This window comes from Patella vulgata, chromosome 1 (assembly GCF_932274485.2).
Source record: "Patella vulgata chromosome 1, xgPatVulg1.2, whole genome shotgun sequence".
Classification (NCBI taxonomy): Eukaryota; Metazoa; Mollusca; class Gastropoda; family Patellidae; genus Patella; species Patella vulgata.
The window spans coordinates 28145927-28218015 of NC_065879.2; the positions used below are offsets into that span (position 1 = coordinate 28145927).

Below are 72089 nucleotides of genomic sequence, written 5' to 3' on the forward strand. Positions count from 1 at the left end.
GATTTATTGAAATGGAATGAAGCTCGCACACACATAATACAAAATAATACCAGTCTTTACAATAAAATAGTAGGCTACGATATGGCTTGTGTAACTGAATTACAGCAGGTTGCTTACTTTCAATGTATTTCTGAACGGAGTTTCTAACGCCCTCACACAAGACACTTAAGGATAATCTTCATGCCCACCCCATCCCACCCGCTCTGTTTTACTTAACTTCTTACGTTCAATGTAAAAAACAAAACAGTATAATGATTTTTGTGAGACATGGAATGGATATTTATTATGCTTCACAAGCATCATCACAATACAGATCCAGTACAAAGTATTATAACTGTTGCTTTAAGAAAAATCGAAACAAATTGACATGTACAAAATATGGTATGGCCATAACAAATATACGAAATGTTGGTATAACAAACAGCTCTACTAGGGTTATTTGGAGATTAAACGAAGTCGATATTCCCATATTTAAGCCTACAGCTAAAATAGTGTAATGTAAAATCATATGGAGAAACAGACCCACCTAAATGGTGGTCGGTTACGGCACTAAAATAGGATTTTTTTTGTTATTTTTTCGCTCCATACACCACAATTATAGCTTTCAAGTTTATAGACAAAAACCCTTATGTTCCCATCAAATGTTTGCCTTAAAAACATATTTGGAATGTAAACGAATTTACAATATAATATAAAAAAATTCTAATATATTAAAGCATTTGAAAAAAAATATAGTAAACAGGCTTAATGTATAAATAAAAACGTTTCTTTTAAACATAATTTTTCAACCATAATTACAGGAAGAGCGAATTATGGCAAGATATTCAATAAGAAACTGGATAATTCCTTAAAAAAATCAATCTTAAAATTGTCCTTAAAATATAGTGGGAAAAAACAAAACATAATTGCTAGAAAGTAATAATAAAATATATTCAGCAGTGATAGAGTAATAAAATTTATAAACTTAATAAAAGAATTGGATATATTACACTATCCTACCAGAAATAAGATCTATCTCCTAAATATATTATTCTATGTTATGGCGCCGGGCATAACTCTTTATAAATAAGGCATATCAAAGCAACTACTGTTTGCAAATGATGCAAAGGGGAAAAAATCCCATTCTTAGATCGTTTGTTACGAAAATTGGGCCATGTTTATGATATTAAGTCTGTGTATCAAAACGACAGAGTAAAGTAGGAGTTGTGTCCCTTTTAACAGTCTTTCTTTTCATGGAAGATTCACTCGTTTCAAATCTTCCTTATTTAATGTAATACCGAGAATCGTATTCGGCTATTTATAATAGATGTCACAAGATCTCTACAGGGACTCAGCCCTTCAAAACCCAATGCTTTCTCTTTCTGTGTGAATGCTGCCATGATGACAAAATAACAAACGAGTCACATACATGAAAAAAGATGTACAATATGAAATATAGAAAGTTGTATTTATATGAAAGCATAAAAAAAATCATTTTAATATCATCTAGAAAACACAAAATCAAAGAACAGTGTCATGTTCTGTGATTTTGTGATTGGCTTCCTACCCAGACCAGTGACTTTCAATAGTAACAAAAGTTTATAGTAATTTAACATACAATGAACAATAAGCATATACATCTATAGCAAATAACGGAGCTATCAATGATATTAATTAATATTATATTCATAGTATTTCGGTAAATATAACATACGAGTACTTTCTCTTTTCTGACAATGGTAGGACTACAAATGCATCAAAAATCACAAATTTATTTTTGCTTCCTGACAAAATCTTATTTGCTTTAAGTATATGATTTTTTCCATTGTTACATGGAATTGAATATATGTTTTCTCAAAAAATACTAATGGGTATAATTCGTTGTTTCGTTTAAAACACGATGTTAGAATTTTAATCTACATTGATAGTCCTCCATAGCTTTTGCTTAACATATGCAGTCCTTCACAACCATCGCAATTATGGAACGATTATAAGTAAATACTACACGGCGTGTTAATACATGTAACTATTTACTGTAGCACCAACTGAAATAAGAATCATTCGCCGATAATTCCTTAGAGTAAACTGACCCATAATTGGCACACGGGCTGTATCTGGTTAATTCTTCCCTGCTATGAAAGCTCATTGGGGACAAAAAGAAGAATCAGTTTGCCAACGCTTACAGAACGTGTTGTTCACTAATTTCTGTCTACTAAAAGGAATAGACGATGTAGGTATAAATAAATGTGTTAACTAAAATGTCGCCTACGAGTTACTAAATAACGCTATATATTATTATAACAATTATGTGCTTTTTGTCTGCCGTTTACAAAAGCTGCCGAACTATAGGCGTGCCCACAGTTAGGCATGGAATGGCATTGGTAAACTTATGTGTAGAGAGTCTTCTGGTTGTGACAAGCCTTCTCCTGAAATAGAAAAACAAAACAAATATGCATTTGGGATTGAAATCTGGACGAAATCCCCATATAATAAACAGGACGCCCCCTCTTAGATACGATCTTTATCTGGGATGAATAAACAACGGATATCACATATTTACATAATTTCCACTCTACTATTTTTTACTCTTTAAATTCATATGAATGTTTATCTGGATTACAAATGTGTCTGATTTAGAAATTACTGATAAAGCAAATATAATGAAAAATGTTATAAAAACTTACCTCTTTGTTCTCATTAAGAAGTTGAGTTTTAACTTGAGCTCCTTGTCTCCATATCTCACTATCTTTAAATACAAGATCAAATTGGCTAGCTTCACCAACAGCAGAACGAGCGTAAACCTACAATCAAATCAACTATAAAATTATAAACGCCGGAATGAGTTCTTTGGTTAACACCATATTGTTGTAGGTGATCTGGGTGAAAACATAACTTTTATATTTCTGTTATTTCTGTGAAATGAAATGGGTTTAACGTCCTGTCTTCTGCACCAACCTGGCTGATTTTACCCGGACAAGTTTCTTTTACGTGCACGCTTGTGGACACGGGATCTTGGTTTTTCGTCCCATCAGAACGACTAGCCGCTATTCTATGCCAGCCCCCCCCCCTCACTGCACCTCTAACAAGGGGAGGCCTACACCTGAATCGAACCCGGTCCACCGTGACTCCTTGTACCGGCATTCACTCATACTACTTTTTGAATATACTAGCTCTTATTTTCACCAGTTTAAAGGACAATATTGGTGTCAGTCGTTATCAAATATGTAATAGAACTAGTTTAACACGTCCCAAATATAATTTTAACACAAAGATCATTGCTACGATAGATGCGTAATCAAGGTTTCAACAAAAGGAAGTGACGAACACAAAAGGAAAACACTTGTTATACTTCTATATAACTGACTGAAGTTACAGGGGCGAATTTCTGCTCTCTAATAATTGCTTCGAAGACCAAAAGTTGTTATGTAAGACTGTGAGATGATATCTGGCAATTCAAAAAAGTAATTGAATGTTACTAGATAAGAGAACACGAGAAAAATAGAAATAGTCCGTACATTACCACGTTTTTATTCATTCTATACTTAATAAAAACACGGTAATGCACGGACTTTTTCTAGTGACAGTCAATTTATTAGTGAATTATTAGTCAGCAGAAATTAGCCCGTGTATCTGTTATCACTCGTCACTTCAGTCAGTTATATATAAGGATAACTCGTGTTTTCCTTTTCCGTTCGCCACTTCCGTTTGTCGAAACCTTGATTACGCATCTATCGTAGCAATGATCTCCGTGTTAAAGTTATATTTGGAACGTGTTAAACCAGTTCTATCACATATGTGATAATGACTGACACCAATATTGTCCTTTAAGCAAGCTCACTCTCGTCCAGTCTATGAATACCACTGCATATCGCTTCCCGTAAACACAAAGTTAGCCGGATTTTAATTACTAATTGATAAGGCTGTATTAGAGAGTGTGGAAATTTGTATGATTCCATAAGCTTGTCGATAAGGCTTGACGTGGTTTGTTTTATATATTGGTATCACTATTGTGCTTTTTTTTAAGATCAAGGGAGATAATCATCATATTTAAAGATGGGTATGAATTATGACTAGTAATATGTATTTTTTTCTTTTCGCCTTATTTTACCTTTGCAAGGAAACAATGGAGAAGGAGAATATTTGTTTGTGAATATTTATGATTTCGAAGCGAAGGGATCAGGAAGTAATAAGTTATAAATTAGGGAAATCACCTACAAAAATGACGCAACAACCCAAAGATTCCTTTAACCCGTTGTAGAAATAGAAAAATAATCGAGACGCCCAGTCCCATTGATTGTGATTATGATATGCTAGGCCTTTTGTGGTTATAAAGATTAAGGTTTAGAAGTGTTCAAAAAATTGTTCTAGGCCAAAACATTTCATGAATATTACATTGAGTTATTCAGTTACCCAACAAAAATAAAACAAATATTTACCTTAACGGACATGCTTGGTTTTAGGACTAAATTCCTTATTTTGAAAATTTGAGGGTTGGCGATATCATTGTCAACAGTTCTTTTCAGTGTATAACCATCTAGATTTACATCCTGAAATTCAGAATTGACATTATATTTCATATAAAATTTGTATTTTGCGGTCAACGGAAATATTCGGCACACTTTAGCAAATAGGGTAAACAAAAACATTTTCATAATGGAATGTTGTACAAGGTCTTTCAAAAAGACTTTTATCAACTGAATTCCATGTTTGACCACTGGTTAGGATCGACTGTGTTTGAATTTCTATCTTACAGTCACTAAGCCTACCAAAAACTGCATAACCATCTTTCGAAAGACAAGGGACCTTAAATTGTTCAAACACTACTTTGTTTGCATTTCAGTTTTATGTGGTTGCGTGCATACAGTTTTATCAAGTTCCTTAACGCGTTTATATTATGCTATCTGAGCAAAGGAGGGAATCGATAGACAGTTCATGTTAGCTTCTACATAATGTATACTCTACTTTCGATCGATTTGATGGAATTGGTTCGTGTGGTTGGCATCAGATCGCTTGCTCTTTATTGACGATGCTTGTAGACAAATATTTATTCTTTTCTGTCCATTACATTGTCTGTTTGCTGGGCCATTGGTGGTTATTGACCTTCCGTGAATATATGTCACTTTATACTGAACATGTTTTAAGCAAGCTCAATGAAGATAATCTGTATCGTCGCTGCATCAACTAGCTGACAAATGTTTGATACTATTGGCAACATAATCAGATCTATACATTTAGATTTAGATATAAAGAGGTGGGAAAGCTTTAGCTAAGAGGTCGCCATGAACTGTCTGGTTGCTTGATACCATATGAGAACTGATTTCTAATGCATATTATTAGTTCATTAATGGTTCATTAATACAAAAGCATTAATGCATATTCAGGCTCAGACTACATAATAATATAACAACAATATATATGTTCTTCGATTAATCACATTTAGAAACATATTACTCACCCGTCGGTTGGAACCAGTAGATGTATTTTCTAACATAATGTACTTCCCTTCAGGGTTTACATCGGCAATGGCGATTGGTCCATTCTGGGTTCTCTGGTAGGTAGTTTTAGCGGAGACTTCACCTCGCATCATCTTCATACCCAGGTTAGAGTCTTTAGGTAAGATAAAATACTACTTCAGTACTGTAGGGATTTTGTGGGTGGGATTGGGGAGGTGTGATGAAAAGGGGTTGGGAATGAAATCTTAATTCGAGTATTGCAGAATACTGTCTTATACTGCTTATTGTACCACTGGAAGAAGGGATTCCTACTCCCTTGGTGCAGATGTATTTAGATTAAATGATTGCGTGTGCACTTGACACGTCTATGTCCATGCTAGTCTAGTAAAACGAGATTGTGGGGTGGGGGGAGAACCTATGATGCCACACCGGTGGTTTCTGATGAATTCTGGTTTACCAGAACATATAATATTCAGGGTTGCCAATACCTAGTCAGCAACACTTCCCGACACGGAAGTTTCCCTTTCGAAAAAAAAACCCCAATGGGCTAATATCTTTATCCCGGGGCCAAATCATATTTGTGGATATTGACTATTACATTTAACAAGGTTTAAATACTATTAAATTTACGTTTTAAAATCTTGTTAGTACGTTAGTTTTATTTTACAGTATCAAAACTTCTATCGTCGTAAAAAGTGACTTCAACTTCAAAACTGTTCATTATGATCCAAAATTAAAGTGAAAACTTTAATTGATCAGAAATATAGCCACAATGTTCGAAAAAGAATTTAAGGAGAGGGCATACATATCAGAAATATAGCCACAATGTTCGAAAAAGAATTTAAGGAGAGGGCATACATATTCAACCACACGTATCTCACCCATCACTATGCAATTTAAAAATGTCAATATCTTGAATTTTGGAATTCAGAACCCGAAGGTGCTGTCACTTCTTACCTAGATATGGGTAAATTTATGTTGCCAAGACAAAGAAGAGATAGAGACGAGATAGAGGAAGGAAGCGTTCATTTTATTCATCATTAAAAGCTTTACAAAATAAAAACCCTGGTCGCAGCAGTACCAATAAAGGGGAGGCAATTCATTGCAAAGGGTAAAAATATATCGTAAAATCCATAGTAAAAGTAAAATGTGACATATTAAAAATACTATCTAACTTAAAGCTAGTAACGCTCGACTAGTACGATAAAGCACAATCTATGAGTATAATATATGACACATTTTATTCTAGAATCCCAAACGGGTAATTTAAATAGGAAGTTTTCGTTAATCCTTACCGAGCAATGCGTATTCGTGGTAAAACCCACTATAGAAATGCATATTAAAAGAAAAATACTACTGTAGTAGTTTCGCCATAGTTCTAATTCTTAGTGGCTCAGGATTAATGTGCTGTGATGGTATATATGTGATGTTTATATCTATGGAAGGTCCTCAGCAACAAACTAGAGACCATGACAGTGATCAACTAAACTAAAGTGAAATCATGCTAATCATGCAATTATATGATAAAAAGCACAAAATAATAATACAATATCACAGAATATATATTGGGCCGGTTAGTTTAGATTTATGTTTAAACAATCGCATTTGTTCGTTGCTATTGGGAGTCTATCGCAATCAATTTGGTTAGAGCAAATCGTTGTTTTCCCGTGGAGATTAGTATAGTTAATACAAAAAGTTTATTATATATAAATTTGTTTAATTGTTTTTTCTAGATTGGCGACGGGATTAAGGAAGGTTAGTTTAAAATCTAATGGTGTTATTTTCGTATTAAGTCGTCATGTGACGTAAGATCTATACGCACCGGAACTCTCATATTGGCTTGATGATACGTTGACAATATCGGACAACCTGGCGCTACCGCGGTTCTGGACGTTTACAACTTGTTCAACTACTTGACGTAAACCAACTCTGGAAGGGGTTAAAGGTGATAGTGGTAAAAGGTCAAATAAAATTAACAACATAAAGTAAAATGCAAATAAATCATAATGGAGCTGCAAAAAGAAACAAAAATTAAAGCTATGAATTAGGTAAAAAGTGAATTTTAGGAACATAAAAATTCAAATGATACCTTGATTGAAGCGACAACAGTACATTTGTTAATTTCAAGTTGAAAAACAACATTCCATATTATAATTTACCGCCATATCCGAAAGAAAATTCCAGCCCAAACAATATCAAATGTCAAACACCCCTCATAAATGTTGAGAATGGGCATACCCTGCGATTCGGGTGCGCTGTGTGCACGAGTGAGAAATCCCCTAAATCGGACGTTATCAGTTCTCCTGGATAAATTGAAATGTAATTGACGTTTACAAAGAACAAAAACAATCAACAACATCAAACAAATATGTAGAATGTAAAATAATAGTCTGTAAATAACAGCTCCATTTCGCCAGTAGCTAAAATATAGGGTGTGTTTGGTGAACCCGATCCAGGACGCTGAATATACCAAAAATCCGGATTCAGATAGCGACCAACCAATCACACCCCTATTTTTAATGTGCTCCATATGGCAAAATCCATAAACGACAGTATTTTCATTGTCCATCATCAAGTTAATGCTTGGTGGTATATGCTTTGTGGCATTTATAAAAAATAAGCGCCCAGTATATCCGCACTGGATACATAGTGCGTTACATCTTTGACTTTTATAAACTGAGACTATACTTTGCCACAAGGTAATAACGCAGGATAAAGCTGATCACGCTTTAATGATTTAAGAAATTTCTACACGCACTTTGAAGCAATGTTCTCTATAAATTTATCAAGGATATATCGGGTTTTCATAATGCGGATGCTAGACCCAACTGATCTAAGACTACCGTGATTTGCATACCAGCCAACAATTTAAATATTCAAAGAGATCGTCATAATTACAATCTGTCATTTTTGAAATAGGTTAGATAACCAAATTCGTTGTGGTTTTATTTAATTACTTTTTTGTTTCGTTTTGTTTTGCTTCCCGTCGGCTAAACCTAAGACTGAGTAATGTGGTTTAGTGATAGGGATACACGAAAATAATGAAATAGATCCCTATTTATAAAAACAGAAGCATGCATTTCCCAAGAAGAAGTATTGATGATAAACAAGAAAATGGTAATCCTCATGCTACAAAAAAATTTATGGATATTCTAAAGTATAAAACAAAACGTCCAAGGCACATAGAAACGGCAACATGAACTTAAAACGTTGACAATAAGCCACAACCATGACCTGAAACTTCAAATCAAAACAAATGTTACATCAAATATTTACGGAAACATCACTGCGGTGCAAACGTGTTACTTTACATGGACAAATTTCTTAACACCGACAGAGAAATGTCGCTGAAATAAACTAGAAACAATGTACTAGTAGTAAAATTGAATCTTTGACGCGTGTAGTTTTCCACATTGCAATCACCATTTATAACCACGGCGCTCACCATCATCGTCGCCACTTTTAGTGCTTCTATCATCATCATGACCACCACGGCTGCTGCTGTGATGTTCTTCGTAGCTTCCACCGCCTCCACGTCCGGAACTACTACCGCTTCTTTCTTCGTAATAGCCACTTTCGCCTCCACGCCCACCTCGCTCGTCATAGAACTCATTGAGCTTGCCTCGAACACTATATCGGGAAGTTTCTGTTCCGCTTACCTCTTTCGATTGAGTTGGCCCTTCAATGGTGTTCCAAGTTTCATCCCTAAGGGACAAAAATGCGTTCGGTTGACATTTTGTTAATCTAATTTCATATAAATATTAAAAATAGAGGATGGGGCAATAAATGGGTTCTTCTAAAACAAAAACCAACAAAACATAAAGAAAGCGAAAATAATAACAGTGCTATAAAAACGACACAAAAAGCCAATTGTGCTGCCAGTGACCGAAAAATATCACCGGCGAGGTATTCTTTGAATCTCACCGTCGTCATGGCCGTTTTTACCGTGTCCTCCACTGCCCCGTCTGTCTCTTGTATCTCGAAAATCCCTGTCACCTTTTCTCTCCTGACGGTCCTTCAGATCATCATCATAGTAACTGCGTGCAGTTTCCCGCAAAACCTGTGAGTCACCTCCCGATCCAGGTTCCAATCGCCGGACGACAGTGACTCCCTCGTGACTGTGGGACACATCCAACCTGTGGGATTGATTTGGTAAACCAAGTCGTTTGATCTATGAGCATTGTGAGCAAGAATAATGGTATACAACTAAAATTAATAAAACTGAATGAAAAAAAAGTACGAAAATATATAAATACATATTTTGACGTTAAATCAATCATGTAATTTAAATACATCAACATTTAACTAAGTATATAAATCTAAAAAATAAATCAACAAATTTAAGTGCATATGTCTGGATCTAAGATGAGAAGAAAAACACAATTAATGAACTCAAATACATTACAGTACACAGAAAACACAATAAAGGTGCGACAGTTTGAAACGAAAAAAAACAACAAAATTTTCAAACATCAAAGGGCAACAAAAGTAACATATATTAATATAATAAAAATAAAAATGTATAGATAAACAATAATCACAATTAATAAAATATGATTACTTCAATAAATGCACGAAAATTTAAATAAGGTAGGTCATTCTTTTTATATGTATGGAATACTACTCAATTAAGAATATGTCTTGACTCTCATTACTTAAATGCAATCTTTCGATTAAGAATATATAATAATTTGGATACTCATTATTAAATCCAATGTTTCCAATAAGGATATATTCATGTCCTGGATCTCTAAACTAAAGTTCTCAATATAATTTTAAAAAGGATCTTTACCTGTTCTCTTCACCCTCCAGCAGTTTCCTGTATGCAGCGATTTCCAATTCCAAGGAAAGCTTGGCATCCATAAGTGTCTGCAATTCTTGTAGGATACCTTCCATCTCCGATCTTAGTGTTGTCAATTCATTCTTGAGTTCACTAACCTCTAGTGTGTGTGATTGTTCACTTTGGTCGAACTGAGCCATAAGATCTTGATATTGTTTTTCCAATTGAGCATTCTGAAAGCAAAAGACCGAGCTATGAAAATGGACGTATATCGTAACATCTAGCATGAGCACACACCAAACAATGTTGCTTCTCTAATATACCTTTCATCTTTGCTGTTTGTCATGCAGAGCTAACAGAGAGAAATGGGGTTTAACGTCAACGCGACACAAACTAGGTCATTTCGGGACTAACATATGGTTTAATATTTTTATTTCAATAATTCGCTTGCGCGTAGGGGTCTTTAGCAGTGGGAGGAAACTGGAGGACCGGAGTAAACCCACGAGATTGGACATGCGACCCTACTCCTTGTCACGTACAACCGGGGATTCGAAACCACGCCAGTTGACTCAATGACAGGCCTTATGATACAGTGCGCACGTGCTAACCATTCAGCCATCCAACTCCCCTCGTACAATTAAACACGGATACTGTAAATACCTTCCCTGAAGTGATAATAAATTTCATTCTATAAAACATTTGAAAATCATAAACCAGATCAAATTACACAAATAGACATGGCTCCCTCGCCCCTGGGCCCTGGCCCACGTGAATAAAAAAAACACTTAAGGCATCAGTGTCCCGCGGGTTAGTGGTAAGAAAGATCCCAACTAGAAACATACAAATCGTTAACCCATCATGTAAACATTAAAACGGAAATACAAAAAATGGGACTATGTGATCACGCCACATTGTCATCACAAGTTTTACTTAACAAAGATTATTTCAGTTATGTTTATAATGACATTTTTTGTTTTGAGTATTGGGAATAGAAGGTAATGATATGCTGAAGTTAATGCGTTTGAAGGGGGTTCGGGAGATAGAATAGTTTATCGCATTATTGGTCCCCAATACTTAATACTTCTGGAAGCTGGAGGAATTGACATCCTGAGGATTGATGCACATCAACTGATATTCACTGAATTTTTTTCCAAGGCCATCTTATCAGGTATAGTATAACTACATGTAAACACTTACTCGGGCTTCGAGATCAGCCAATCGACTTCTGGAATCAGATAATTGTTTGCTGTATTTCTTGACTTCCTCCCTGGATGTTGAAACTTCCATATTCTGCTTAGCGGCTCCAGTTCGATATTCTTGAACCTAAAACAGACAAGAAGCGACGCACATTACATATCTACTAAAATTAATCCTTGGCGTTTTCCGATATATATAGCGTACATTAGTAGCTTCGGGATGAAAGTACATCTCTAAATCCATTATTTATGTTTGGGAATAAACATTTAAACTTAGGTTAAGATTAACAATTCTTCAATATAGCATAAAAATTCTGACCATTACCTTAAGGTTGTAGTAAGCTTCCATGTCGCCTCGGATAGAGTCAACTTTGGAATCATACTCATTCTGGATATCTCGGATAGCTTGAGATAATTCGTTCTTCCAGAATTCTCGGTTTTCAGCTGTGGTATCCCTGTAAGCAAGGGCAGCAAGCTCTTTCAATTCCTGTAAATACAAATATACGTATTAAGAAAGATACACTTCCAAACAATAAATATTTCTGAAATTCATTTTTTAAAGCATTTAGTTGAGTACACAAGAATGAAATTTACCAATGGTTATTGATATGTTTAAAAAATTTTGCATCAATTTGTTTACCTGTTCGTGGACACTCTTCATAAATTCAATCTCTTCTTCAAGAGTTTGACGTCGGTTCTCAGCCTCAAGACGTCCCAGAGTTTCTTCATTGACGGCCTGTAGAAAAGTATAAATTTTTATAACAGAAAATATAGAATGTAAGAAAACAATCAAAACATTTTATTTCTAGGCATATTAGTTCGGTCGCTTGCGTGAAGAATAAAATAAATCAATGTTTTGAAACATATATAAATAGTAATCGCATAAAGATTTGTCAAGCGTTCTGTAAACATGCACGTTTAATATTCTACTCTTCATTGGCATAGTAATGCAATCGTGTTCTTTAATATTTTACTTTTCAAAGAGAGAAAAACACACAGGTTATCTTTTTCTTAAATGAATTGTTCTCCTCAATTAGACTGCTATGGTCATAGTAACGAAACAAAATGGCGCAATTCGAAATCAAATCTCTCGGTTATTTATAGACAACCTAATGAAGACTGGCTTAAATGCCACCCCTTGGTGCAACACAGTGTTGAATCACTCTAGAGACTATTTATTAGTATTCTGCCAGTGATCAGTTAATTAATTCACTTAAAAGGTATAAGGGCGTCTTGACTTGACTTGTTAATATATTTAAACAAAGAATTTGATTCTCTCCCCTTTGTAACACGTGACTATTTAGACAAGGATATATATAAATATATATATAAGGTTCTCAAGTTGCATTTCGCGTTGACTGCATTTAGGGTTAAAATATTTAAAATTGCGTAGGATACGCACAGCCGTGTTTAAAATACACCTTTATTGCAGTGATTATATCTTTTTTTATTTTTTATTATATCATTTCTTCATAGTGATGACACTTTTACCCATGCCTTCGTGAGTAAGGCGCTGGCTTACCAACCAGGAGGCCCCGAAATCAATCCCCGTGTTGGTTGGGAAAGGTCCTCGGGATTTCCAGAACTGTGTCCCTTGGTCAGTGTTGAAGGGTAGGGTTGTTTAACGAAGGCGTCTAGTTGTGCACATGGGACGAAAAACGTATACCCAATGGTATGCAAAAAAACCAAAACCCTTAAAGGGGGGTTTATGCCGACCTTGCAACTGAAAGCAGCTGGCGTTTCGGCAACTGGGAGCAACTGAAAGCAACTGAATGCAACTGAAAAAAATCGACCTGAGCGCCTCTTACAACTCAAAGCAACTAGTTGCAGTCAGTTGCACATGTTCAACTTTCTGCAACTGGCTGCAACTAGTTGCAGTCGACATGAGCGTTCTTACAACTGGAGTCAACTCGTTTCCATGGAAATAACATCACGTGATAAGAGACATGTGACTTTATAAATAAGCAAATGGAAGCGAACGAAGACACCCAATTTTCTAGTTTTGATGTCGACAATAATATACTAATAGAATTATAGCAAGGCCGACCATGCCTTTGGGTTGCTTCTTTTAAGTGATTCGCCATTTTGTTGATCACGCGATGAATAAATGAACAGTCACGTGTTCAGTTTGATCGCTATCAGTTCCGAGTCGACATAAGCGCTCCGAATTCAGTTGCTCCCAGTTGTCCTCAGTTGCTGATATGATCGACATAAGCACTCGTGCAACTGACTGCAACTATATAGTTACTTTGGGTTGCAAAGTCGACATGAGTCTCGCTTTACGTTGGAATTTGATGAAGAGTGAACGAAATGCCGCTATCAAGGCAAAATTCCCCTCATATCCAAATTCATCTTAGCCCATTTGGTGCAGAAAAGTGGGAGGTTGGGCCCCATTTCATTTCATATTCACCGATTGTAAAACGATGTTTCCATTTCTACTACCTCTTCATAATTAATACAGGTGAGTAGCTAAATATCAAAATAAGTCAGCTTTTGATGACTACACATTGTAATTTCAACGATAGATATCATCATATTCGACAATAGAAGCTGATACTATTAATACTTGAATATATAGGGAAGATATTCGTAAATAATGTTTTCATTTCTTGACAGTTTATTGACACTGTTAGTGAAATTTCTTATCTTTCAGGATGATCGATGGGTACTCAAATGATAAAGATGACAAGGACAATAACATCGTATCAATCACGCTAAAATTGACCAACGTAGAGTATTATATAATATGGTTTTTAGTCTTTAAACGATACAAAAAAGAGAACCTATATCTGCTGTTCTAAAACGTGTACCATGCCTCGTGAGATATACTATGCGTACTGTGGTTTAATGCTTACATGATATTTATCCCAAGTTCAACCATCTATGTTGTTTAATGTTCACACAAGTGTTTGATTTAATGACTTTAACTATAAAACGGGTGTGATCAAAATACTGCGTAAAAACACCTAATATAATAGACAAATCAATTTTAATATACCGGGCTTACTTCCATTCAGGCTAATGTTCTAGGTGAGAGAGTAGATTATAAAAGCGAAGAATGTTGTTGCTAGCGCTTTCAAATAATAACTCTTTCGTGTAAAGTAGGTTTACATCGTTTTTGGCGCAAGAAACACGTCAGCGATTTATCAATTTATGATCCGTTATTAGACAAGTTTGGATGAACAGATATTGTATTTAATACTGAAGGAATAGTAGTCTCCTTCACTATAATACTATTGCATTACCTCCATTCATAAAACTTAAACTATGCATCTAATTATTACAAATAATATTTCGGGAAAGGCTAACGGTAAGACGAAGCGAAAGGCAACATTTCTTATTAGTAATTTTCTCAGTGCTAATGATATTTCATATCAGTATTACAAAACTTTGTCAAACAAGGTTCCCCATCAATGCTATTATGTTTCAGTGCAGACAGTGATAAACTTGATGTTGACCCCTGTTCAGAGTAAGAATAAAATATAGCTGATACAACAACTTACAATTCTAAGTTTTTCAAGTTCATCATTTAATCTCTGGATAATGCTCTTATCACGGGCTCGTTCTGTTTCCAATGATTCGTTTGATCTTCTAAGCATACGAACTTCCGCTTCTAACTCTGAGATTTGTTGGTTGAGTTTGTTGATAAGGTCACGGTCCTGAGATCTCCACTTCTTGGCTTCTTCAAATCTGAAATAGACAGGTATAGATTAGAGTGAAGTAGGTTCTACGATTTGGCATTTTATTAAACATACATTATGCAAGAGCTAAATCTGCCTATTGCAGGTCTTTCTTTAGGCCTGAAATGTTTTCTGAATTCTTAATTAGACATTAATTAACTTATCCAGGCCTTAATCAACTCTCGATGGTATCGGATTTCTCCGATATTAAATAGATTAGAACAATTCAGCCATATTTTGATTTAAACTAAAACTGGCGGAGCGAGACTTAGCTTCGAACAACCAGTACGGTGGTTAAAATTATTGCACACTTCTTGTCAAAACTTCAAAGGCTAATATCTTCGCTCGCAATAGAGCAATTTGAATGAAATTTTCAAATTATTCATTTTACATCATCTATTTTCGAACTATTATAGCAAGAATGGCTAGCTCTTTATCTAAATCTTACATAATGTATCTTTAAGAATGTGATTATTTTAATATTAATGAAAACGTAACTGGGAATACCTTTATACCAATATAAAAATAATGCAATGGGTGAAACTGTTTTCGAATTCACACAGTTAATCAACCTTTTTAGGACATCTACTACGGCCGATGAGGAAAATTTATTTTTTGATACCAATGTGAAAAATGTGTAATGATTTTATTTTTCATATACATTCTGGAAATTAACATAATATTTGTACAGTCATGGTGTCACTATGAAAACAAAATTACAATGCATGATTCATCTATATTCATTGTTATTTGAACTACATATTGTTACAGGACATTGTCGTCACATTGAACACGTATTTTATTAAAGAATTCTCTATACAGAACAAAGGTCTGTCTTGAATCAGATTCGATCCAGCGATTGAAGCTGACAAATTATAACAGATAATTATTCATATTCAGGTTTATCTTATTCTGATGTATTTCTACACAATAAATAATGCGTTATTACAGGGCTATACATATAATATGGTTGTTTTACCTCAATACAATACAATACAGTCTAGGTCAGGCTTGTTAACCGAGACAGAAAGCGCGAGGGCGTTTATACAAATATAATTACTTTTTTTTCAACCAAGATCAACCTTGATATCAATTACATCAATGATATGCACAGACAACGGTTACTATATGTTTTGTAGTATGGCATTTGCATAACTGCAAACATTCTAATAGAAACAATCAATGTAAGAAGGTGATAATTGTATATAAAAAAGATGTAATATGATCAGATGTTCCAGAACTACTTGTTGGATATGGATTTCAAATGTCGAAGCTACCGTATGTAAGGAAGCCTAGGAGCGAAGGATCCCGAAGTAGGGTCACCAGGATTATAAGTTGTTAATTTCCACTGCTGAAAACTGTAAATTGAAATTCTGTAATTTAAAAGAGCACGTTACTCTGAAAGTTTCAGATCAAACTATTGATAATCTATCGATGAACTACCACACTATGACAAGATTATAGTTAAAACAAGAAACTTTTAAAGGTTTCAGTTCAAACCAATCGAACGAAAACTGACCATGTGTATATATTCGAATAATTAACAAAGACTTTCAAAGAGTTTATTTAAGAGTATTTCACCAGACGTAATCAGTTTTATTCACTGCCATATCTGGCTAGCCTCTTTTAAGAATACATGTACACAGTTAAGTACATGTCCTTAATATCCCACATACCTTAAATATGAACATTTTAAAGGACACGCTTCGAGCAGATTTGCAGAGGTTTTATAAGAGCAAAGTTAGGAAATTTAAAATATTTTCAAGTGTTATTTGTCAAGTTGAAGAATGTGTAGGGTCTGTCAATGATCTTGTTTGTTATCTGATTAGTAGAAGTTAAGCCAGTGAATTATGTTAGTGAAACATAGTGTTTAACATGAATTACTCGGGTCTCTAGCCCATGTTCACCCTTTTGTGCTATCCTTGTGAGATATTCATTTATCTCTTAAATAATTTTCGAGATTAAATGTAGCAATCTTCTAACCCGATCTTGCCTTTTTCAAGCGCCAAAAGAGCTTAGCTTACCCTGATATTTTCCTAGAGCTGTGTATTTTGTAATGGCACTGATATATTTCGAATAACAGGTACCCCCTAGGTGTTATATTCATTTGTTTGCTACACTCATGGTTCGTGACATAATTAATCTGTAAGTTTGTTCGTATTACTTTCTATAGACGCCCCATGTACAGAACAAAATCGGCAATAATCAGTCCCTGTTAGGTGTGACATTAACCTGTCTGTTACATTCATGGTGCATTGCATACTTAATGTCGTGTTGCCTTTTATAGTCTATGCACAAAACAAAATTAGCGATCGTATTCTTTGAAGATTAAATATTTATAATCACGTTTTCTCGCAGGCGAAAATACTTCAGATGCTCTTCCCGACTTCTTAATAATTGCTCATATCGTTTCTTCTAATTTCAGTCCTCGGATAAGTCTACAAAACTACAGTGCAAATATTGTGATAGGTTAAAGAGGTCACCATGGTTGTAACTATTTGGACATCCAGGTTGACGACCGATGAAGAAAACCCCACTTGATCCTTGCTGTGGATTAGCGACATGACAGCGTCTTAGAGATCTTAAGCACATATCGATAGCATGTCTAATCTCAAACTTTAGGTAACAAACGAACTTTAAAGGTTAGATGGTTTGAAATGGAATGAAATGGGGTTTAACGTCCTACTGCTCTGCAAACGCCATAAAGTGTGCTGTGAGGGGAATTTTGCCCGGACAGCGACGCTACGCTCTACTCTTATATCGAATTCCAACCGCCAAGGGATCTTTTACGTGCACGCCGATGTGTAGATGTGACCTCGGTTTTTCGTCCCATCCGAACATCTATAAGTTCTGCAGCGGGGGGGGGGGGACTCACACTGGAAATCCCGATGAACTATCTCAGCCAAAACCGGGATTGAGCACGGGGTCTCCAGATTAGCGAGCCAATGTAAAGTTGTGTTCCGACGTTTCGGCCTCAATGATTAAATATGTGCTAACTGGTTCTGATAATCGGAGCTAACTGGTTAGAGTCAAAACCAGTGTGGCCGAAACGTCTCACGTTGTACGTTACTGTGCCGCATACACCTGCAGCGATTCTTTCATTTCCAACTTAAAAGCGGCACGGCTTTGATAACATACTATATTTCTGATCTTATTGTACAAAATCGTGTGCTAAAATCGTAGGCCAATAATGTGTAGCAATGAAATTTCTGAGTTAGAATAAGAACCATCTTTCCAAACAGATTATTTTATTCGAGAGGATCATTTAATACCACATGGATGTCGCCACATCATTTGCGTTATTTACATGTCAATCTTTATTCATCGATGTCATGAGGTCACTAAAAATGCCTCCGTAATCATTCAGTAAATTTTGACACAACTGACGTAATTTTAGTAAAAGATCAATTTGTATCCGTCAAATTTCAATTTATTTCTAAAGTGGATTCTGCGAGGAAGAGCATCAAATTATGGTTGGAGAATCCTTGTTAACTGTCAGTGTCGAAGCGACATATTATATACGGAGACTGCATGATGGAAATACATGAAAAAATATTAACCGTGGGCTCTATTTGCTTGTATATTAAAATGTATTGAAACTATACCTTAGAGTTAAGAGAATGGTGAAAACTCTGATCATGATTATTGATGTGTATAGTATTTATAAGTGATCTGATTCTAGCTGGTATTGGAATATCAGACTGAAATTATGTCTGGGTCAGAATAACTTATTATTATGGTTATAGCAAGAGCGTAAGCTATAGACTCTAGTTGAATGGTCAAGTCAGCATTAGTTTATTCCGGGATTAACACCGTATTTCTCACTACAAGCTCATTTATGTGGTATTGCCAATATGCAGCTGCTTCTTGACAATAATCCATCAATTCAATACCTCTTGCGGTAGATCCTTTTGAAAGTAACGGCGCTGATTTAAATCGAAAAAGAAAAATATCAGTGTTGTAGTGTATATGTGTATTTTGTCTTCAGTCCAATCAATATATAAGAAGCACTTATCATAAACACAAATCTTATTTGCCCATGTTAAAATAAGCATGAATCAATATCAGCCTAGCTATGCTAAAGAGACAACTCTTAATAGTAAATGCAGGAGGACCGCACTACACGCAAAACAAAATCTACAAGATAAACCTGCGGACAAGACAGAATATAGACATTACAAAAAATAAACAAATATTTTAAATCAAGTGAATGCGCTGTACAGTCCCGGGCCTGTTATGGTAGAGGCTTCAAGTATACAAAGAAATATAAATATAGTCCAAGTCCAAGAACTCAAATATTTGCATATAGTTTTCATTCATAAATTTTATTACTTTAAGAAAAGGAGTCTAAAAGTATGCTTGTTTCCATTAACTGAGAACTTAGTAGATAGACCAAATTTGAGGGAGTTAGCAAATAAAAACTGATGTCTGCATTCCCGATAAAAGCAATCGAACATCGATTATGTATTCAAATAAATATCGATATTAAATGTTATACATTTAGGGATATATCAAGTGTCAATCAAGTGATCTATGAAATATAATGCTGTAATTAAATCTACACATCGTTAAAACAACCAAAGAATGTAATATCATTTATTAGTCCTTGGATGATAAGTTCTAAGAGACTCATACTATGGAGTTTTGTGAAATTTCTGATTTTATGTTTATTTCTTAGAGTCTACGACTAAGCTATGTCCAGTTAAAGAAATATCAAATTAATGATTAAAGAGACTTTCAGTCGTTTAAAGTCCGTAATTTGCTGGTTGTCCAAAATATGTTTTAGTTTGCAACAAAAATAGTGCAAATGATGTATAAAGCATCAATGGTACCGCAGAAAGGGGGTCGAAGATATTTTTTCAGTCCAATGTATTGAGGCTTAATATGATTCATAGCGAAGGTTGTCTCAGTTCAAATTATAAACAGTACTCATTAAACCCCTTTTCAAAACTTTTCTACATCAATGCGTAAATTGCATCAATAAATTAATAATAACCATATCGATCGTCCATAGAGAAAAATATCCAGACTCTTGTTTATAGACAAACCAAACTATAAAAAACAATCCTGGTTATCACTGGCTACATTCCATAAGACTAAATCGATTTAGAATTTATGTAAGCTTGGTAAATGCATTGAGGCACGACTCTAATTGTTATGTTCAATATATATATATATATATATTTATCTTGTATACTAGTTTCGAATTATATGTCTATACATTTAATGTTATGGGCTTCTGTTATCTCTGGCCTGTAAATTGACTAACACATTAAGAAAAAAAGCATCGTATGTCATGAATCATTGATATCCACCGTTAGACAGTTTAACGCCGGGTATTTCAAATGGGGTATATTAAGGTTCGACTTGTAAAATGATATAACAAATTAGATATGCTTTTTATTTTGTATCAAAATACACATAGAAAGAAATCAATTCATTATTTATAGAGTTCCTTTGTGTGGTGCCACGAAGATCTGCAGATAGATGAAACATGCAAAAAGCTTCTTTAAGGCGTTGAATCATCCATTCTGAGATGACTCGATAAAGACAAAGAGTCTGATAATGTGCGGTTGCCATAACATTATCAAATGCATGAATACATTCAAGAAAAAAAACAGAGTCTTTGAGGGAAGAATAGTCAACATTACTGATTGTCTGAAACCAGACTTTGAGCAACATCCTTTACGAACATGGGTGATATGCGTATCTTTGAACATGTCAGTTTTAATATATCAAACCATATGCTATATAGAACTTAATTCCTGAATAAGTACCAAGGGAATTGTTATTCCGATATTCCGAAGTTCAAACTTTGATCCTACTGTACATTAACTTCAGACAATAATGGCACGCAATGTAATTAACAATGTAACCCTTGAGCACCACCACAACAGACGAGTTGAAAGCGTGTGCTAGTATTTATGAAGATTAAGAACCTCATAAAAGATACCCAGTGTGAAATGCTCCTGCACAAAGGTAATCAGACCAACAATAAAAGTCAGACCACCGAATCGATTTATCAAACCCGATACTTGTTTAGGACTTTTTTTTAATTATCGATCAATAATGCATGGATATCGGTATGTGATGATTTAATGAACAGAAAGCAGTGAACCTTGGGGCAGTACTTTTACGACACTTTGGATAAAAATTGTCATTGGTTCAGATCAGAATAAATGAGCTTATCCTTCAAAGTAGCAGGTGGATAAACTTAGTCTTGCTAAAATTAAAGCCGCGCCAAATATTTTAATAGTAAAGAACTAAATTAAATAGTCTATATTCCAGATGAGGCCTGAGTATAACAGAAAAACAGCTTGCCGGATCCACTATATCGAATTCAAATGCAAGTTAATGCCTACGCTGTTCCGTGTTTTTTTAGAAGAATCTCCAAACCCTAATGTTTAAGGAAAAAATAAAGCACGTATTTTTTACTTCATCTATTCTCTGAGAAAATACTAATCCACCAAAGTTCATCTTAAATATTTAATAACCTTTAACGGCATATACATAATAAAATAAAGACATCAATATTGATGATAAAGATATGCCTGGGTATCAATTATCTGGATTTAGTACTTGGTTAAATACCAAACCACTCTCTACAGATTATACTGGTCGTGTACAAAAGCTAGAGAGGAATGGTCAATCGTCATTCTTCAATAACATTACTGACCACATGATATTTTGATGTATCAGCCTGCCACCATTGCCAAGATATTTATAGCTCAATCGATAACTCGAGGAGATGCTGTGGAGCAGATAATTTCAAGTGTCAGGATGGCTTCCAACATGAAAGACAACCGATTTGCAATTTCCGCATGGATATGGGCGCTTATTACATGAAATTGAACACATTAGATTTTATTGATGCACTAAATTGTCAGTTCTATAATATATTAAGATTTAGGTTGACAAGAAGACGATCTATCAGCTTTATGGGATGTTGGATTGATCTGATCAGTAGTTTCATCGGATTACGTTATTTGTGCTTTCAAACGCGGTGCTTTGATAAAAGCATATTTTGTCCTGGCGTTTCTACTTTATTAATTTTATTAGACATGGGGTCTTTGAACTGCACCATTCATGATGTACATGTAATTGTAAATGCAAAAATATTCCAAATATCATTCCCTATTAACATCAGACTTGTCAAAGTTGTGCATGAAAGATTTTATGAAATGTGGTTTAACGTCCTACTTTTTTGCTACGGGGACAGTGAAGACGTACATACGTTATACCATCTGTAATGAGGCAATTGAATTTCAAATGTCATCTGTTCTCTTTACTGGACCTCGGTGTTTCGTACCGTCCTACCCACTAGATACTGTTCATTACCAGGCCCTCCGTACTGCAACACTGACAATGGGAAACCTAGGTTCCCCTTGTTAGTATACGAGCGTCTAACCCACTGAACCACCATGACGTCGTCAGAGCTTTGCACCATTGGCATCCAATAATGTATTTGACATCGACTTACTGCATGCGTATTTGTAGTGACACTGGAGGTCCTCGGTTAAATTTATATTGAACCTCAATGTCATACTCATGTTTCCTAAGTTAGTATTTTAGTCTAGGTCATATATGCATTAGTCTACACAAGTAATTGACAAAATAATTAAATAGCGGAAAAGCAAAAATAGAATATGGCGTTGATCTAAGTTTGACAAAGGTGGTGTAATATATATAATTACAGGAAATAGAGGGTTCAACCCTACTTATATTTTATTAATGATCTCTGAAGAAGTGAAATGATGAATGTCTAATGTCATAATACTTTTATAACACTTGTAACTAGATTAGTTTCTACAATGATTACCTACAATAAACGGGAATAGAATGGGTGTCACATTATTGAGTTGAAGATATCACATTATATATCGCTTTACATTGATTTACTATCGGGAACCACAGTGGATCAGGGAGTAAAATCGCTGGCTCACTAACCAGAATGTACGGGGTTCGATCCAGGAGTCAGCCGAGGACGTTTCCAGGGTGATTTCTCTTGTCAGTGATGTAGGACGGAGGGCCTGACAAGGAACAGTGTCTAGTCATGCGGATGGAACGAAAACTCTAGGTCCCGTGTACACGTGGGCGTGCACGTAAAAGAACCATTGTCCGTCTTCATTAGCCCACTCGGTGCAGAACACGTTAAACCAAGAAATTCTAAGGGCAACGAAAGATATGACAGTGGAGTTACGTGATACAAAAATACCCTGAAGTTTCTCTTTAAATCTTGCTAGTAACTGCTTGAGTAGATATGTATAAATTTGTTTAATAAAATCAGCGACGCAAAAAAACTGTTGACGAGGCAAAATGTTTATTATAGTAATATATATCGAGAGATAGTTGTTTATGACCAAGTATAGGGGTATTCAGGCGAGGTCTTCAATTTTATTCACGTAGGTTAGAACGTGTCCAAACAAGCTATCGGATAAAGTTATTATGAATGGCCATTTAAGAACCACATAGATCGTTGACTTGTAGTGACTTTTATAGCGGAGGGTTAATGTTAGACTAATACGTTATTCTTGTATTCTGTATATAATGGGATTAACTCAACTTAAACCCCACTTCAATTGTTTGTTCAGCAGTATTTTATATTGTTGCGCATTTTAGGATTGCTCAGATTGATTGGGTGCCTATAAAATTTACAGATGTTTCTTCGATATTTCTGACTTAAATTTAAATGCGGGTGGTTCTTCTTTCGAATTAATGCTATAATATTTCTCATCAAGAATTTGCTCAATATTACATGCTTGTGCGATTTAATGCAGTAAGTTACAGATATTTTTCCAGTCAGGCCATCCAACATGAATCTCCTTTCATCTATAGTGTTGCAATGTGTTGGTTCTTCACACTTTCATTGTGCGTAATATTGGGTAAAAATGAATTAATGAAACCGTATCCATGAGATATGTGATAAGCCGGGAAGTAAATTTTTTGGTCATCGATATTCATTTCGTGATTCCCTTTAAAGCTGTTAGTTGTATTACCCGGTAGCGGAAGTTGACAGATTCCGCAGAAATACACCGAGAGCAGTACACTTATGAATACAATTTCCGTTCTGTGGTGGTATGTGTTTTTTTTTCTTTTTAAAAATAATATTGATTAATTATAATCGATCGGTCTGTATCACTATACTACTGAAGAAAATAAACTTTTAGGTATTTTAATTCTTGATTTGGGCCTATTTATTTGGATAGTAAATAAAAACCTGATAATATTACTTATATAATGGCACGTTTCTTATTACACTACTTACACTATGTTTGATATAACGAGGTGGGACATGAAGTAGGACATGACCCATTTGATTTGAATCATAAGGAAAAGTTAATTTTATTATGTTGATCAAATCATAATATAACCATAAGTTATCACGTTCATGATTTAAGTAAAAAAACAGAACATCTTCTTAATCTGTCGATTACAGTTTATGTAATTCTTACTTAAAATATCACATGTAAAGATCACAACAAATCATAACATTAATTTGACCTACATTAAGGGGGTCATGCTCTTTTTGTCGGTTTTGCCGGTGTTAATGTTAAGGCGTTGCTCATAGGTACGCGAGAAAGGGGATATTAATACAATATAATCAAAGATTAAGGTGACATTTTCTCTAGGGTTAAGTATTTTAATAAAGTACGCTTGACATACCAGTGTTGTTAGAGACCACGCCCACATATATATTGACATTTCTTACCGACACTGTTCGTGTCTGGTGTGTAAATGTATGAAACTCTACACTAAGCTTAGTGTTAAAATTGTCATGCTATATTGTCACCACTAATATCAGTATGACATTATTTTATGTCATGTAAGATGATGTCAGTTCATTGGATGTCATTAGTTCATCGACACCTGACTGTCCATTGCTAGAGAAAAACAGAATCAGTAATAGTGACGGATTGTGTTTCCGCTGATACTGAAATATGATAAATTGACATGATGGTTCATAGTCAAGTTGCCGCATTCTGAAGTTCAATTACTCCTGAATCATCGATACTTCCTATACTAAAAGACAATTACATATCGCACTTCAATATTACCAGTAATCACTTAAACATTACCGAACTCGCGACAATGATCAGTGCCGCCATGACCTTCAATTATTGTCAATGTGAATTTATTACTACAACAAATATAACTTTAAGCGAAGTCAAGAAAACGCAAGATCATAAATAGAAATAATATCGCAAGCAGATATCTGACTCGGCGTTGTTAAATATAAAGCACAGATCCAGAAACTTCTCAATCTAATCGACAAATAAATGTGTTGGGAATATAAATGATTGTAATTATAATAGTGTGCAGACTTATCTCTATAAAAGTGACAAATTATTGTTGATATAACGTTATGACTGAGGTTATTTCTGGAATTTTCTATATTTATAAACTGAACAATTTTGTTATATAAGGCTAATATAATATATGAAGGTAGAAAAATATCTCGTTTATGATTAGTACAGTCAAGAAAGTAGGGTAGAGTCTTTATAGTGCCTTGCCGTGTTGATGGGGTAACACGGCAAGGAGGTCCATACGAATAGCAGAACGTTAAAGATGCTCCGACAGTTTGAAATCAGAAACCAATCAGCTGTGGCGTGGTTATCGGGGCAAAATTTCCCTCATAGAAAAATGATGGTTTATACCCGTCTCCATTAGCCCACTTGGCGCAGAAACCTAAGACGTTAATTAAACCCCATCTCAACTCATTTCATTTCAGTAATAAGCAATTAACTCTAGAGATAATTTGATTGACCAATAAATTGCTGATTAATTTAGAGCGTAAAATATTCAGTAGTATCAATTGTATGCAAAGTATGCTAATATATAATGAAGTCTTTCTGTGACGACTGACAAGTCCATCAAGTAACCTGCCAATCACTTTTTGGTTCAGGGGTCATATATAATCATGAAAGGTAAGCAATCTTAGAGATCTTGTTATAGTGTTAATACGATTTATTATTGTCTGACTAAGGTGACATGTGCATAACAGATAATCTATCATGCTCAGTTGTCCATTACACCCCCCTTAAAGGGACACAATACATTGGTCAACATTAAAAGATTTTTAGCAAGGAAGATTACTTACTTCAATATTATACACTTTAAGCTTTATGAAAATATCAAGTTTGAAAAAAAAGTGAAGAATACACCCTTAATACGTCGACGCTTAATAATAACAATTGAGGCAACAATATCATCTGATATCCTGGTCAAAACACGTCGGGGTGGTCCTCATCTTGAACGAAGAAGGAACTTAAATGGTATACACGAACCAAGCACGAATATCAAACCTATTCTAGCAACGAGGACATAGGGCTTTAGAGGCAACACTGACTGAAAGAGTATTAAGTATAAATAAAAAAAAATGTTTATGAAAAATCAGTACTTTCGGACTGATACACCAGCAGTTGCAAAAAAGCATTTTTTACACTATAAAGTGTCGCCATTTGCAGAACATTGATCAACATGCATTGCTTAAATCTCTTTGCACTAAACGACTCCATTCAGGTGTAGATTGGTCATCTGATGGTAAACTGTCCAGACTAGATCAGTTATCGCCATCGGCTATTTATATAACAGCCCACTTAAATAGTTCGCGACGATATGAGATCTACGTTTGTTCTACTAATATTTCACACCAAAATAGACAAAATTTAGATCAATCAGTTGATTCAATATACTATACCCATTGAAGTTAGTATAAAAAAATCGTTTTATACTATAAAACCCCCCAATTGCGATACATGCAAATTTATATGTAGCTACTCCCGTTATAGTAAGAAAAGGGGATATTTTGCGGGGAGTGAAATTAGCAGCTGAGTTTGTCTGCTTGGCTATAGTTGATGATCGATTGTACCTTTGTTATACAGATACATATCCAATCCATCAAGTATCAGATTGATTTGTTAGATTAGGTGTTAATTTTACAATTATAATTCTAATCTGATGCCATTTTTGGCTATCATGAAATATTTAATTGATTTTGAATGCAACGTCTGATTTTATCAAACGTTTAACTGATTTTTGTCATTAAAGTTTTACTGATTTGTGTCATTAAAGTTTTACTGATTTGTGTCATTAAAGTTTTACTGATTTGTGTCATTAAAGTTTTACTGATATTATAAACTTATTACAGAAACTAGAGCACACATAATGCTTTCAGAGACTGTGAGTTCGGTCATTAGATTACACACAAATTGCGAGGGTAATTAATTTTAATAATACTCCAGTATGAATTGATATAAATGTCGGTAAATAGTAGAACGATGGTGATAATGAATAATAGTTCAATAACATACAATTATTCCCGTTTCCCTAATCATCAATACCGAGGAATAATATATATCATTTAGAATTGTCCCACAAGAGTTCCCGATAACCGATTGCGAATTTATACAATTATAACTATCGACTGTTTTAGTATTATGAAAAACGAATCTAAAATAATCATTTAAACTTTTCCCAATGGCGATATTAAACACCGTTCAATAAAAAAAAATAATTGTCAGTTTCACTCTCAATAAAGTAAATCAATTGACGTTTCACTAATCTCCATCCTTCACTCGTTTTGGTACAACTGGAGGCTTATCTAACCATTACATGTCGCAAATCAAACTGTTCCGACAGTTTCTGCTATCAGACATCAGGAACGGTGCTGATGTAAACATAGCTCAAAATTAAGAAAGATCCGATTGTCACCGTCACCGTGACATTTTCACCAAAAAGTCAATATACTTTCTTTCCCAGAATAAAATCGATAATGTCAGCTTCAATTCTACTTTACACCATTATCTTATACGCTTTACACAAATTCCCTAAAACAAATTCCACACAGTATTCTAATTTAAAAAATGGATTTCAGAAAACTCCAATAAGATTAACCACGTGTTTTATGTTCTGGAAGGAACAATTGAATTTCTTTGTCAACAAGAATATTTTTGCAGACAAATAAGATCTTGAGTAATGGAACGGTTATAATCAGTAACCCCTTGTATCTAGAACGTGATCAAACCGTTGCAAATACGAAATCGGATCCATGTATGCATTTATCTCTGTAATTACTGAAGATGCAATTACGTTTAATATATGCACATAGTGTATTTGCCTTATAAACAGGAAAATATGGTTTTGTCCGGGCGTATTCGCAATAAATGTGGATGATCTGAATAGACCTAGTTAAAAACTTAAGGCAAAATAAACCAATCGGAACAGGTCGTTGTAAGAATTAAGAATTGAATCCTATCAAGTAAAAATGTTCAACAAAATGAAAGGTAAGTTGGAAATTTAGCTTTGGAAAAAAACCAATGGTACCAGTCAGATAGCGAAATGTATTAAATCGATTCCGGCAAGATCGATTGAAGCATAAGCTGCGCCCAAGACTATTAGATTCACAGTAAAACATCGACAAATTTATCCTGGTAATTCTAGCTGATATCTAATGAGAACACGACATGCAATTCTATACACCAATCAACGGGATTTCTTTTTGCGCTGATTCAGCAATTTGCATCGGAAACCGTGACTCAGAAAGCCCGAGCATTATTCAATAGGACTTGTTGCCTAGTAATAGCGTGTCGACCACACGCCCTTCGATCTGTGGTAAATCCCTTCGTGCGTTCAACTTATTAACATTGTAGAGTGTGCGAGGTTCAAACAATTAACTTTGGTATTGGACTTTTATTAAGTGTCTTCATTATTATGCATCTTGCTGTGTATGGAATTGGGCGAAAGCTTCAAAACGCCGTTTTGAATATGTACATCAACCAGACACAAACCAAAGTCTTAGACCAGATTCTGCCCGGAAAACGTGTGCCGTGCCCCATCAAGGTGTGCAAACCTCTTCCGGCACACCTGCAACACTTTATTTCATTTGGCATTTAATTTAAAATTTAGTCCCACCACTGTGACCATTCCCCTCTGTATTGTAACGAACTGTACTTAATGAATGGTATATTCTGTCTATGTGCTACTGAATAGCCTGAAGCCGGAAGCTGGGAGACTCAGTGGCTAAGTGAATACATGTACCCGTCATTAGCCCAGATGGGGCAGCCAAGTAGGATTTTAAACCTCATTTCATTACTGAACAGGCTTTGTTGCATTGCTTAGGAAACTATGGGGATGTTGTTGAAGCGATTAGAGATTTACAAACATATACCATGTCTTATAAATCAGTCAATACAAAGCAAGTTGGCATGCCTGTTCGTGTATTAACTAATTATGTAAGGGGGATTAGGTAAGATCAGATAAAGAGATGACAGTTCTCGCTACAATAGTTAAAAAAAACAGGTAACGTAAAGAGAATATGTTGAAAATTTCAGTCAAATTACTTAACTCTGAGCTGAGAAAACCGAATTTCAAAAACATTGCAGCCTCGGTTGTCATTGTTACCGTTATTACGATAGTATACAAAGTCTCGATTATCCATTTCTACGGTTAATCATGAACAGTCGTTGAATCGCAGATCGGATTCAAATCTATTTAAAATCGTGCCCATCAAATTAATACTTTATATAACATTTAAGGCCTAACGAAAGACCTGCAATAGGCAGATTTAGCTCTTGCATAATGTATGTTTAATACTAATCATTACACTGACGATAATTCGGTTAGCTTCTATTAAACCATTCAGTAGTCTAAATAGTGTAAAAATTTACACAGTACAGCTGATTTCGTATCTGACCTTATTCTATTTTATTGTACTGCTCAGTGATGCGTGTCCTATTATTATTCCCAGATCAGTGAACCGTTAAATACATTCACTCATATCTAAATCTATTATTATATCGAATACAGTAGACAGGGAGAGAGGTTGTCGTTAAATACGTTAATGCATAGAAAATACATTTTGAACCCTGGCATTAAAACCTTTAAATACAAACACTTTCATTTAATCACACGTTAAAGTTTTAGTGTTGGCGTCTACATCCGCCATAATATATTCCAGATTCAAATAAAGTTGAGTTTTAGTCACACACGTTATGGGCATAAAATGAAATGGAGTTTAACGTCCTAGTGCTCCGAACTGGGCTTATGAAGACGGGCATACGCCATACAGTGTGATATGAGGGAAATTTTGCCCGGACAGTGGCACTACGACCTACTCTTAAATCGAATTCCAACTGTCAAGGATCTTTTACGTGCACGCCAATGTGTACACGGGAGCTCGGTTTTTTTCCCATCTGAACGACTAGACAAATGTCCTTGTCAGGCCCTCCGTCTTGCATCACTGACAAGAAGAGCTACGCCGGAAAATCTGGATGAACTTTCTCGGCCAATGCAGTGATCGAACACTCGACCTCCAGGATAGCGAGCCAACTTCTTACCCACTTAGCCACCGTGGCTCCCCACACACGTTATGGATTTATCAAAAGGTGTATACAACCGCCGACAGAATAGGCGATATATATATATACTTTTATATTAAATATATATAAATACATGTTCTTATAGATGTATTATATATTTTTTCTAGCTTCAAATGTTATATAAATTATTATTATTAAGACTTTAGTCACATTGCAACCCCATAAACAACTCTCTAGACATCCTTTATACCATCCACTTGTCATGGAACTTGACAATCGGCTATTTCTTATCAAAACTTCAAACACTCATAACTTCGTTCATAATAAAGCACTTTGGTATATTCAATATATCCATTTTTTATTATCTATTTTTGAATTATTATATTATTTATAGTATACTTAGAGTGACCAGCTCTTTACTTAATAACTAAGTACATTGTAACGTGTAGCTCCTGCCATGGGGTTGGTTATGAATTAAATGAAATTATTAAAGCGTATTCATAATGTATTGAAATAAATGTGTACGTTTATATTACAATACATGTGGCATGATATCATTGTTACTGCTTATTAAAGACTTTTTGAGTTTAATAATAGTAGTTACTTCACAAATCAATATATTAATGTCCGTTAGCTTACATGTAGGTAAAATATTTTATACAACAGATGTGTCAATATCAACAATGAATGTATGTCAAACTCACCTGTCATTCAACTATTATGTTAAATATAATAATACAATTCTCACGCTATTTAACAAAAACAGTTAATATATATTGGACTGCTGTAAATACATACCAATATACATTAGTGTAATTAATGTGTTTAAGTTTTAAATAAAGTTCATGAATAAGAAGTCTACAATTTAAAGAAACAAAAAGCTGGGTAGTTTACATTAATACCAAAAATATAGCAGACTTATTATTACTTTATAATAATACTAGCAGAATGCCCGACTTCGCTCGGGGGTCATAACCCCGAAACCGAAAGTGGTAGACTAACGCCACCTGGCCTATGTTACTCCCCGGTCCGAGCTACCTCTATACCCCAAATTTCAGAGTCGGGGCAGACCTAGTGTAGCCGCCAACCCCGAACAGACAGACAAACAGACAGACAGACAAACGACAGTCACAAATATTAGTATAATAATAATAAGATATGATATGTCAGACACATAAAGATGACAGTGTAAAATCAACAGAAACAAATGTAAACTTTAAATAGCCGTAACTTAATTTAGAACTGATCAATTTGAATATGTTTTAAACTCTATTCAACTTTGGCATGTTGGGGCTCTACGAAGCTATCTGGTCCATGCCAACGCAAGATCGATTATTTATGGCACTGCAGATAAGGGAGAGATAGTGTATAATCACGGGATCAAAATGCTCAACAAAATGAAGTCAGGCAAAGATCCGCATCGCAACGGTTTAGACCGCCAGTATCAGCATTCTAACAGATCTCATCGAGGGAGGAGCTGTCATTTTATAAATAATATAGCCGTGAGAGTGTCACCTTAAACCTTGAAATGTCATTGAACATAGATTTCACACTCTCGCCACGCTATAATATATACACATATATACATATCTCCATATAAGTACTCTATCCAACTTATCACATGATTGTACTAGGATTTCGTCTCTCTTTCAAAACATCTGAGGTATGTGGAAGGACAAGAGCCTTTGAGATTTGAGCAGGAAAAACTGGATTATATATTAATCAGATCAACTGTATACATATAGCTTAGATATACATGAAAGGTGTACAAGTTTTTTTTAAAGTTATATACTTGTAGTATAAATATCATAAGATCTAATCTTATGTAGTCATGTCAGCAAGCACCAGATAATCAACTTTGTTAAAAAAGTAGGAGTTGGGGCGGAAAATTTTTATGTAGGTGTTACACTTACAAACTAAAATATATTTATGTTGCACACCCTTGAAATAGAATATATTATTACTTACACACGAGATACAATTTCAAATGGATTATCATACATTTCGCAGAAAAGAAATGAAATTTGCCGGGAGCGAAGCGGATACCTCATGGTTAGCGAGCCAGCACCTTACTCACTGAGGCACCGTGACTCCTAGGTTAAAACAATCGTTTGCCTCTAGAGATAAGTTAAAGATAGAAAATTGTCTTATTGTATTCATTTAAATAATCCCGTTGAGGGGGTGGGGTATGCTTCTCGGCCCCATTTCAATACAAATTACAAATATGAACAAAGCAATACTGCTGTAATGTAATATAATATCTTAATTCAAGTCTTAACAGCATGATTTGTTACTTATATTATCCAGTAGACCATGAAAACGCTTTAACAGCCCGATATTAATCATATGCATAAATAGACATTGTTTATGAGATATTATAAGACATTCGTTACTATACACTACGTATTCTTTATATAAGTAACAAAACTGTTTTGTTAACAGAAATATTCATACCAAGCCCGTATTTACCGTACCATCAATGACTTGGTCTTAAAATATGTACATTATCTTTTCAAAAGCGGCCAAATTTGCATAACAGTTACACAAAGGGAACTTTTGTTGTCGCACCTATATCTAACAACTACAAGTAATTGGTCCACATAGCAAATAAATGAATTGTATTTTGCAAACTAGGGTTTTTATGTGAATTGCTATATAGGTAATTAGATGAGTGTGAACATTAACAAATGGTAAACAGATTAATATATAATTGTATGAATCTGTGAAATAAATTTTAAACATTATCCAATTTGTCACACATATTGGTTAACATTAATTAGTATTGGCAAAAATGGAATGATCTGCACCGACTGGGTTTATGAAACATACGGCGTGCAATGTGCTGTTAATTGCATATACGGCGTTTTCCAAGATCGTCTATATAATGTATGATTCAATTGGCCTCGGGGTCTATGCACAACTTTAATACTAGCTATCGCAAATGCAACGAGAGAAACAACTATATTTTAATAATAATAATACATGCTTCTCTTAATGGGTGTATTGACGCGATAAAATCCTATCTTATCTTATGCAATGGGTTCATTATGGGTTTCAAGGGTTCAAAAGTAATACCGAAATATTAATAAAACACCAGGCTTCAATTGCAACTGCCAGAAAGTCTAATAAAAAAAACCCCAGATAATATTGTCGTTATTTTCTAGGTTTATTTTGTTTCAATAAGGTCTAAAATCATTTTGTTAAACAGAGCTAACCCGACTTGGCCCCTTCTTTCATCAATGAAAAGATGCATTCCTGTTTGCAATAATAATCTTAAAACATCGTGGTGGTCCAAAAAAGACTTCAAAGATAACTGGTAAGAAAAACGATATATCCCAGTCAGAATGAAATGAATATCTAATTAATTTAAACAGATTGTCTCCCAGAGAATGGCAGTGAGTAAAAATACAAGCAGTTTACAAAAGGGACAGTAACTTCTTTATTCTTGCTGTGCTTAATGGACCATAGTGTACCATGAGCATATGGAAGAGATTCAAGCATCCATATTTTATCAAGTCACGTTGGGTTTAATTCGCGCTGGAAATAAAATATCGTTGTTCAAGAGAATATGAAATGAGTCATAGACAATAGAAGATGCGTTCGTTATTGATTGCAGTTTATCATACACGTAGGTACGCACATATCGTGTTGCATATATAATTTAGTATGAAGTCATCAGACACATGCTATAAATTTTAAAGTGCAAAAAGGTTCTACTTTATGGCGAACTGGAGCTGACAAAAGGGAGTGTTAAATGTCGAATATTCAAGGTTTAAATATGATAATTCGAAAATATCGCCCAGTTCGCTATAGTGACGAGTATTGTGTTATGATACAGTGTAAACGTATTCTGTTTACAACACTTGATCGCAGACAGCCAAACGATAACTGGACATGCGAATAGGGAATTGGGCGTTAGTGGAATTAGATTGGCACACAAAGTTGACAGTAAATTCAGTTATTTCGTGACCTGATCAATTTCTTTGAAGGGAAACTAAGTTTTCTTATTTTATGTTCAAGTGAAAACTAAGATTGTTATTCACGTATCCATTGTTGAATGGTCGAGCTCGTAGCACACTATTACTATAAATATACATAAATATGTAATGAATTTATTCATATCATCCAATATTTCAAACACATCTGTTACATACTGATTGAATAATAACAATACATTGTCTATTGAGAAGGTGGGTTATATACGGTGTACTGTTCGCCTGTGAAACGCTACAGACAAACCAACTCGCATACTTTAGTTTCACGAGGTCAAGTCGTTTCAAAGGGAATCATAATAGTCTCTTTTGTAAAGCCCGTTTCACAATACAGGTATCCTCTATACCAATGTCTCCTGCTCGCGGGTACTATATTGTAAATAGATTGTGACTCGTTTATCCAGAAGGGTGTGTTTCTGCATTAGAAGTATATCTTATGATAAACATAGGTTTCATGTAGGTCAAGACGTATTGAATGAACCGTATGCAAATAATTAAATATATACCGTAAAATAAATTATACCATGCTTGACGCCATTTATAGTAAAACGAAAAACCTAGTATGTATTTGAATACGTCATTAAGGAATTTTCCAGAATATATAGTCTGAATATTACGTAGTTAAAAAACTCAGGTGTGTAGGTGTGTATATATATATATATATATATGTACAGTCAATTGTGTATTTCTATTTGACAAATGCTAACCACATTCAGTACAGTAAGTCGGGTGCTTATACTAATATGGAGACATGGTGACATCATAAATAGGTCACAGCAGGTATTAATAAACTATATGGCCATCCTGAATACAGAAAGTTGCAATATTCGCATAAATAAACAAAATTAGCTTAGGTCAAGTAACTACTATACAGCAGAAATAGAATGTCTTCCCTTCAAAGTTCAGGGTCACTTTCTAGAAACCAGTACACATCTTTTATGGGAATAACCAATGAATTCTCCGAAAAGCAATTTCTTGATAGTTTTCTAGGGCATAAGACCCGGTAGGTAATATCCACTGGCATTATTCCCTTCTTCATATAGTTATATATTTCAATCAACAAAAGATCTCTATCATTACTGCTGTTGGTTATATACTTTCACATGACTTGACTAGAAGAGTGACTACATTTCTTTGCCTAACCATTTTGCCTGGGGGGCCTTTCAAAGACGTCATAGATGTTTTCTTTATAACTCATTTCGTTGCTATAATATAACATATCTCGCACGCTTTTACTGTCCATATCGTTTTGGATTAAATGGGCATTACAGTTCTTTTGTTAATGCAAGGTTTCAAGATTGGAAATAGTAAATGTAGGTTATATCGCATTTCTGTGCTTCGATACAGGTGGATCATTTAGCACCGTGGACAAAAAGTATCAATATGAAGTTCATAAGTTTTGAATGAAATTGAACCCCCTACTGTATCAGAATCAGAAAGGATTACCATTTGTTTTAAGTTTTATTCCATGCAGGATGATATATTGGTCCATGGTGTCAGATGTGACTGCGTTTCCAATAATATGAATAGGGTGGTTTATTATTTGTCCGTGGTATGAATAATGTTATAACTCTCTCTGAAGTGTGCAAATGTCTGTAAGAAGACTGGTACGATCATAGATTATGTAGTCTTGTAGTTGATCCGCAATGCTTTCTTTAACAAATTTATTAACGCATAGTATAATTTATGGAATATAGTGTCAACTGTAGTAGAAACACCTGATGCTTTATTCGGAACCATAAGCTTGTTTATTAGATATCAAATGGATTTTACACAGTGTATACCAACTATAGTTAATACGAGCCCTATCTGTATGAAATGTTAATCACTGAATTCTTATTTAGTACATGATATGATATTAATTAGTTATGTAATACAACATAAACGTTATAAATTGTTACCGGTCCTTTGTTACAATAAACGGTTTAATTACAACATATTAATGTATAGCAACTTACGAATACAGGTATTTATACGGTTATTTATTAAAGCTATAATATACGTGCACTGAATTGTAATAAGTATCTATACAGTACGTTAACATTAGTCAAATACAGATAACGTTTAATGCTTCTGCATTTAAATAAAAATGTATACTCATTAGTCGTACAGGAATAGTTCAACCAAAATGTAACTGTAACGCACACGTATTATCCATCTCCTACACTTCCTTCGAAGCAGAACAGTAGGACGTTAAACTCCATTTCATTTTATTTGAAACACTTCACAGGTGCGAAGGATAGCTGTAAATCTTTGAGGTTGTTAAGTAACAGTCTTTAAAATTGTTACCTTCTTGTTTGGCCAGTTTGGGACACTCCTCTTCGTGTGGTGTTGTGATGCATGAAAAAGAGACTGGTTGGTCTTACAGGAACGCTATTTGTCCCTGGGTGCATCGAAGAGTGAGATGTTGTTCCTTGTCAAATCATTGTAGCTAAAAGTTTGGTTTTCATCTCGAGTATCGGGTTTATTGTGGCAGTATGTGCATATTTATGTTTTTCGTCGTTGTAAAGGACCTTGTCGCCAACTTTGGGTTGTCTTTATAATATGCCTGTACAGCTAGGAAACAGACAGTGGTAAATCTAGCATCTGAATTGATTGTGAAACTATAGCAAGAACATAAGTTAACTTCGGTATTACTTGCATAGTATTATTGTTAGTCTCGTACAGCGAGTTCTATCTAATTCATCATGGCATTGTATCATTGTTATTTCGATTACAACTATGAAATGGTTCAATACTTGCAGGGCTAATCTAGAAATGAGTTCCATCCTGACGCACATATCAATACAAAAAAAATATGCTATATAGACAAATAAAAAGATGAATGGTTATAGTTTGTATAGATGTCAAGTTTATGAGTATTATTAATTTGAACAGGTGGTTAATGAATACTATGGTGGCCCATGGTCGCAATAGCGTTTTTTGGGTTATTTTTGGTATTTCATTTAAAATAATAAAAATATTAGTACAAAAAAAAAAAAAGAAACATTTTTTTTTTTTTTTACAAAATAAAAAAAAATAATCTTTTAAAATTTAAAAAAAAACTCTTTCTAAAAAATTTAAAAAAAAAATCTTTTTAAAAAATTAAAAAAAAAAAAATCTTTTTAAAATTTAAAAAAAAAAAAAAATTTTAAAATGAAAACAAAAAATCTATATATATAAAAAAAAATAATAAAATATATTTAAAAAAAAATAAAAAAGAAATAATATTAAAAAAAAAATTAAATGAAAAAAAAAAAGAATTGAAAAAGAAAAGATAAAAAATAATTCCTGACGTGGCTCATCGTCGCAATAGTGTCTTGAGTATCCAGACCCAGTATACAGCTATCATTAGACTAGAGCGACCAGAAACATTTTGTGGCCCATTGTTGCAGTAGTATCTCGATTATTATGTGTGGGATCTATGAAGAACGTATAAACTCGAACGACAAGAAACGAGTCTGTAGTTATCTCACGTCAACATAATTGTAGATACTTCAATTTTGATTAGCTAAGCACTAAAATAAATCTAATATTATCTATTATCCAATCAAATACTAAAATTTGAATTTTATCTTAGTAAAACAGGCCCCAGACGAAATCCACGTAGGCTATCGTGCTCTATTTTGTCTTTGAAATTGATGTTGTCCGCCATCGCACTTTCGCACCTCTTACCCGTTCCTGTGGTCGTAGCGGGGGACTAGCGATGACCTCAGGGAGAGCAGGGGTTTCACAAAAACTGAAGCTAAAATCACTAACATAGATTTTAAAATCAAAGTGAAATTTTAAATTTATGCGTTTCACGAAGATCGATTGTAACTTAAAATTTAATTTTAATAGATTTTAGTTAAAATTACTTGTGCCTTGATGTGAGGTAACTATAGAGACTGGTTTCTTCATAGATCCCACACAGGATAATCTGAACGACAGACCCACGATGTTTGACAGGTCACCCTACTCCTTGTCACGTAAAACCGGGGATTCGAAATCACGCCAGTTGACTCAATGACGGGCTTTATGATATGACAGGCTTTATGATACAGCGCGCACGTGCTAACCATTCCCCCCCCCCCCCCGGCTACTTAGTAGTTGTTAACTACTTTTGAAATTCGACCTCAGGGAGACCAAGTGTTTTAAAAACATTACATAAGCCTTTTGAGGGGAGAATAGGCCTTGCGCACTAGTACTACTAGTAGGCCGAATGGTGTCATTTAAGTCAATGACTTCAAACGTCATTATGTATGTAGGCCTAGTTCTAGTTAGACTGGATAAACTAGTCTAAATGACGCTAGGCTTCTATAGTATATTAATTATACATTTCTATTGACTTGCATATGTATAAATACATATATCCAAGTCCATAGACGTCATGGGTGGAAAAATTGTGTTTCACGTGTTGATGTCTGTTTACCCTTTTCCTTTCGGAAGGGGAGATAACTACAAACTCGTTTCTTGTCGCTCGAGTTATGCCACATAGGATAATCGAGACACTATAGCAACAATGGGCCACGAGGTATTTCTGGTCACTCGAGTCGAATGATAGCTGTCGTAGGCCGATTTTATACTGAGTCTGGATAATCAAGACACTATTACGACGATGGACCACGTGCAGAATTCTTTTTTTGATTTTTTCAATTTCACTTTTTTTTTTTTTTTTAATTAAAATGTTATTTTTTTTATAGATTTTTTTAATCTTAAATATTTTATTAATTTTTTTTATATAGATTTTTTTTTATTTTAAAAAGATTTTTTTTTTTTCTTAAATTTTAAAAAGATTTTTTTTTTTTCTTAAATTTTAAAAAGATTTTTTTTTCTTTTTAATTGAAAAAGATTTTTTTTTCTTTTTAATTTAAAAAGATTTTTTTTTTCTTTTTAATTTAATTTATTTTAAAAAGATTTTTTTTTTTTTCTTAAATTTTAAAAAGATTTTTTTTTCTTTTTAATTGAAAAAGATTTTTTTTTCTTTTTAATTGAAAAAGATTTTTTTTTTCTTTTTAATTTAAAAAGATTTTTTTTTTCTTAAATTTTAAAAAGATTTTTTTTTTATTTTGTAAAACAAAAGAAAAAAAAATGTTTCTTTTTTTTTACTTTTATTTTTTATGATTTTAAATGAAATACAAAAAATAACCCCAAAAACGCTATTGCGACCATGGGCCACCATAGAATACACATATATATGTAGGACCTTAATCAATATTCTAATAGGGAATATTGTGTCGAGTTTAATAGAACTGCAAAAATGTAGTGATATAACCAATTTATAACTCCTTGTGTGTTTTTAAAGGTCATGACGGTTTGCCCGTACCACCTAATAGTTTATATATATATTTTTTCAATTTAGCCAACTTCTATCTATTTTTACATCGATTGCTACAAGATTATTAGTCCGATATCAGTCATGATCAAGATTTATTTTATTGTTATCATGAATTACTACCAGGAATAGATCATCCATGGAATTTGAGACCAGAAAAGGAGTCTACCAATCAGATAAGTTATTTATATCAGGAATATGAGATCACGGGGTTCTTGCCAAGGTAATTGACCAACACGAACTTACAGGAATTCTTATAGACTAATCAATTCCTTTTCCCGGGGTCTCAAAAATCAATAAGTCTGTGTAGTATAGTTTTTGCAGTGTATTTTAACGTTCCGATTCCTTAACTTTGTTATCATGGCAGTGTTCATCAAATCGGAAGTAGACTACCGCCATATTTTCTCTTAGAATTTAGCAAGGCGTCTGGTGTCTGCTATCAACAGATGGTGACCATTGGCCCGGAATTTATTCCAAGGCCATTTTTACAGGTCCAATTAACGAAAGGTATCTGTCGTGTACGAGTCAGAGTATGCTGACTGTTTCTAGGTATCACTTCTCATTAATTGATGAGTTAACAGAGCTAGACTGTTCTGTTTCACTTTTGTTTTGAATGTATTTTTAAATAAATGATAAAATATCTGTATTTTATTTCATTCACACACATATTTATAGTGGTGTTAGCAAGATTTAAAATTATGTAATTCATGTTTTAAATTCGCTTGGTTTGTATAATTATGTGATTTTGAAACATTTCTAATTGATATAGCTGTATTAATCAAAGTTTAAGTACATATAACTTACTTTTCATAACATGTCAAATATTATTTGATCGATTTCTGATGACTGATGCATGGATGACCCTATACAGTATTGATGATGTAATGCGCCGGGTCACCAAACATCAGTTTTAACATTAAACGTCTGACTGTTGTATGACACAATGATGAGCATACGTGACATAGTGTAGTTTGACTGAATGAATATGTATATGTATACCATATAAGTAGTATAAATAGCAGGTATATCTGTGTAATTAAAGGTGTACTCACTGTCTTATTAGGTCATCCAGTTGCTCAGTTATAGTACTGACTCTTAATTCCAGACGGGACTTCTCTTTATTTGTATCATCAATCAACTTCCGTGCTTCCTCCAACTCGGCACCGTACATTTGTTTGATGGCGCTTGTTTCCTTTCCCCATTTTGATTTTAGTTCTTCTAATTCGGAGGCTAGTTTCTTGTTTTGAGCTTCCAAAAATCTCACCTTTTCAATGTAATTAGCAAACCTCTCGTTCAAATCTCGCATATCCTTCTTTTCTCGCTGGCGGGTAGTTTGCACATTCTTGACCCCAGATGACGAAATGTTGGCGTATCCCCCGGGGCCAGCAGAGGGCATGAACCCCGAGGACATCTCAACGGTACGGGTATATCCAGATCTGGCTGGGGAGTAAGATGAACGGTGAATTGTGGTGGCACGGGGTTTAATATCCGACTTGTAGTAAGCAGTCGACGATGGTTCATCGTTATAATTACTGGATGACGAAGTTATCGTCGTTCTCTTCTCTGTAACCGAAGAATGCGACATTTTGGAGAAGCAGGAGTAGCAACTTGTCCCTGAATGAAATTGAAATCCACCACTTGCTTGACAGACTGTTATCGGCTTGACACAACCGGCAAGAGTAGATACCTGCAGTCAGCGAATATATTATACCACTGGTCCCGCCCGCCCGACTGCTTGCAGCTTAATGATTGGGCAACTGATGGCCACGTGACAATCTCTCTTGACAATATCTGGTCGGCTCGAGTTATTCAGAAGACTGGTTAAACGACCTACTGCCCACGGTGCATTATAAACTTTATGTAGGTATATTGTCTATATATGGCCGACGTATTGAGTTCATAAACACCACATTCGTCGTTTAACTGGTTTTACTGGACGGGCCTCAAACAACGCGTGTTGTCAGACGACAAATTACTATGAACATTTTTCTAGCAGACGACATGCGCTGTCATGGAGGCTATTCTATTGATGTAGAAAGTCAATCGGACTAAACGTGTTGGATACAACAAAGGCTAGATGAAATATGTTTGTCTTGTTTACTTCAGATTTAACAAATGCGTAAACAAATAAAACAGACATTTCTCGAAACCGCTCGTCAACTATTTAGCGAATTGCAATTAAACCACGCGACAAACAATTAAAAGTTTATAAACGAAATTTCACGATGGAAAACAGTTACGTAATTACTGTTTGTAGGAATATTTCATAAGGAAAATATAATCCAAACAAACGATGACATAACGTAACCCTATGTCATACGTCGATTAGTGTTTATCAAGAAATACAACAAAATAGCATATCATTGGAAGTGAATGGTTGTGCGAATGGAGAGGGGGAATACCCCATACAGAAAACTATGAGAGAAAATATGCCCAGACAGCAGTTGCATTCCAACTGTCAAGGGTTCTTTTACGTACGCCTCGACCTGTACATGGGACCTCGGTTTTTCATCCCACCCGTATATCTATAGACATTATTCATTGTCAGGTCTTCCGTCTTGCCCTCATTCAGTCACTTAAGTGGTTCCCATTCAAAATTAGCAAATGGTTGATGTCTTCAACACATATAGTTTTACCTACCCACTTGTGTTCCTGTAAATAAAGGAAACAACGTTTTATTTTAATTGATATAATTGTTCTCAAAATGTTATGGGTTAAGGAATTAATATTTAATACAATGTATCTCTTAGGTATAGGGCTTACCACAGGAGAACCAACTGTTTTTTTGTCCATATATCTCGTCCATTACGAAAATAAGCAGGACATTTTTATTATAGTAAGCAGTGCAAACTGCTGAAAGAAATTGGCCCAGGGCTTTGCATAAGATTAAAGAAGGGGTGGGACACCCGCTCCGAATCCCTCTTTGCACCAGTGCTTCCGATTCCGAAATAAAGTGTGCAACCTGCCGTATATAATTATTGACAGATCATAATTTGCTTAATATTATACAGGGTGTCAATTGGTTTTAATTCCCAACAAACCGAGCCTTGTGTTAACAAGGTTAGAAAGATCACTGGTAATTTACTTATAGTGATTGTCAGCCGATTATAATTTGTAGCAAAGTGAGCCGTGTATTAACACTTTAAGGTTAGATCTTGTATTAATCCACATCATATAAAGTGGTTTTATGGGGAACATTAATCAGGTACTGAAGAGTATTATTATCACCGAATGACCGAATCTGTGATGTAATATTTACTAACAACCAATCAATCAAATAGGATTTATTTACTGCTGACCTATTACCAGGTCAGACATAATGGGATTATGGAAGGAAGCACTGACCGTTCAATCGATATTGTGTTGGTATATTCACTCAGGTCACCGGGAACATGGCCGTTGCACTTGCGTTAAGAACTACTGGATAGATAGAATATAATCCTTAAATTTTGGAACATAACGCAACTGATGACTACCCATTCGGATTTTTAAACAGGTGAACTTATGAATTTTGTTTATTTGATTTGTCTGAATCGCCAGGTATTTTGGAATATCCCCACAACTTCTTGTTTCTCCTGCGGTGTCTACCCACAGTACCAAAGAACTGACTTCCCCTGTCCAAGCCAAAAGACGTATAGCCCGTGACGAGAGCAAAACATGCTTGGACATTTCTATAAGTATTGTTGCTGCTACTCTTTAAAGTGGTGGGTGGTGGATAATGTTTTTTTAGGGAGAACAAATACTATCAAAATATATTAGGCGACATCTTTTTTTCCCGAACTCTAGTCATTAAATATCATGCAATACAAAATATATAGACACAAACATGAATCATCGACATGACCTTGGCATTGAATAAGTAAACATGTCCTAAGAGATCCGAAACAGTGAAATGAAATGAAATGAAATGAAATGAAATGAAATAGGGTTTAACGTCCTACTGTTCTGCTCCTATGCTGGACTAATGAAGACGGGCATACGCCATACAGTGTGCTATGAGGGAAATTTTGCCCGGGCAGCGGCACTATCGCCTACTCTTATATCGAATTCCAACTGCCAGGGGATCTTTTACGTGCATTCCAATATATACACGGGACCTCGGTTTTTAGTCTTATCCGAATGACTAGATAGCTGTCCTTATCAGGCCCTCCGTTCTGCACCACTGACAAGGGGAATCCACGTCGGGAAATCTGGATGAACTTTCTCGGCCATTGCAGGGATCGAACACCCGACCTCCAGGCTAGCGAGCCAGCGTCTTAACCACCTAGCCACCGTGGCTCCATCCGAAACAGTAATGTATAAGTAAATATAATAACGCGTAAAACAGTGGAATAATATAAGATATTGGGCAAATTAGGGAGAAAATGGAATATGCAAATATTCCTGCTGGACATAGTATGAAAAGGTAACACGATATCGACATTATGTTTTATGACTCAAATGGATCGTAAAATCGAGCAGGCGCTTACGCCAATCTATACATTTTTTAAATGTAAACTTTTCGCTGGACATAAATTCCAGTTTGGCTGTTTTAAATAGTTTGAAATACAATACACTGATAATTATCTGTGTTCTATAGCTTTATCCTTTCACTTTTATTATAGGGGGGGGGGGGATTGGATGGCCGAACGGTTAGCGCGTTAGCGCTGTATCATAAAGTCTGTCATTAAGTCAACTGGCGTGGTTTCCATTCCCCAGTTGTACGTGACAAGAAATAGGCTCGCCTGTCCAACCTCGTGTGTTTTCTCCGGGTCCTCCGGTTTCCTCCCACTTCTAAAGACCGCATCTCTCTCTTTCTCTCACACACACTTTTAATGAGCAGTTTGGGCTTTAGCAATTGTGTCACACGGGGCAGTGTATGCATACTCTTTAGAGAACCCCTGACCTGGCTAACAAATTTACACATACCGTTTATTGTATTTGCACATACAGTGCTGGGGAGAACATTTTGCAAGGTATTGCGTGCTGAAGTTGCATGATTTATGGACATACACACAACAAAACAATATGCAGAAATGCATAATTAATGTTTCTCGCCCTTTCATCAACGTTGATAAAACTGATTTATTTCTTGTTTCACAAAAACGTTCACAGTATTTATTTTCACCATTTAATGTCAATGGAATTGCTTTATTTCAGTAGATGCAGTGTGTCAGCTTGATTGCCCAGCAAACAACAACAAAGGAAACATCAATATTAAAGAGATAAACGAAACAAAATGTGGAAAGCAAAGCAATGACGGTAAACGTATTTTCAACAAAATACGATGGTCATTTTAAGACTAACTTATCGTCATTTGTATTTTCTAGCGTTGCGAATGGAATTCGGAAAAGTCAGTTTTTATATGTGCTCTTCCTAGAATTTATTACATATATAACCTCATGCTTTGTTTATCACCGACTGGGTACACCACACTACAACAATGTGAACTCCTCACATAATACTCGGAAGCAATTGTCCTAGAAGAAGTACATAATATACCCAAATTAGTGCACAAGACCCGTCGCTACTTACACTTAAATTTAACGACTGTTCCAGACGGCAAAGATACTATCAACAGAAATGAAATGAAATGGAGTTTAACGTCCAACTGTTCTGCTCCTAAACTGGGCTAATGAAGACGGGCATACGCCATATATGAGGGTTTGACCGGGCAGCGGCACTACGACCTACTCTTATATCGAATTCCAACTGTCAAGGGATCTTTTACGTGCACGCCAATATGTACACGGGACCTCGGTTTTTCGTCCCATCCGAACGACTAGGCAGCCGTCCTTATTAGACCCTCCGTCCTGCATCACTGACAAGGGTAAACCACGCCGGAAAATCTGGATGAACTTTCTCGGCCAATGCAGGGATCGAACACCCGACCTCCAGTATAGCGAGCCAGCGTCTCACCCACTTAGCCACGTGATCCCCCTACTATCAACGGAGACACTCATTTATATTCAACGTACATGTGTAAATTTGTTACCCTAGTCATGGGTTCTCTAAAGAGCATGCATGCACTGTCACGTGTCTGACACAATTACTAAAGCTAAATGATGTCTGAATTTCAAAAGCCCAAATTGCTGATTAAAACACAACCCCAAGGCCACAATACAACGTATGCTTGTTAGAATGATCTATTCAAACGGTACTTAGGTGTTCTGTTGTAGAATGAGTAAGCATATCCCGCTCCTCACATGTCATTCGTCACGACATAATCGAGGCAAAATGGTTGTTTGGGTCTGGATTTAAGAAAACAAAGGGTAGAAGATGGTCATTGGTAGGGTGACCCACCATAAATAAATATCTCCATATATCTCGACAATTTCGCCACAATATTTATATATATGCCAAGCCTCAAATCAGTTTCACACAATTATAGTCACTAAATAAACGATCATGTTGTACTTAATAAGCTATGACCATTAATCATCTATAAATAATAGACTGAAAACTTGTTCCATGTGTCGTCCATAACATCCAGACACTTTTGAGTAAAAGATAGGTTACGTGCCCTTGTTTTGAAATTAGTCTCGCTTAACCAGTCTATCGACCATTCTAGGGCTGATTGACAGGTCGGGATAATCAAGACTACTTTTTTACGAAACATAACAGAAAGCTAGAACAAGAAATTGAATTTAGAAATGAGCACGTTAGCTAGCTCAACAATTGTTTTAAGAAGCTTGTAAAAGTAAAATGAAACTACTGCTAGTATCATGTTCCTGTCTAACCCGAGTGTTTCTGAGATATTATTTGTACTAAACCAAAAGATGCCGCTCTTAACGGTACAGTTAATGATAAAGCGATTTAAAAAATGAAACGAACGTAATTGCTGTAATAACCAAGAAGCTTAATTTCACTGCTATTCAAATTCGTCAACAATAATTTTTTTACGGCTGTAATAGTTGATAGATTTGTAGAGAATTGCACGTGCCATGGCTATTTATAGTATCATACTGTGAGAAAGTTGGCCTCGACAAGGCGAATGTGCACGCTTCAGTGGTAGTCTCGAACTATCAGCGGTGGACTGTATTTCTGTAGGTGCGTGGGCCACCCTATCATTGGGCTTAAATCTGCAGTAGCACAGTCACAGTAGTGTAAATACAGAAGTACAATAAAAGTTTGTTGGACCGAGTGAAAGGATAAAGCTATAGAACACAACATAATTTATTATCAGTGTATTGTATTTCAAACTATTCCAGATAGCCAAACTGGAATTTATGTCCATCGAAATTTTACATTTACAAAATGTATAGACTGGTGTAAGCGCTTGCTCGACTTAAACGATCCATTTGAGTCATAAAACATGATGAAATGTCAACTGTTTAGATAACATTGGTGTTCACTAAATGGAATATGGTGCACACTTATCACGGTCTAGTCAGTTGCATACAATGTCTGTCTACTTTGATCACCTCTTATCATTATTTATATTAAATGAATTCAGTAAATGAATTCAGTCTTTCTACGAGGAAATGTTTGGTTTAAGCTTTTACAAATTTACCATTTCAGTATTCTAACTTGTTATGTGCATGTATTGATATTTATATTACAGTTACTGATATTTATTTTTGTTTACATGAACATGTACTGATATTTTTTTGTGTTATATATGTACATGCACAGATATAACTGGTGTTACTAATAATTATTAGTGTATTTATGTATATTTACTGATATTTATTGTTGTTTATATTTGTGCATGTACTGATATGTATTGTTGTTTATATACGAGTGCTGGCTGAAAGGTTCTCTAAGCCTTAAAATGATAGATCAATTGGGTTGAAACAAACTTTTGCCACCAACAAGTACAATCAGTGAATGAATCACAGACATAAGAACTGCAACTGTAGTGTTATTACTGTCTCCTTACCAGACTATCTTGTGAACCTACCCATTGAAATCACCATAAATGGACAAAACTGAAAGGGCTAACCCCATCACAAATACATGCGATATGGTCTCCACTTTTGGGTATGAAGCCCCTTCCTTTTCCTCAGTAAAGAAATAGCTGTAGAATTTAAGCGTGGCAGAGAGAGCCTTGAGAAAATTACCCGCGTACATGACATGGTGATGGCTGATCGACTATTGGCCACTCGACATTTTGTCAGTGTTGTGGGCATATCTCATGAGAGGGTTGAACACATTATCGCCAACGAGTTACGAATACAAAAGTTTCTGCAAAATGGGTGTCAATGGTCTTGAAGGCGGATCAGAAAAGGGACAGATTCCTGACATCCCGTGACAATATATGCCGTTTTGAAACAGATCCTGATAATTTTTTGGCCAGATTTGTAACCATGGATGAGACCTGTTTCCAAAACTCAAAAAGGTACTAGCCGGCCGTCATTTTCTTAATAATGATGACGTCATGTCAGCTGGGAAAGACTTTTTTAGGGTGGCTGAAGAACATTTATTTCTGACCAACATCCAGGTCTTGCAACATCGTTGGCAAAAGTGTGTACAACTTAAAGGGGGCTATGCAGAAAAAAGGTAACCATAGACTTTGTACAGGTCTTTCACGGATTGGCTTAGAACTTTTCACCCAGGCCCCCATATGTACATATACTGATATTTATTGGTGTTTGTATATCTACATGTATTGTTATTAATTGGTGTATATATCTTCATGTACTGATATTTATTGGTGTTTCCACATGTACTGATATTTATCGGTGTTTATATATCTACATGTACTGTTATTGATTGTGTGTATAATATCTACTGTTATTTATTGGTGTTTATATATCTACATGTACTGATATTTATCGGTGTTTATATACATACATGTACTGATATCTATTGATGTTTGTGTAAATATCAACCGTAATAACACATTTGACTTTATTAATGAATAGCATTTATATGGTAGGCCTACATCAAATTGCATTTTGTTTTCAGCATGCTTTAACAAAACTAACTTTCAAATACTTCAATAAAAATCAATGCTCCATATAAATATTAATATTTTATAGGCCTATATCAAATTGCATTTTTTTTCAGCATGCTTCAACAAAACCAACTTTCAAATACTTCAATAAAAATCAATGCTCCATATAAATATTAATATTTTATAGCAAAGCTTTCCCCACGGATGCAATACTATGTGAAAGCAATAGTCTGTTTTCATTTCATCGATGGGAAACAGAGATAACTTGTAACCAGGGAGATACACACCAACACAACATTATAATCATTATAAACATTTTAAATAATACAGATTGTTTAGAAATGAAATGATATGGGGTTTTACTTTCTATTGTTCTGCCCCGACTGGGCTAATCAAGGCTGTCAATGCTATGCCCAGACAGCCTACTCTTATATTGAATTCCACCTGTCAAAGGTCCTTTTACGTACCCGCCAATGTGTATTCGGGACCTTGGTTTCCACCCATCCAAACGACTATACGTTGTCCCTTGCCAGGCCCTCCGTCCTGCACCACTGACAAAGGGGAACCAAGCCGGAAAATCCCGATGAATTTTCTCGGTCAACAGTTATTGAACACGGCACCGCCAGGTAAGCGAGCCAACGTTTTACTCACTAAGCCCCCCCCCCCCACACACACACCGCAGATTAAGAGGTCACTACAGAATATAGCTTACACCTCTAAATCACATTGGACTTGTTTAAACATTTTGAAAATCATACAATCACATAAACATACATTATGCAAGAGCTAAATCTGTCTATTGCAGATCTTTCTTTAGGCCTGAAATATTTTTCTAAATTATTAATTAAACATTAATTAACTTATCCAGGCCATAATCAACTCTCGATGGCATTAATAGATTAGAACAATTCGGTCATATTTTTATTTAAGCTAAAAATGGAGGAGCGAGGCTTAGTTTCGAACAACCAGTACGGTGGTTGAAATTATTGCACACGTATTGTCAAACCTTCAAAGGCTAATATCTTCGCTCGCAATAGAGTGATTTGAATGAAATTTTCAAATTATTCATTTTACATTATCTAATTTAGAACTATTATAGCAGGAATGGCTAGCTCTTTATCTAAATTTTACCTAATGTATTTTTATTTCATTTTTATTTGTTTATATTACGACATCACCAGCCAGCACACTCCACTGTCGCACCCTAAATTATAATGTCAACCGGTGCGCATCACCATGTCTACACCAGACAACACGACCCTTTAACGTTTATAAAATAATGTGATCAGTTGCTGTGATCAATTTCATGTATTCCTGGCATTAAACTGGATCTCTCAGTAATTATAAATACATGTTATATCTGTTCAAGCATAGAGTTTTATGTTTCATTTGAATATAAAAACTATTGAAATGGAACTGATGTTCCTGCAATGTGATTTGTTTTTATTACATCATATTAGAGTAAAGATAATTCAATGCTTGTATATAGATTTTAAAGTAGTAGTGTACAACTAGAAAGCTTTTGATTTGTTTATCTCCTGTTGAAATGCATCAAATTAACAAAAATATATATAATCGTCTTCACTAATTTAAAATGAAGATAAGGAATAATTGAACAATATCAAATGTTTTGTTACAATGTAATGTCCGAAGTATCCAAATATAGATGATTCAATCTTTTTTCTTTCAAATCGCAGTCGGAACAGAACAGTGAAACGTTAATCCCCATGCCATACCATTTGAGTTCTTTCAAATCTGAAATCCCCAGTGTTGATTTATAAGGTTAGAACGTATATTGTTTTGGACATGACATCTAGTACATGTTTATATGTAGTGTGCAAATGAAATAGTTTATTTGTGTATTGCAAATCCTTCTTCAGAAATGTTTATCTTTTTGTCTGCTTTAGTACGTCTCAATGTTGATGATGCTGATGATAACATATAAACTTAATGGCGATGACACGGATGATAACATATAAGCTTGTAGTTAAACCGAGGCAGTATAGGCATACTTGGTATTTTCTTTTATGGGATCGAGGAAAACTTGCGTTTTAAAGTCTTTTTAATATTGTGGTTATTGGAAACTAACATATTTTATAGTTTTCTATAGTTTGTCCGGTTAATAACGCTTTACCTACTCTTCGAAGAATCTTTAACGTTTACTGCCAACTTGTCTGGTTTAAGTCCCATCTGAACGACTAGACACATCAGTCCCAACTGAACCGGACTTGAAATACCCCACATAACGCCCGGGATCGAACCGTTGTACCCTTATTTGAGCGCAATAAGATAACACTTATTTTTGTGCGTTCTTATCTAATGATACCCGAGGTACCGTATATTGTGTTGTTCGGATGGACTAGCGGGCAGTGAATTCGGGCGGTTTTAAAAATGAGGCACAAAACTCAACTTAAAAAAAATGTTCAGGGATAATCAACATGCCCGTATACCTGATGTTAAAGGGGTGTTTCATTTAAACCTACAACTGAGAGAAAAGTAGCCAGATGATATGGTAATAATTTACATGGGTCAACTATTTATTAATGTAGACCAGCATGGATCAACTAATTACTATGATGAGTTGACTAGTCTGTTTGACCAGAGGGTGTGGTACTATGTATGAAAGATCTACTCTTGTCATACAATAAATTAACCTCGCTGTTCTTCAAAGCTTTATTAAATAGTACTTCTCTTAGGATGTAACACAAAGGACACCGATACCTCTGCACTTTAGTTTTCATGCGTTAGCATTTCCATCAAACTTAAGGGAGCTCAAGATTAACTTGATGGATACGCACGTTACTTGAACCTATGATACGCCCTTTGGGTAATAGGCAGCGAATACGGAAGACGAATTAGAAATCACCAAGTTTTAGTTTGTTGACGATAATTGAGTAGGAGCGGTGTGAAAGATTTGGGAATGCTATGATGGAATATATTTCATATATTGGGGCTTGCCTTAGTCGGTTTTATTGTCTTAATGTATGTCCACCGGTCTCGCTTTATAAGGGAGGATTCTGTTTTAAAACAGTGACATGGAGTTCGACGTCGTACTTTCTATGCACCAGCAGGGTTACAGAAACGGGTAACACGTCCATACAGTGGGCTGTGGGGTAAATTTGACCCGACAGAGGCGTTACCTTCTGTTTCTATTTAAAACAGGGGATCTTTAAATAGTTGGAAATCGTTCTTCGTCCAATCCGGATGACTAAATGCTTCTCCTTACTGGGCTCTCCGTTCTCCACCACTGACAAGAAGAAACTAGGCAAGACAACCAGAGGAACTTTCTAGGCTAAAATCGAGATCCAAAAACGATAAACTAATATTATCCTAGAAATAAAACAAAGTTTAAAAAGCACCGGTCAAAAGTTGGTATTTGCTACTTCAGTTGAGTCTATGATTAAAAACCATCATCAACTAATATTATGCATAGGCTAGACAGTCTCGATTAGAAACTATCTAGTACATAATTTTAAATTCCACCAAACGTATATTTAACTCATAACAATATAATACAGTTCATTAAGTCAATTATACCTCAATTATTGAGACTTACAACACGCCAACATATATCTATGACAAGGTCAAGACATCGCAAGAATATAAATAGAACAGCTAATCATCCATTGTAAGCCATCTAAAACCACTAATAATTCCACTGATTTTACCCTACTTCTGTCTTACCTCATCTGTCTATAAATCAATAGCTCTGGTATTTCTGTAATGACCTGAAGAGAATGTAAAACAGTGAATTCTTTAATGGATACATATTATATTGATCCACTATGATTAATTCTAGGAACAGTTTCCACTCTTGAAATTACGTGACCTTTAAACCTATAGGATGTCTTACGATATGTCAAGTGTGGGTGTGTGTGTGTGTTGGGGGGGGGGGGCAGTAATTAGGCCCTTGCCCACTAGCACCCCCTAGCTGATTAAAGTAGTCGCTGATATATAGACAGGACCACCGTGCCACTAAATGTACTAAGTGCATCAAGGGGGTCACGGTGGCCAAGTGGGTAGGCGCTAGCTCGCTGGGTAGCCTGGAGGTCGGGTGTTCTATCCCTGCATTGGCCGAGAAAGTTCATCCAGATTTTCCGGCGTGGTTTCCATTTGTCAGTGATGCAGGACGGAAGGCCTGACAAGGACAGCTGTCTAGTCGTTCGGATGGTTGAAAAAACCGAGGTCCCGTGTACACATTGGCGTGCACGTAAAAGATCCCTTGGCAGTTAGAATTCGATATAAGAGCAGGCCGTAGCGCCGCTGCCCGGGCAAAATTTCCCTCATAGCACACTGTTTGGCGTATGCCCGTCTTCATTAGTCCAGTTTAGAGCAGAACAGTAGGACGTTAAACCCCATTTCATTTCATTTCATTTACTAAGTGCATCAGGGCATTTTACACCAACGACTCCAACTGAAACTTCAGAATGATTCATTTTAGAAATCTTAAAATGTTGTTTCATATCTAAACAGCTAACGACTTTTGTTGTAATTTGGAGGAAAACAATTATCATTTCATGTATCGTGGTACGTAATCAATAGTTAAACTTAGCAATTGTATATTTTTAATGGCGTCTCTGTTCGAGCAGACGACAAGGCGACAATTTGTATTCATTATTCCAACATTGTACAATTGAATCAATCCTGTAGAAAAGCAAAGGCTTCCTTCATTCTGTCGCTAAGCAACCAGATGTAAAAATATCGCTGTTGGCATTCGTGTTATATGGGATAATTCCTACTTTAGTGTACTTAAGGGGGTTTGGACATTTCGTAACAATAAAGGAAACGTTCAGGTAAAAGCCAATAATAGAGATCACACCTTTATGTTTTCAGTAAGTTGTTTAGTTATGTTCTGACGTAACACATGGGTTGTCCCACCAAAATCGAATGAACAACAAAGGGTGTCCTTTCACAATCCAGTATAGGTTTCTATCAAATTTGAATAGAGAAGTTGCAGAATTCAAAGCCGATGATTTCTCTGACTATGCCGCATGCATTTAAATATGGTCAACCTTAAGATATTAGTTTGCACTAATACATTCAGGGAACTTTTTAATAATATAAAGAACACAAACAATGACTGTTGTCTGCGATGCAAGGAGCTGACTTCCATTAAGCTGTCTGTTCTACTTTAACTACGACATTCGATCTGAGTCATCATTATTACATGATCACCAGGGATCTTCATTAAAATGTGGATGGTTAACAATGGTAGGTAGGCTGTGGAGCGTAACAAACCTAATGACATAGCTTACAATGATTCCAGCTAATTTCTCATTAAATTTTAATTAAACAAGAATGCTCTGTCGTTAATTTAAATAAAACCTGGCAATTGTAGGTACATAAAATAGTCCAGGATACGAGGTTGAACATAAGGACGAGTGGATTTCGCGATGTCCCGTTTCATGAATGCATGACAACCTTCTCCCGTTATTTAATATTTGTTTCTCGTACGGGTATCTAAGGAACTGCTACTTATTTATTTGTGATGACAAGCCCAGTTGTTCTAAGAAGGGTTATACGACATCCTATATTATAAGTGTAGTTTAATGGTCGAGTGCGAGACATTAGGTAATATATTGATATTGTACGAGTGCGATAGCACTAGGACAATATATATATATTTATATTACGCAATGTCTTGCACGAGATCATTTAACAACTTAAAATACAGACACTATCCAACACGTGCATTTCAATGAAATAAGTCATGCAGGTCCAATATTAAATAACGGTACGCCAACATCAAAGGATGACGTCACATTTGTATTTTAAAAATAATGAATTTACAGAGCGAGCGTCTGATCTGAAACATCGGTGAGCTGATTTTACTTCTATTTAGTAGCATGTTGCAAGTCATGTAGGGAATATACAGACTGTATGAGGACACTGTCCTCAGGTTATATATTACTTGAGAAAAGCCTTTCGGAAAACGAATCATGCCTTAGTGTGCACGGCAGTGGGTCACTAAACAGGGGGCCTGGGTTCAAAACCAGCCGAGACAGTTCACCGGGATTCTCAGTGGTGCGATCGAAGGACCTGATAAACGAGTGGCAAGCAGTGTCTAGTTGTTCGGATGGTATACAGACGTTCTGAGTACACTCTAGGCGTTAACATAGCATAACCCTTGGCAATTGGAATTCGATGAATGGTAGGCAGGGACGCCACTTTCAGGACAGAATTTACCTTACGGCACACGGCATAGCGTATGCCCGTCTTCATTAGCTCGGTTGGTGCAGACAAAAAGGCCGTTAAACCTCATTTTATTTCCTTTCGAAACAATATTTATGTCAGTAACATTAAGAGTTTATTTGTTCCTTCTGTAAACGTTGCACACACAATATGTGATGTGTTTCTTAGTTGTTTAAAATAAAGGGGGGGTGATAGTCGCGAATTGGACATCTGATTATAATGTGCATAGCTCGTATCCCGGCATCGCCGAGGAAAAGGTCAAGGAATTCCTGGGTCTGACAAGGAAAGTGTTACCGAATTGGTCGGATGGTCCGTGTACACATTGATGAATGTAAAATAATGATTGGTATATGAAGAGTGGCCGGAGACGTCGCTATCCGGGAAAAATTCCCACTCCTTGCATTGTAAATTTAACAGAATGTTAGTCTCAAAATATAATCCTTTATTTAGATCCATTACAGCAAGCCAATGCCATATAACTTCTGAACGCTGTACAATGATGTTGTGAATTTATTCAATTGTGAATTACATTTCCTTGGCCAATTTCCCGAACAACATTTTGTGTGATAAACGACATAATGCCATTATTCTCCATAATCCGATCCAATCACTGAGAATGCGAGAAGTTCTAGTCTAATACATGGTCACAAAACCGTAATTTTGTTAAGTAGAAAGATGAAAGGGCACGTCTTCTTCAGACGTCATATAGTTGGTAGAATTTAATCATGTCAGAATAGTCTGGATTGTTACCAAACTAGTTTCTTGAACCCGACTTTGGATGGAAGTAGTAGATCAAAATACCAATTTAAGACGACCACGAGCCTTGTATGTAACGAAGATAAGGGTTATCTACCTAACATCGACAGTACTACGGTTTCCTCAGTCAGTCATATTTAGTGAATAAAACTGGGTAATGAATTTTGCAAAAAGGGTACCCAGGTGCATGTATCTGGGTTTTCACATATCTATTTTAGTGAACTGGTCAGCCGAATACAGTGTGACTATTTCAAGATCTGTGATAGTACAAACGATTAATTGACGTGCTTATCAATGGAAGAACAACACACGCTCACCATGTGGTCATATATGGTGTCCAGAAGGCCGAAATGTTCTTAGGACTATCCTAGTCCCCCAGTATTTTCGGGACACAGTTGATTCACTCACACTCGTCCACAAATTATTCAAGTGCCCTTATCATTGATTTGAGAACATTTAGTTATCTTCATTTCAGCATCTATCCAAATTCCATGCGCATATTATTTCTCCTGTAAACTTGTATCTTGTCATAACTTAAGATTTCCATTTTCTCCAATGTTCTTGCCCCAATAACAGGTGGGTGCCTCAATCAGGTCTGACGACTTCTATGATATTTTTAATATCCAGAGATCAAAGTTTATTTTGTCCTTTATTCAAATACCCTGTCATGACTTTCATCCATCTTAAAGAGCGTTAACAAGTTCATATTAACCGTTCTGAAACTGGATAGTCGACTTTTATAAAGTTGGACTGACTTCAAAAGAAGGCCTTCTGGACGAAATGGTGATAATGAAAACCCTAACCAGATAATTCGTAAAGTATTTTTTGCCTAGTATATTTTGTCAGTCCTTCATGCTAACTTCTTGCACATGTAAATGTCAGTTTCCTGATTTCAGTGTAAGATGTAATATGCCGTCACCCTGTCAGTCCGTCCACAACCAGCTTGTGAAGTCTATGAAGCTATAGTGCGAAACATTAGCACTTTCAGGGAACGAACCCTATTATTTTCTGTCGAGGCATTGGGGTCCGAGAGGATGAACCCTGTCACGCATTGTAGGACTTCCTGGACCAGAGAACAATTACGTGCCTAGAAAAGCTTGTGAACACGATAGAGATCAGATTTCTTGACGGTATACAGGATATTTGTTACATTTACTCAAAATACAAGTTATTCTTAAATGATTGCTTTCTTTTTTTTTTAGACGTAGCTGCTTAATGTCTATCTTTTAAATAAGGCCAAGCACAACCCACAAAAAAATTCTTATTAAAACAGTCAATTATAAAGTTACCACAATGTTAGGAAAATTACTAGTTTTCAATTTGTGCATGCTGTCGTTTTGTCCAATCCGTAAAAACACTTATTGAATATGTTTTCAAATGATTGGGCGATGATTTGCCATTTCATATATTCTTAGTTTAGATTATGTTTGTTTACAATGGAATTACATTCTACCTTGTTCTTATTCTGTCTCTCGAGAGTTAGCCCTATTATTTTCAAAGTATACCGTTTAGGCCTCGCTATACTCAGGAACGTTAATCCAAAATCTTTGTCAATTGTTCAATGAAACACAGCAGGTTCCTCCAAACCACCACGTCTGCTTTGTTTGCCATAAGATGTTTGATAATCCCAAGCATTTATTAGTATTTGATAGCAGGGAAATGAATATTAATGCACAGAATATTCATTCTATAGAGAAGAAGAAGAGTGTTAACCGATTCTGATAGTAGCTAGCTTATTATGTTTAGAAACCTCTGTAGTTGAGAGACGAACTGAACCACAAAACTACAAATTCGTTCGAACCAATCGATAAAACACTTTACAATATGCGCCGGATTGATACAGTGAGTTTATTTTCCGAACTACCGATGGGTTCGACGGTTTTGATCTTTTTTTTACTCAGATTCTGATACCGTTCTGACACTCTCTTGGCGGCATTTGTGAACGGTCTTCGAAGGTCATACTAAGGTAGATAACTCTTGATTTAAAAGCAAGCGTTTGGCCACAGATCACTAATTATTTCTCCATTGACTTTAATGTTAATTCTCGTCTCTTAGACCGGCTCTAACTTTTTCCCAAATTTTCGTTGGGTACAACTCTTTCTGCCACAGATGGAGCAACATGTGGCAAACTCTTGCCCAAAAGCATGTATGAGGTTCACCATGAAAAACTTGAGATACACAAGCTGGAAGTAGAGACAAGTAAACATGCAATTTCCGGCTCTACATTTCAACGTAACCAACCTCACAACTATTGTATCCTTCCGCCTCAAAATCATAAATATTCACCAAAACCTGGCAGAAAATGTATTTTCAAACCTTTTTTTCGATTCTACACCAAAAAGTCAACAAAAATCGCCATGCAAAAGGGGAAAAAGGGAAAAGGAGAGAGAGACTAAAAATAAATATTTGGTGATCTGTGTCCGTTTACAGACTATTACTCTTTTACCATTGAATTTCAATGCATATGCACGTCAGTACTAGCCTGTCCAATATCGAACTCGCTCGACATACACAGCTAACTACAAATAAACCTATAATAACTTCAAGACAGTACCCTGGCAGAGCTTGGTTCCAGAATAGCCATGGATCTTCCAGTCCCCGACAAAGAGGATACTATCCTTGCCAGGTTAGAGAATCCAATAACCAGGGTCTTGGCTATCACAGGTGGTAGGTACCATGAACCCTTTTCATCTTTACCTTTGTAGTTGTGTGATCTCTTCGTGGTCGTTTCGAAAGTCATACTAAGGTAGATAACTCTTGATTTTAAAAGCACACGATGACAGACTAGTATTCTTTTACCACTGAATTTTAATGCATATGCACATCAGTGCCAGACTGTCCAATACACAGCTAACTAAATACACAGCTAACTAAAAATGAACCTAAGTAACTTCAAGACACTACCCTGGCTAAATCTACTTGTCAAGACCAGCTAATTTTTTGTCACCGTTGCTGAGATGTAAATAAGGTTAGGGCACGTGATTGTTGGCGTGATTGTAGGTTAGCTTTAAGAATTAGGGGGAGAGGTTGAGTCTCTACATATAGCACTGTTGGTGGCGCTGATCGTCTTCTTCGGTGGTGCTTGTGAGATTCTGGTATTTTGGTTTCTGAAAAAAAAGGAATAAATTTGAGGCTCTCGGCTGAGAGCCACATTATTGTGAAGATTTTGGGGTGATTTTCCTGGAGATCAGTATAGTGTTTTCTGATGATTTTGGACGCACTTGCTGCTGTTGCGCCGCTAAATGGGACTGCAAAGGGGGTTATTGCGCTAGCCGTATGAATATTCAAACCGTGCGGTGGGGGTGGGGGCTGTTGTTTTCAATTTGTCAATCCAGAATTTCTTCTGGAGCTTCAAAGTCACTCTTGGTCTTTTCTATTGGCGTGACAATGAGATCAGAAATGTCATGATTTAGTTGGTTAAAGTGAATTGAGACTTGTTTGTCTTGCTTGGTGACTATGTCTGACCGGTAACCGTTAATTCTTTTCCTAAATGCATTTAGGGTCTACCCTACCTAATGTTTATTACATTGTCTACATGAAATTAGATAAATTATATTTGTACTGCTGCATGAAATTGGGAATTGTGTGCCAGAGGTTTCTTTATGGAACTGGTCGAATATGTTTATAATTTTGCATGTTTGGCATCTGGGATAGTCTCTATCATTCAGAAAAATATTCTACGAATAATAGCCTGGATGCGTTGTCAATATTTGAGAATAATAGGTCATCGGCAAGATTATCCGGCCTTTTACATTATCATTGACAGAGTCTACGGGAGGTAACTAGTCCTAAAACAAGATGTTAACGCATATGAAATTAATTTAAGATTGGCATTTTAAAAAATCCATTTGATTGCATTGCCAGTTCGAAATCCAACACTCTTAAATTTTTTTATTGTAAAATTTCTCTCTTCATGGGTCATATATATGTTTTTAAATTAATCCTATTTCGTGTTTGTTTATATCAATGCAAGAATTATGGGATTTATTGCGGGAAGGGGTGCAACTCTTACTTGACTTGGCTAAAGACACTGGATAATCGGCCACATTAAAAAATCAAACTGCCGTACGTTGAAGACTATGAGGTTCTGGGTGACCGAGACTACATCTGGGATGGCCACAAGTTTTGGTTTTAACTGCTGATTGCATATTGTTTGTTTCATCTAGAATATTGTTTTTTTATACCTCGGAGATAGCGTTTGGAGTATTCCCTTTCTCCTAGTTTGCTAAATACCAGCGTACATGCCGACTCAAAGCCAGCCTTCTGAGTACATGTCCTATGGAAACGGATAATCTGAGATTGTATGATGCCAGAGAACGTATGTTTTGGGTGAAAGGAGCTTTTGACCAGTAACTGATGTGTATCGGTTTCTTTGACAAATACTTTAGTTTCAAATTGGCCAGTGTTATTGGCGTCGCTACTTTTAAAAGCCGTGGTGTCAAGAAAATATATGCTGTTATGACTTAATTTTCCGTTAATTTGACAGATGGATGATAACTGTTCAGAATGTTGAAAAACGTCCAAAATTCATCTAGTGTGTACGTCCAGACTATGAAAACGTCATCTAAAAAACGTCCATAGAAATCTGGTTTTAATGGGCAGAGTGGCTAAACTTCCCTTTCCCACTCCGCCATGAAAAGATTTGCATAACTTGGGGCAGTTCCGTAATACTTGATCGTTGAATGTAAGTCATTCCACCTCAGACAGACGTCTGGATGTTTGCGAGTTCATAAGAAATGCTTTCCTAACTGCTTCAGTGTCGATGCTCGTGTACGTCGATGTATATTAAAATGGTGTGCTCATGGACTGTTGATTGTTTGATTTTGTGAATAAAATCGCTGGTGTCTTTCAGGGCTGGGGTAATGGTAATGGTAATGGAATGTAATCATTACATTTTTTAAGTAATGATATAGTCATAAAGTAATGGTAATTAATTACTTTCAATGTAATGGGTAATGGTAATTAATTACATTGCTAAAAATGAGAAAGTAATTGTAATGATTACATTAAAAAAGTAATGGTAATGTAATTAGTTACATTGGCAGTGTAATGGCCCCAGCCCTGGTGTCTTTAAGCTAGGATGCGTATTGGCATGCTAAGGATAATAAGAAATGGCCTATATATTGTGATACGTTGTATGATTCTCTGCCACAGTCTGATATTATTGGACGTCCCTTGGCAAATTTATTAGGTATAAACCATTCTGTTTCTGGATGTTTATGTATTTTTGGTAGTGTATATAGATGTCGTTGTCGGCAGTCAGATAATCATATTGTTTTACTGTTATGTATTCCTTGTCTTGCAAATCACGTAAGATGTTGTTTATTAAGGTTGCGGCGTCCTTAAATATGGGTTGATCTAATTTGTGGCTGTGTGGTCTCTTCGTGGTCGCCTCGAAAGTCATACTAAGGCAGATAACTCTTGATTTTAAAAGCACACGATTACAGACTATTATTCCTTTACCACTGAATATTAATGCATTTTAATGCCTGCCCAATACCGAACTCGCTCGACATACACAGCTAACTACAAAATAAACCTAAGTAACTTCGAGACGCTACCCTGGCTAAATCTATTTGTCAAGGCCAGCTCAATTTTTTGTCAAGGTCCCTGAGATGTAAATAAGGTTTGGGCGCGTGATTGTTGGCGTGATTATAGGTTAGGTTTAAGAATTTGGGGGAGAGGTTAAGTCTCCACATAAGCACTAACCTAGGATGATGAAAAATTAGTTCGTGATATTTCCTAGTGTTATTAAAAATACATACAATACATTAGATTTATATACAAAGATGATTTCACTGTTTTTTGGTGTTGGTGGCGCTGATGGTCTTTCTTGGGTGGTGCTTCTGGTATTCTGGTATTTTTGTTTCTGAAGAAACAAGAATAAATTTGAGGCTCTCGGGGGACAGCCACATTAGTGTGTTTCCTACTACGAATTGGATTTTCTAAAAATGTGTTTGTTCCACATAACCGAGTTAGGGCTAGGGATTCTTATATCTAGTTGATTTTATTTACTAACGGTTAGGGTGGAGACTGGTCTTATTTAATCTAATTTACTCTGCACTAGGATGTCGTTCAGATTTTTATTTTTAGAATATGCAATTATAAGTTTCTGTGTGAAGATTTTCGGGTGATTTTCTTGGAGATCAGTACATGTATAATGTTTTCTGATGATTTTGGATGCACTTGCTGCTGTTGCGCTAAATGGAACTACGAACGGGGCTATTGCGCTAGCCGTATGGATATTCAAACCTAAGGGGGAGGGGGCTGTTGTTTTCAATTTGTTAATCCAGAATTTTTCTCTTGTTAGCCTAAACGTTTTAATTTCTTCTGTAGTTTCAAAGTCGCTCTTGGTCTTTTCTATTGGATTGACAATGAGGTCAGAAATGTCATGAATTGGTTGGTTGGAATGAATTGAGACCGATTTGTCTTTTTTGGTGACTATGTCTGACCGGTGATCGTTAATTATTTCCCTAAGTGCTTTCTGAGTCTCCCCTACGCATTGTTTGTTACATTGTCTACATGGAATTAGATAAATTATGTTTAAACTACTGCGTGAAAGTTAGTCTAATATTGGAAATTGTGTGTCAGATATGTTTATGATTTTGCATGTTTGACATCTCGGATGGCCACAAGTTTTGGTTTTAACTGCTGATTGCATATTATTTGTTCCTTTGGCGGCAAGTTCAGTTAGAGTGTTATTTTTTATACGTCGGTGATAGCGTTTGGAGTATTCCCTTTCTCTTAGTTTGCTAGATTAGTCATACTAAGGGCGGTAACTCTTGTATAAAGGTGTGATCTCAGACAGTTGCAGACCCACTATTGGTTGATCCATTATAATATGTTTTTGTAAAACCCACAACGAATCGTTGTCAGTATGATATTGTCGCCATGTCAATGTCACTTGAAAGTAAATTGATAGGATGGCGATAAGATATTATGTTACTTTAATTCTGCAGAGTGCAAATATAAAAGTTTTATTTGCTTGTTTTTAGCGGGCTTCTAATCTTTCAAACCAGATATTTTGTAACTCTGTTACAAGAACTGGGTGATTGTCGTTGTAGAGTACTGTAGCTCACAAATCATGCTAGCGCGTCTGACAATATGGTGTTTTCAAACTCAGATAGGTCCTGGATTAATAGTAGTTATCTAGGAAATAAATATATATCGCTCAGGTGTGATGGAAAAAAACCCAATGCGCCATATACACGTTGTCGTGTCCGTAGAATAATCCTTAACAGTTTCAACTGAATGAAGAGTAGACAAAGACGACACTGTCCGGGCAAACTTTCCCTCATAGCACACAGTGCAGTGTGACTTATACCCGTCTACATTATCCCGGTTGGGAGAGAAAGCCTCACTGAATTTCTCAAAATCTATCGATGGGACGAATAACCGAAGCTCCATGTACACAGTAGCGTGCACGTAAAAGAATCACTGACAGTTGGAATTTGAAATAAGAATAGGCCATAGCGCCGTTGCCGTGCAAAGTTTTCCACATGAGTTTATTGGATTATTTTGACCATTCGAAGGGCGCAAAATCTTGTTGTCTCCCTTTAACTACACTACTAGTTTAAAGTGTACAAAGAATCGCATCTGACGTTGCCAGACTAAAAACGGCAAACATGGGGATGTCACGTGAGTTTTTTTTATATAATTTACTGATATGGAAACTAAGTTTAGATTTATTTATTTATTTTGTTTGGTTCAACACATTTTAATAAATTTACCATTATACCACGAACAGTTGACGTCTGAGGTTCCGAGTTGCTTATAATCCTACCCAATTTTCTCTAAACAAAGATTGTTCTGTTGGCATATTTTCTAAATTTGTAGATACATTTAAAAAATTTAATTGAACCGATAGATAATCGGGTTCACGAATGGCACTTGTATTAGTGCACATACGTATCAATTCAATAGTACAAAGTTAGATCTAAAATAGATCGTGTTTCAGAAGCTTTTAAACAAGACCTTGTGGACTTCGGCGTGAATGAACACAAATTCAGCGGATGTGACTACGTATGCCAACTTTTAACATAAGTCGTTAGGCCATATTGCATGCCATGGAGACAAATTAATTAGTGTTTAACGTCCTACTGTTCTGCATAAACAGGGCTAATGAGGGAAGGCATACGTCATTTAATGTGCTATGAGGAAAATTTTGCCCCGACAGCGGCGCTATGGCCTACTCCTATATCGAATTCCAATTGGTTCTTTTACGTGTACGTGATACCTCCTGACTAATGAGCCAGAACTTTACGCATGAAGCCACCGCGGATACTGCCATGGAGACAAGGTTGGCGTTGTTTGCTTTCAATGAATGCCCGGCCTGACTAACAGCGAGCATACTCCAAGTGCCTGAATAATCGAGATTGCATTACCAACCCTTTCTCATTTTACAAACAAATTGGGTCTACAGAAAGTCAATAAATTAGTCAATATTTAAAGTGGCAAGCTTTAACTAACTATCTACTAAATAGATACTATTTTTTAATCTTCATTGTACTTCAGGGCCTGAAATATACAGATGAATACCCCAAGGTTATTAAGCATATTACAATATCGTAAAATAAACGTAAAGCTTTATAAAACGCAAAAATATGAATAACATATTACAAGACACATGGTAGTCATAAACACAACCTGTCTCTTAATATCTGTTTTTATTTCTCTTATTAAACAGTAAACACCCGTATTATGTAATCAACACTTGAATAAATTGAAATAATTTCTTAAAATAATTTTAGATGTTCCCCCGCTGCTAAGCCGGCTGACACTTTCAACTTTTGTTTTCTGTTGCCTGGTAGTCCAGATTATCAAATTAAGTCGCATGAGCTGCAACTTTTAAGGCCACTTAATCTAGTCTAATCTGATAAACAGCAGGATATCTCGTCTTTTCACGCTGTCAGATGTGACACTACGGGATTTTTTCAAATCCTGTTGATTGTGTTTGTTATAAAGCTTTAATCAATCTTAGGTGCAAAGAGGTCACTGGGGAATTTATTTGAAGAATAATAAAAATAATTTGTTTCCAAAATTGAGTATTAAATATAATCACTTTAAAACTAATAGCCAATTAAACCGACGAAGATAAAAAAATTTAACCCAAACAACCAAATACGTGACGTCAGGTTTCAAAATATAGGCCACTCTTTTCCATACACCGTTTGTTAAAGACTACCGGGAAAAAATCAAGATAAAAGCATGATATTCTAATCGGAAAAAAACTGTTTAAACATTTTAATATACCCGTGAAGTATTAAGATCATTTTGAGTACATTACTTTATTCGAGTTATTCGTGTGTTCAATAGCATTGTTTTCGCCTATGCAGATTGTGATTCCGAATCCGGAGCAATATCCACAAAACTTAAAACACACCTTACTCAAAACTTAACGGGCCATTCGAGCACACAGAAAACACGATTGCCAACTTATTAAGATTTTATCCTAGCAGTAGTAGTTTCGTCGATTTGCAAAATATCTTCAAAGTATATTTTATAAATCAACGAAACTACTAAAAAATATTTTGCTAATCGACAACCCACCACTGCTAGGATACGACCAATCTCAAACCATATTTCTACAGTCCCAGTCTTGAAACAATGCAACGACTGCTGATGACATTTCAATTTAAATATTACAAATGATTGCATTGGTTCATTATCTAAAGCGTGCTTGAAGGAACCAATATTGAGATTCTAACGTGTTGGGACAATTAACGGGACAAATCGTTGCCTGCATCAAAAGCGTCGAGTTCACATTAAACAAAAGATCCAATTGAAAATCTGTCCAAAACACTGCTATTGAAGAGATGGTGGCATTTTATGTTCATGATGGCATTATTTTCTCGGACAACTTTAGACGGATGTTGACTAATAAAGCTTTGATGGAAGGGATTAAGAATAAAACAACACTATATATTTTGAATAAAGCTAATATGAAAATAAAGGTCTGTTTGAAATATTATTACACATTACCATCTATACTACATTTCGTTAGAATATTTTTACCCCCCTCCCTCCTCCCCCCCCCCCCTCTGCCCAGATTTGGTATTACGACTAAAAGCTAAGCTGGATACCGTGTACATTGACGAAATACACAATGTGATGTACACATTTAACATTGGTCCCATAACTATTCAAAACGATAAATTCTAACATAACGTATAAACAATCCAACTTTTGTATATTGGCGGTAAAATTAAGAGTATTAAAATGAGTAAAAAATAAAATACAATGCAGAGACTGGAAACAAATAAAGGGACATTTCAATAAAATCAAATATTTGAGAAACAAACGGGGACAGATGTATCTCAATTATGTAAACTGAGATAATCAAAAGAACAAATAGTTATAACAATTGATTTCGATAATTGAAGATAATAGAAACAATGATTACAAGTTGTTATTGTGGTTTTTACCAGCTCTCAAGAGTTGACGGAGATATCCGGCATATAATCTTAATTTTCACTTCAACACAGCGTGTAACTCTTGCACGGTCTACGTGTTTAGTGTAATTTTCTCCGGAGGAGGGGTTAACAAGTCAGGATCTCGGAACTTCCAAGACATAATTCGTTAGTTAAATAAAGAACAACTTGTCAATCTTGCGTGTACACAAATAGTTTGGTGTGCGTAAATTGGTGTTCAACCACGAGTTCACGCGATTAATTAAGCTGACAGAAAATCATGATAGGAAGAGGAGATGTCAAATTTTCTTGACTTTGGTTTCATCAGGAAAATTGCCGAAATGTTAATTGGTGGCATTAACCACACTTCCACATTGTTGACAAGTCTTGGTGTAAATTGTAGTTCCAAGACGGCGGTTCCTGTCTTTAGTCTGGTAATTAAATGGTCCATTTATGCGTCTGTCATGGCTGACTAATATTTCCGTCATGATATTAAAGCATAAATTCTTTAATTCTATCTAGATGCGTAATGATTATTTATTATATCTAATTGTACTTTAGTTCAGTAACTACTGTCTCCGCCGTATGGACTGAATCAAATATCAAAGTTTCTTTAACGTACACGTCAGTTTTCCGTCCCATCCGAACGACTGGCACTTTCTTTTCACGTCCTCTACCCTGCACCACTGAAAAAGGGAAACCACGCTGGAAAGTCCCGAGGAGCATTCTCGTCCAACACAGGGGTCGAACCGGGGTTAGCGAGACAGTGTATTACTAATTGCGTCACCGTGGCTCCCATATGAATCGGACACCAAAACGTTGATTGGGCTCTGAAATGATAAACATTATTTGTCAATTATAGGATTTATTTTTACTTGCAATTTTCATTCAACACCACTTTTATTTGGTCTTTAGTTCTGGCTTAGTTTCTTTTCTGCGAGAAAACTTTGCAGTGTTTGAGAGTAATTTTAGTGTATTGGATGATAAATACAAGCAAACTCCAAGCCAGGACCGGTCGTTTCCACCTGCGACAATTATTCAGCATTTCCTTAGAGACAAGTCATCTTTCACATTAAAATCGGTTGACCCGGCATTTGATTTCCTTGATCCAAAAGTCATCTATTATAGACCATTAATCGGAGTAATCAAGACAGTCAGTCATCACATTCCCACTGGCACTATGGTGTCCTCAATAGATACGAAATGAAATTGGGGTTTAACCTCCCATCTCAAAATGGGCTAATGAAGACGGGCATACACATAGTGTGCCATGAGAGAAACAAGGGTTCTGTTACGTGCGCGCTTCCGTCTATCGTCCCACCCCAAGGATTAGACACTGTTTCTTGCCAGGCCATCCGTCCTGCACCACTGACTTTTACGGCCAATACGGGCAGCGAACCCAATACCCCCTGTAGCGAACCGGCCACTGAGTCACATCGGCTCTGTCCTAAATGCAAAAGTTGCTACACTCACAGCAAAAAGTAAATTAATTTTCGTATGAAGCGATCGTCCTTAAATATTAAAACTCAAATTTAAACATACATTATGCAAGAGCAAAATCTGCCTATTGCAGATATTTCTTTAGGCCTGAAATGTTATATTAACGATTTATTAGACATTAATTAACAAAAAAAGACCATAATCAACTCTCGATGGCATCGAATACTCGAGAATTTAAATACATGCAGATTAGAACGGTTCGCCATTTAAAAATTTAATTTAAAAATGGGAAAGCGGGGCTAAGTCTCGAATATACCAGTACCCTGGTTACCACTATGCACACATCTTGTCAAAACTTCAAACAGTGCTAACGTGGCTTAGAATGAAGTAATTTGAATGAAATTTTAATTTTACATTATCTATTTTTGAGGTATTATAGCAAGAACGATCAGCTCTTTATCTAAATCTTACATAATGTATCTTTAAGTACAGGTATATGATTTAGAAGCAGAATGAAAATAAATAACTGATAAATAATTACTGAAAGTCAAATAATATTAACAAAATAATAACAATTAAGCAGAGTTTGAATTGCGAAATTCCAAATCGCCGAAGTAAGACCTCCGGCTACGGCCCAAGGAAATGGACTTATACAACACTTTGTTCTCTACCAGGCAAGATTTATACAGAATTGTATTTAAAGCTTGCTAATTAAGTAAGGATATATTTAATTTTATTTACAGATACCGATTTGTATACGTATATTATTCTATTCTCACATATAATGAGTATTATCAGATGAGAGAAAGGGTTACGGTGACGTTTATTGGGGATTTATTATACCATAATCAAAATAAATTGAGAAGTAATACGAAGGCTATCTATGATATTATGTTAGTCGATGTGTTGGTTTAGCTGGTTTCGACCATGACACCTTTCTATCAGCCAGTTAAAATCTCATTACACCATCTTTTGTTTATTCTTCTCGTAATATGAGACACTAAATCAGAAAATCAAACTGCCAAATAGTGGCAAGAGAAAACCTGCCGAAATGAAGGGGCGGAGTGGTATTCAAAATGGTCGTAACGTTGCTATGCAGTCACGCGCTTGGCGCTTTTTCGCCTTATAACAACATTGCACGTGCCGAGAGTGGTAGCCTAGTAATGCCGAGAGAATGGTCAGTTAAGGATGGTCGAGTAAAAGTCCGATCTCCTGCCAAGAAAAATGATTTTCTGTATTTTTGGAACCGGGGTATAATGTCAATACAAAAGGAAACCACGTGTCAGCCGCCATGCCACATTCCCCACCATTACCACCAGACGTATAGGTATTCGCTTCACGTGATTTAAACTAATATCCTACCGGAAGTGTCTTCTATGCATATTACGTCAAAAGTATTTTATTTAATTCAAAAATACAACTTGGTAGAGCAGACAGAAAGATTGGGAGAGATTGCTTTAGGCTTAATTGTGCAATTTGGTTCAGATTGCTGATTACGAAATGAAATGGAGTTTAACGTCTTACTGTTCTGCTCCGACTGGGCTAAAATTGCTGAATTCTCTGATATCAATAAATGAGGAAGTTGTGATTTTAACCAATATGTATTCCACAAGAAACCAGTATACACATCGTATATACAACCACATGGCTGATATCCCCGGGCGAATTACACACAAAAACTGTAAAATGTTAAAAATTATCAGAATTATTGACGGGAGATCGACATCGGAAATAAAACGGAGAAGTGAGGTAGAATTCAACGTCTTATGTTTCTGCATCAATACAGGTTAATGAAGACATAGACTATGTGTGCTATATGGGAAATTTTGCCTGGACAATTTCCAACTCCCAGGGATTATTTAACGTGCTGCTACTGGTATACACGGGCCTCATCTCTGTCCCATCAGAACGACTAGGCAATTGGCTTGCCACCGGCAATGGAAAAATCAGACTGAATAATCCCGAAGTCCCTTCTCGACCAACACCGTGACGCAACCTATGATCTAGTTAGTGAACATGCGTCATAATCACCGACTTTGGAATAAAACGCCTATACCGGGTCTCTAACGGATAATCATTTCGCTTTTTTCAAATAGACCGGGGTGCAAGTCACAAATTCCATGATGTGAAAGTCAGGGATATATTTCAACCCCATCAGAACAAGAGACGTCACTGTCCTGGCAACCAGCCACCACCTGCCGTGGTCAAAGTGACCCCTCATGTACTAAAGGCTGTATTAATAAACTGGACAATAAGTGACCACTTGCAGTGACCGGAGACTAGTCCACATTTAGAAAGAGTTGTTTGTAATTTAGAAAGGTGTGGAGTAATTTACAAGATAATTAACTGACGAACAATAGACGACCATTTTGTCAGAGATACAGAATTATAAATAGTTTGCTATTATGACTGCGGACCCATCCTTGATGATATCTGCCATTTACTCGTTAATAATAGATTAATAACTTGAATTTTATAACCACACGGACATTTGTTCGACGGAAGTATGGCGATGTTTTAGACGAAAAGTTTGCAAATTCCAAAAATAATTAGGTCGCCTTTTTATTATTAAAGCCGCCAATTGCAAACTACAACGTTGTAACAGTTGAATCTGTAAAAAAAAGAATAACAAGTCCCAAAATGGTCCAATTCATATCAATTTTAACATATATATGACGAATTGGATAGAAGATATGAACCAGCTGTAAGTGATGGGTAGATCTTTTGATGGGTCTCTTTTTGATCGATTGAATCCAAGGCAATAGATATTTTACCGTCGATATTATGGTTTTGAACACATTCTAGCGTGGATCAAACTGTGAAAATGAGATAATGTCCGAAAAATGCACGGTCGAAAAATATTTTATATTTTAATGGAAATATGGATCTTAATTTGGCATTATTAAAGGTTTTTTTTTTAATAAATGATTTTTAATCAACTCATTACTAATATAGGGCTCCTGTTTTATATACATATGCTTAAATTATTTCCCCAAAAGTTTGCTCACAGTTTCACTTATTCAATAAATGTTTTACTATTATTTTTTTTACATTATATGCTTGTTTTTATCGTTAGGAAAGAAAGGCTAGCCAATTTTAAACATGTTCTAGATACGATAAATGTGTCTTTTTTTTCCTTGTATACAATATATATATTGTACACACCCTATACGACCAATCATAACGCCTGGTTAACTAATCATCGCTGCATCTCCAGCCAGATGTCATGTATAATAATACTAATTCCCGCCATATTATACCATACATTACATCTTTAATACAACTGACCAACAAGTTTATCTCTAGGGCGTTAGTGCGAGGCTCGTCTTACGTCACTTCCTTTCAGATGCCATGTTAGCATAAGCTGATTGAGATTTTAATGAAGTGACGGTGAGGACAATCCACACAGTAGGGGGTACACTTGGTAACAATGAGCGCTCCCCAATAATCACGGGGATTCACTGAGAGCTTTTATCGTTAGCATGGGGAGAATTTAGTATTTCCCGTCGTGTTCGCACCAGTACTCGCTTTGAGAAGCAACTGATTACAAGTGTATCAGCTCAGCAATAATTCAGTTTTTCTCGCCTCTACTCTTGATCAGAAACCAAGCAGAAAATGTTTTACACGCCTGAATTTGTTTGAAAAACACGGAAGATGAGATTCATTAAGCCTATAATTAGCTGTGACCAAGGACAAAATAAGAGTTGTGTTTAAGAACCTAAGTTACAGCTCACCTCTCACGGAAAGTCTCGAAACGAAGGGTTAATAACTTAACAGTCTGAAATTAATCTCATATTGAATTGAGACGAAACTGACTTGTTCGCTTGAATTGGGGAGTAACAATATAATTTTGTGCGGGGTGTGTTCGTCGAATGAGCTTCATCAAGATTATTAACTGTATATTTCTTTTAGATATCATTAATAAGTGTTGATCAATGATGAGTGTTTGTTGGGCATTTTTGATATTTAAATTACATCAAATTTTTCAACTTTGGAAATGTTTCGTCTGCCTCTGCCATCTTCATTTTTTTCCAAAACAAAGCAATACCCATGTCTAAAATGCTAATTCACAATAAAATAATCCTCTTAATCCTCTCGGTGCCAATCAGGGTTTCATCAAGGGTGTGTCGAAATTCGCGGATTTTTTTCAAGCTTCTTACTGAATATTCTTAATCCACTGATGGTGACTTCTTACACAGATGTCTACAGAATTTAAGTTTATTGAGAATCTTTATTTGGGATTATCGACAAAAAAACTGAAAAATCGTTCTGTGGATTGAAAATACCAAATTATCATCTACATGTCCGTCGGGGTGTCTGCTTGGTCTATTCAAAGACCTCACAAAAGCCCCTGGATCCCGAACTGATGAAAGAATGTTTCACATCCCTAACATCCCTACTGACAATCGATTTTTCATCTATGATTAGATCACTGGCTAGTTTACACTTTAAAATCAGTTTTAAACAACCGGACATATTACAAAGATTGGTGATATGTTTTTATGCTCATTAAAATAAATGGAAACCTCCGATTTAAAAAGTAAAGCTTCGTTAGCATAAACTTGAGATAGTTCATTATCCGTTCTATGCTATCTATATTCGGGTGTAAAGACGCGAATGCAAGAACAGATAAACGTAAAATTTAAAAAGAAAAGAAATGAGAAAGAGCTTCGTCTACAGAATAGAAATGGTCTGAAGTGCCAGATACTCGATCGTTAATGTGC

The 72089-nt window shown here is 35.7% G+C and overlaps 1 protein-coding gene across 10 annotated transcripts; it reads right to left on the reverse strand.

The window, feature by feature from the left end:
- Nucleotides 1-252: 252 nt before the first annotated feature.
- LOC126829675 (60 kDa neurofilament protein) lies at nt 253-41544 on the reverse strand. Of its 10 annotated transcripts, none has more exons than XM_050559705.2 (11): nt 40743-41522; nt 14912-15098; nt 12049-12144; nt 11734-11895; nt 11410-11535; nt 10225-10445; nt 8878-9137; nt 5435-5586; nt 4416-4526; nt 2664-2780; nt 253-2405 (listed from the first exon to the last, which is right to left on the reverse strand). In XM_050559705.2, the coding sequence occupies exons 1-11, from the start codon at nt 41273-41275 to the stop codon at nt 2367-2369; spliced, it is 2004 nt and encodes a 667-aa protein (XP_050415662.1). In that variant the 5' UTR covers nt 41276-41522; the 3' UTR covers nt 253-2366. The 10 variants fall into 10 exon arrangements, 9 of the variants coding, with proteins under 9 accessions (XP_050415662.1, XP_050415673.1, XP_050415695.1 ...); XM_050559716.2 differs by lacking the exon at nt 8878-9137 and adding an exon at nt 9357-9568; XM_050559738.2 differs by lacking the exon at nt 8878-9137 and adding an exon at nt 7671-7735 and having other exon boundaries at nt 40743-41504.
- Between the last annotated feature and the right edge of the window lie 30545 nt (nt 41545-72089).

Coding starts and splice junctions, on each gene's coding strand:
- LOC126829675 (XM_050559705.2), bottom strand. CDS start 41,275: ATGTCGCATTCTTCGGTTACAGAGAAGAGAACGACGATAACTTCGTCA. Junction 10,446..11,409: donor TGGCTGATCTCGAAGCCCGA/GTAAGTGTTTAC, acceptor TTTTGCTTTCAG/AATGCTCAATTGGAAAAACA. Junction 2,781..4,415: donor AACCAAGCATGTCCGTTAAG/GTAAATATTTGT, acceptor ATTTGATTGTAG/GTTTACGCTCGTTCTGCTGT.